This window comes from Carassius auratus, chromosome 46 (assembly GCF_003368295.1).
Source record: "Carassius auratus strain Wakin chromosome 46, ASM336829v1, whole genome shotgun sequence".
Classification (NCBI taxonomy): Eukaryota; Metazoa; Chordata; class Actinopteri; order Cypriniformes; family Cyprinidae; genus Carassius; species Carassius auratus.
Genome location: NC_039288.1, coordinates 16,006,538 through 16,067,485, shown reverse-complemented (window position 1 = coordinate 16,067,485; position 60,948 = coordinate 16,006,538). Strand labels below are relative to the sequence as shown.

General features: G+C 35.1%; 5 protein-coding genes and 1 pseudogene across 6 annotated transcripts in view; 4 read left to right on the top strand and 2 right to left on the bottom strand.

Annotated features, from left to right (window-relative positions):
* The first annotated feature begins 2,248 nt into the window (after window positions 1-2,248).
* Window positions 2,249-4,835, top strand: LOC113064372 (proteinase-activated receptor 2-like). The gene is made up of 2 exons (XM_026235135.1): window positions 2,249-2,431; window positions 2,972-4,835. The coding sequence occupies exons 1-2, from the start codon at window positions 2,305-2,307 to the stop codon at window positions 4,036-4,038; spliced, it is 1,194 nt and encodes a 397-aa protein (XP_026090920.1). The 5' UTR covers window positions 2,249-2,304; the 3' UTR covers window positions 4,039-4,835.
* A 1,098-nt stretch (window positions 4,836-5,933) lies between these two features.
* LOC113064371 (proteinase-activated receptor 2-like) lies at window positions 5,934-8,346 on the top strand. The gene is made up of 2 exons (XM_026235133.1): window positions 5,934-6,300; window positions 6,400-8,346. Exons 1-2 carry the CDS (start codon window positions 6,231-6,233, stop codon window positions 7,503-7,505), a joined length of 1,176 nt encoding a protein of 391 aa, XP_026090918.1. The 5' UTR covers window positions 5,934-6,230; the 3' UTR covers window positions 7,506-8,346.
* A 6,442-nt stretch (window positions 8,347-14,788) lies between these two features.
* Window positions 14,789-16,394, bottom strand: LOC113064370 (cholesterol 25-hydroxylase-like protein 2; annotated as a pseudogene).
* Window positions 16,395-22,984: 6,590 nt separating this feature from the next.
* LOC113063757 (protein S100-A1-like) lies at window positions 22,985-26,827 on the top strand. Its single transcript, XM_026234080.1, has 2 exons — window positions 22,985-23,125; window positions 26,543-26,827. The coding sequence occupies exons 1-2, from the start codon at window positions 22,985-22,987 to the stop codon at window positions 26,717-26,719; spliced, it is 318 nt and encodes a 105-aa protein (XP_026089865.1). The 3' UTR covers window positions 26,720-26,827.
* A 13,974-nt stretch (window positions 26,828-40,801) lies between these two features.
* Window positions 40,802-44,609, bottom strand: LOC113063756 (corticotropin-releasing factor-binding protein-like). 2 transcript variants are annotated; one of them, XM_026234078.1, is made up of 7 exons: window positions 44,435-44,609; window positions 43,664-43,760; window positions 43,287-43,444; window positions 42,267-42,477; window positions 41,898-42,040; window positions 41,268-41,385; window positions 40,802-41,147 (listed from the first exon to the last, which is right to left on the bottom strand). In XM_026234078.1, the coding sequence occupies exons 1-7, from the start codon at window positions 44,519-44,521 to the stop codon at window positions 40,993-40,995; spliced, it is 969 nt and encodes a 322-aa protein (XP_026089863.1). In that variant the 5' UTR covers window positions 44,522-44,609; the 3' UTR covers window positions 40,802-40,992. The 2 variants fall into 2 exon arrangements, with proteins under 2 accessions (XP_026089863.1, XP_026089864.1); XM_026234079.1 differs by having other exon boundaries at window positions 43,664-43,757.
* A 12,194-nt stretch (window positions 44,610-56,803) lies between these two features.
* Window positions 56,804-60,948, top strand: part of LOC113064369 (angiogenic factor with G patch and FHA domains 1-like) — a 9,114-nt gene continuing 4,969 nt past the window's right edge. Inside the window, 7 exon segments of the mRNA XM_026235132.1 lie at window positions 56,804-57,038; window positions 57,473-57,689; window positions 57,769-57,868; window positions 57,943-58,130; window positions 59,048-59,185; window positions 59,288-59,488; window positions 59,839-59,905. Coding sequence (XP_026090917.1) covers window positions 57,486-57,689; window positions 57,769-57,868; window positions 57,943-58,130; window positions 59,048-59,185; window positions 59,288-59,488; window positions 59,839-59,905 — 898 coding nt within the window. The 5' untranslated portion in view covers window positions 56,804-57,038; window positions 57,473-57,485.

Below are 60,948 nucleotides of genomic sequence, written 5' to 3'. Positions count from 1 at the left end.
AATCAACCGAGTCGCAAACAGGCTCCGAAGTCCCGATCTGAATCAAAAGAGTCGCGAACAGGCTCCGAAGTGCCGATCTGAATCAACCTAGTCGCGAACAGGCTCCGAAGTGCCGATCTGAAAACTTCTACCAAAGAATGTAAAAAAAAAAACTTTTTCTCTAATAACTCTAATAACTCTACAACTCTATGAAAGACTCAGATCACGTATCTAAAAATAAATCGCTATAGTAAAAGTGAAATAATAAGAGGAGTGAAGTTTCCTACCGTTCTGCTGTGTTTGGTCCTCACGCGCGTCTGACGCTCCGCGGCGCGTCTCCGCCTCCCTCACACGCGCGTTTACAGCGCTAAATTAATCATCTTTGCTAATTATTATACATTTACTTCATTGTCAGCTTCAGGTACTTCATTTATTATTGTTCAATGAACTGTTTGAAACAAAAAAAGGTTGTATTTCAGTAATAATTCAAAATTATCAAAATAAAATATATAAAATAATGGTTTCTATTTTAATATCCTTTAAAATATAATTTATTTATGTGATGTGCAGCAGTATTTCAGCATCATTCCTCCAGTCTTCAGTGTCACATGATCTTTAGAAATCATGAAAATATGTTGATTTATTATCAGAACTATTAATAATTATATTATTCAAATAGTCAAATAGTCAAATATTATTTTGGAATCTGCGATACTTTTTTCAGGATTCTTCGATGTATTTTTTTTTTTAAAGAACAGCGTTTATTCAAAATATAAATCTCTTCTAACAATATTAATCTTTGATATCACTTCTTATCAATGTAACTCATCCTGAATAAAAAATTCTAAGATCTAATAAAGAATACAACTTCTTATAAAAAAAAAGAAAGTATAAAAATTTACTGACCCCAAACTATTGAATTGTAGTGAATATTGTTAGAAAATATGATTTATTTTAAATAAATGCTCTTCTTTTTAACTTTATTCATCAAAGAATCCTGAAAAAGGTATCACAGATTCCAAAATAATATTTATCAGCAAAACTGTTGATAATTCTAATAATAAATCATCATATTATTATGATTTCTGAAGATCATGTGACACTGAAGACTGGAGGAATGATGCTGAAAATACAGCTGCACATCACATGAATAAATTATACTTTCATGTATATTAAAATAGAAAGATGTTAATAATATTTCACAATATTACATGTTTTCCAGTATTTTTGATCAAATAAATGCTCTCTTGATGAGTAAAATAAATTCCTGTAAAAAAACTCTAACCGTTAGTCTGTGTATGTGTGTGTTATCTTTAAAGGCTTGATGGTCACACTATCTAACTATCTATCACCCATGTCACCCCCTGTTTCTCTTAATAAATTAATTAACAAATTAACAAAACCTGAACTAACATTTCGGATGAATCCAAGTGATTATTGACTACTGATATCTTGGTTCTACATTCACAGAGCTGTGATTTAATACAGTCCTCTAGGTGGCGGTGTTTATCCACATGTCTACCACAAATCTTTTTTTGCTTTCATGACATTTTTTTTTTTTTTTTTTTTTTTTTTTTGCAGTACTACAGCCCAATAATCTTGGGGTATCCAGTGGAGGCGGTGACACTTATTATCATATTTCAGGGTGGCCGTGCCACTTATTATTATAACTCTAGGGGCGACGTCAGCAATATCAATTTATTAAAAAAATCTATATATATTTAGCTGTGCAAAAACAGTTAATTGTGCTGCTGGATGTTATAAACTGGTGTTTGTTTTACAAATTATTTTAAATTAATTAACGCAGCCTACTATTAAACACTAATTTGGGGAGACAACGTTGCTTGCACAAACATAAGTCTTTCTTTCAAAAAAAAAAAAAAAAAAAAGATTTTAAAACCTGTGCGTGTGTGTGCGCGCGCGCGCGTGTGTGTAACAAATTAGGTTAATATTACAAAGTAACCAACGGGCATGTTGGTAACTTTAAAATAATAAAAACAATTAAATCTGAACATCTGACATCTCAAATGATATATATATATCTCTTCATAAAAAAAAAGAAGAGACAACACTTCCTATCAAAGGAATAGCTATTCCCGTTCCTATACTAAATAATAGTCTATTTATTCTTACAAATAAATGAAAGCCTGTGTTTACTGAAGTTTTATGTTTACAGTAATCGAAAAAATATAATAGGGTACATAAGAAAATGTGTCACAACTCTTTAGAATCTGAAGGGAGTTACCCAGTGAAGGTCACATGTCTTTGACGGACTGTGAGCGCCACACCTGACTATAAAAAAAAGGGCTGAATCTGTTTACATTCATGACGGAAGCATCCCACGCTTCGACAAATACAATCGTTCCGGTTAGTTTCACAGGAATAATGGCGTCCCGTCTGATCTGGATCTCCGCTTTGATTCTCTTAATCAGAGTGAACCTGTCTAGTCAAAGTAAGAATTTGATTTCCGGTTTATAGTTAAAGAGAAGTGTCTCAACTGACTTCGTTTTTTTTCCATATTCTTTTAATGTTTATCTGACCTAAATCTATATGACAGATATTAATGACACTCTAGACCTCTGTTGAATGTGTATGATACTTCTGTTACACATAACTGCACTCATGTGGTGAATATACGAAGTAGTATATCATAGTATTTAAAAATGTATCGTTTTGTGTAGCCAGTGTGAATATATGGAGGATATGAGTTTGATTTCACATTGTTTATAGCTGCTTCACCTATCAAGTATATGCCAGTATCAAATAACAGAATGTGTGAGATTTGTTATGCGTGGTTTTTGCTGCTGTATATAGCATTTGTTGAGTAATAATAGTGTGGATTACATCATAGACAGATTTCATAGCTTACATGCTGATGCAGGCCCATGCTGATTATTCATTTCTATTTATCTATCTGTATATTTGTCTGTCTACTGTATCTGTCATTGATCAATCTATTGTTCTTTCATTCTGTCATTCTATTTATCTATAGGTGCTGACACGGACAGGGGCTTTACTGGTGAGGAAACTGAGGATGGAGTGAAAGTGACGTCCACTGCTGTTGCTGTACTGGACAGCAGGCTCACCCAGATCTTTTTCCCAGTGGTGTATATCATCGTCTTCAGTGTGGGCTTGCCAGCCAATGCTATGGCCCTCTGGGTGTTCCTCTTCAGGACGAAGAAGAAACATCCCTCATCCATTTTCTTGGCCAACCTTGCCCTGGCGGACCTGCTGTTTGTAATCTGGATTCCTTTAAAGATCGCCTACCATTTTAATGGGAATCACTGGATCTTCGGAGAAGCCCTGTGCAAAGTCCTTGTGAGCTTCTTCTATGGGAACATGTATTGTTCAACTGCTTTCATTGCATGTATTAGTGTCCAGAGGTATTGGGCCATAGTACATCCTCTTTACGAGCAGAAAAGGAACAACAAATTGGCAACTGGTGTCTCTGTGTGTGTGTGGCTGGTTGTGTGGGCCATTACCGTGCCTCTTTTTCTTTATGACCAAACTGTGAAAGTCACAAACATGGATATTGTTACCTGTCATGATGTCACTCGCCCCAGCCAATCACACTACCCTTCGATATACTTCCTGATTATGGGAGTTGTTGGATTCATAGTTCCCTGCATAACATGTATAGTGGCGTACGTGCAGATGCTACGTGCCCTAAAGAGCTCGATGACAGACACTAACATCGTTCAGAAGCGACGGAAGGCTGTCATCCTCATCGTCACTGTGCTGGTGATGTTCCTAGTGTGTTTCACCCCGAGTAACATCATGGTCATGGTGCATTACTCAATGCTCTTGATGGGAGTGCAGGACAGCGGTTACGGTTTCTATATTACAGCGCTATGCTTGGCCAGCCTTAACAGCTGCGTCGATCCTTTTGTATATTATTTCATCTCGGATGAGTTCAGAGAGCATGTAAGAAACACGTTTCTTTGCCGCAGCGAACGCACCGTGCAGAGGATGCGGGTTTCCTTCAGTGCACTGAAGTATTCAAAGAAAAACAGTACCTACAGGTCAGACTCTGGAAACACGCAGAGTACGTCCTACTAAGAATGACAGAGAACGGTTTTAAATCTGTGCTATGCTCTGATGCTCTACAATGTATCTTGAAAACTATGTAAGCTCTTGTTATTTTATTATTAAATGTTGTAAGGGCTGTAGGAACACGTCTCTTAAACATGCACTGAGTTAGTCAACATTTATCATGTTATTGAGTACAAATCTTTTTTTCATAATCTAATATAAATCGAAGATCTTAAGACCTCAGAAGCAAATCCAAGGGTTCTCACTTCTTGGAACTTCACATTGGCCTCCTGTTTGATGATATAGTCACTATGGAAATGTTGAAATGTTGTTATTATTGTGTTGCCATTACGTCACTGGGTACAGGTTGGTTTAGTAGTACTTCTCAGAATTAACTCTCAAATGACCTTTAATCCAGTTCGGCGGAAGTTGACTGAATAACTGGAGCTGTTATATATTTTGAGCACCTGTTACAGAAACCATTTTGCATTTATCCCTGTTTACATAAATGCATCTACAAGTATCTATAAAGAATGTGAAATGTTATGTGAATCACTCCAGTGGTGACCAGTTTCAGATGTGTGAATATATATATAACCAACAAACATAACCTCATTCACTTGTGTTCTAACGCACTATATTCATTGTCTAATGTTTATGCATAATCTTATAAATGCTGATTTCTTTTTGCACACCTGTGCCCCACTTGGTTTCAAAGCACATTTATAGGCTTTTTATGTTGTTTTATCTGTGGTGTGTTTTGTATTTGTCATTTTTTTATAAGAATGCCTACATTTATTGATCAATAAATTTGTCTTTCCATGTCTGCCTATGATTTGCTTTGTGTATATATGGCCTTGTTTTCTCAATGAAACAGACAGCGGGTAGAATGTGACCAAAGTCCACAGTGCATCTTTTTGTTTAACTAGTCAAATCATAAAATCTATTTGTAGTTGTTTGAGAGACAAACACACACACACAACTCATTTACAAATCATTCAAATCACAAGTTACATGGGTAAGGAAAAAAGTGTAGTACTGCATTACTTCGATTAATGGTGTTGACAAAATACAGACCGTTTTGCTACCTCGTCAAAAAGGTTGTGTATTCTTTTTTAATTCTTTTACATTTTTAGATTTCAATCTACATGTTCCGAGTTGTTGTTAGTTGTGATTTAGTATTATCTATATAGCCTAATTTTATGGTATTCGTTCATATTTTGATTAGATTTAATTTTAGTTTGTTTTAATATTCCCAAATATCTTTATTTTATTACAGTTTCAGTTTCATTCTAGGATACTTAACCCTTATTTTAGACCGGAAATTTGTAAAATTTTAATCGGATTCTACATAGCAGTCGTTATGTGACAAAAAAAAAAAAGGAAAATTATGGTTGTTAAAAGTTTTTTTTTTTTTTTTACTCCCAACAGATGGCACTGATCTTCCTTCCAAACCTGGATTTTAAAAGCATCATCTGTGTTTTAACATAAAATACTACCATAAATGAAAGTATTATGATTGTTTTTTCAATGGGGGGAAAAATGATCATAATTATTTCATAAATATTAATTAATATCAAGAATTTCTCTCATAACACAAAATAAAGAAGAAAAACATTACTGAACAAAAATATAGTCCTATTACATTGATTTTTTTTTTTTACATTGATTTTACAAGTTACATTTCAGGTGTTCTGTCACTTTTGACAGAGTTTAACATATTTTAGTTGCCAAGGCAACAAGTCTAATTGTGCCGTAAAATTTTACGTTTTTATTGTAAGAACATGAAGAGTTAAGTCTTAACATTATACATTTTTAAAAAATGGCACGTAAATACTCTATAAATAGCATTGTTGTTAAAACTGTAATGTTAAGGGTTTCAGTATGACAGCACAGTCTCGGTCTCAGTCCTCCCACTCGACTCATCACGCGCTTGATTTCGGTCGCTCGAAACTCGCACGCAGCAGGATCGAACTGGAGTGCGCGAGTGTGACGTCACGCAGGTAAGAGGACACTGCGTGCTTATAGCTCTCAGTTAGGTGTGTCCTTCCTTCTTGAAGGTCGACCAAAAACATTTCGGGAAGAGAAGTTACTTGCGACCCGCCAGTAAACCGAGAGAGAGAATTCAGGGAGAGGACCAGCTAGAGCACATTCGACGCTCCAAGAGCCGGACTCTCATAAAACTTTCAAACATCAGAGAAGTTTGAGAAACACGCATTATGGCTGCCTCGGCGAGATATTTGGTCTTGTTCTTTTACTTGTGTGTGCTTTTTGCACCGGTGGAGCCAGGTGAGTTTTCTTACATACTTTTAGCTTAGGCCTACTTGTTTTTCTACCTTTGTTCGTAATTCACTCATTTTAAATGTGAATCTATGTGTTTTGTTTCAGTTGGAGGGAAAGGACGAGGTTTAATAGTCGTAGTGGATGAAGATTCAGGCAAAGCCTTCATTGATCAGATCGTTACAGATACACTAAAGAGCGGTCTCACAACCATCTTCCTGCCAATCATTTACATCATTGTTTTTGTGGTGGGGTTGCCAACCAACGCGATGGCTATATGGGTCCTGCTGTTCCGGTCAAAGACTGTTCACCCTGCAGCCATTTACATGGGCAACCTTGCGCTGGCTGACGTTATGTTTGTTATCTGGATGCCTCTCAAGATCGCTTACCATTTGAAAGGAAATAACTGGACTTTCGGAGAAGGAATGTGCAAAGTTTTGGTGGGTTTCTTCTACGGCAACATGTACTGCTCCATCCTCTTCATCGCTTGTCTGAGCATCCAGCGGTACTGGGTCTGCGCTCACCCGCTCTCCCAGCAAAGGAAAAACAACACATTTGCAATCATCGTATCTGTGTGTATTTGGATCTTCATTGGAGTCAGTACTACACCTTTGTACCTGTACCAGCAAACCGTTGAACTCTCGGACCTCAACATTACCACCTGCCACGACGTCAATCTTATAACCAAGGAGAACTTTGTTTCTGGCAATGCGTTCCTGGATGTTCAGCTGCCTTATTATTATTTTATGGTGATGGCGGGTCTTGTGTTCTTTATCCCAATGTTGCTCATCATCGCCGCTTACGTTCTTCTGCTTCGCAAGCTTGGGAAATCCACAGTCGATGGCAGCGCTGGAAAAAGCCGCCAGCGAGCCATTATTCTCATCATCACGGTGCTCATAACGTTCTTGGTCTGCTTCATCCCAAGTAACGTGATGTTGGTCGTGCATTACGCCCTCTTGCGAAACGGCTGGGCCAATAACGGCTACAGTTTCTACATCCTCACACTGTGTCTGACCAGTCTCAACAGCTGCTTGGACCCTTTCATCTACTATTACGTCTCGGATGATTTCAGGGAGCAAGTCAAGAACACGCTGCTGTGCCGTAGCAGCCGTACGGTGGAGAGGATGAGGGTCTCGTTCAGCTCGTTGAAGTACTCTAAAAGGACCAGCACGTATACTTCCAGCACAGGCAACACTGATAGCAGCACCTGCTGAGAGCAGATGGACATGGACTATTATGGAAACGAGTTTATGTATTTATCAGTAGCACTGCGGATTATTCAGAAGGTTTGACTTCATATCTATGCACTCGGTTCGCTATTAGATGCTATTTAAATTGATGTTTATGAAGATATTTTGATTCAGCTGAGAGACCTTCGTGAACCCAAAACTTAAGGAGCCACAAAGAGTTTGAAGATTCAGTCTGTTTCTGTAGCGTTCGGCTTAAAGCTCAGGGTCATGAAGATAATGAAGTCACGTAAAACTTGAAGAGAAGCAATCCAGCCAGTTCGTGCTGTTGTTACATGTGCTATTGTTCAGACGGCCCTTGTGAAAAGATGTGAATTCAAAAATGTAGAAGTTCTATGTAATTTAAGTATGTTTAAACTTTGTCTTTTAGCCAGAATTGGTTCTGTTTTTAATATTTTCATTTTTTTATATATTTGTATCAAACCAGATTGGCAAGGATTTTTTGCCTGTTAGTCACAATGCCATTGTCTTCATACCTCACTGTATTATATCCATAATTAGGTCACCATTCCTGACTGTGATGCACGTTTCAATGATATTTTTCTACATTCATGCAGATTCATTTTGTAAATTCAACTGTATCACCGGAAACAAAACGTCATTATCTCATCATCATTATGACATTCTAGAATTCCCGGTCAGTGTGCTTCCGAATCTTCATTCACACCTTGTTTATTGTAACACAATCTTTCGGTTTATCAAATGTAACTTGTACTTCTTACAAGGAAATGCACCTGTTAACACACACAGCCCACTTTACCCCTAAAGGCACAGTGCCATGTAAATAAATGTTTTATTTACTTTGAAATGTTGTTTTACTGCTGAATTGTGCTATGAATAATTGAGTTCCTCGGATCACTTCTGGAGTACAGTACATTATGTATAGGGTTGAACACTTTTAGTAACTTTAGTGGGGGGAAAATGGACCATCAGCTGAGTGAATTTGTGTATGATTAATTTATTTTGGATTTAAAAAAATCTGCTAAATGTAAATTAAGTGTAAATGCAAAACTGTTTACACAGTGATTTGCACAAATTTCTTTCTGCTTATGTTTTATTAAATAGTGCACTTTTAATGTCTTTCCTATTTTGATCACTAGTATGTTTCATATTGAAATATACTCGCTGATTTTATCAGTGAAACTGCAGCTCTAGTGAATTCACACTGAACTCCACTGATCTGTTATCCACTCCCTAGTTAAGCAAATATTTAGCATACCACTTACATCATCATCGGTCTACAGAAACCATCTAAACCAGTTTAACTAGCTTTAGACCTTTGATTCTTTGTCTCTTCAGGTTTGACTACCAGATTTTTTATTTTTTATTTTTATTTTTTGGAAGTTTATAGAACATCAAATAGAATTTATTTAAAAGTAAAAAAACAAAAATCTTCCACCAGGTGAAATCTATAGGTCAGATTTCTTAAAAAAGTATGGCATACTTCTGCTCAACAATCCACGAGTTGAATTATTAGTTTCTGCAGCACTTATTATGTACAGAATATTATGAGCAATATGTCAGCTACTAATAATAACTTGAATATGCTGCTTCTTATTAAAAACGTTTCCGCCTTAGAAAAAAAAAAAAACATTAAAAGTTTGATTTTGGTCAGATTTTTTACAACTATTTTTGAAAGGTGTTTCTTTATGCTCACCCATGATGCATTTATTGGATCAAAAATACAATAAAAACACTAATATTGGAAAATATTTGTAAAATTTCAAACTGATTATATAGTATATTTAATAATATATATTTTAAAATGTAATTTATTCCAGTGATGCAGTTAAGAATTTTCATCATCATTAATCCAGTCTTCTGTGTCACATGATCTTTCAGAAATGCTGATTTGCTGCTCAAGAAACATTTCCTTATTATCGTTATTGAAAACCTAATATTTGGTGGGAAAGTGATATTGTTTTTTCAGGATTCTTTGATGAATAGAAAGCTCAAAGGATCAGAATTATTAATGCCTTTATTCTCACTTTTGATCAGTTTTATGTGTCCTTGCTGAGTACAAATATTAATGTCTTTATTATAAATTCTGACTGTTCAATAGTAGTTTATATCTTGCAGTGACTTTTTTTTTTTCCTAGATGTGACTTGCAATATCTTGCAATGTTATTGTATTTCTTTGTTCAACCTTCACCCTTTTATTTTTAGCCAGAGGTGGAAACAGGCTCCCAGCCCCTCAAATATCATCAATATCTGAAAGTGGCCATTCATCTTGCTCATTAACATTTCCATGTCTCAGATGACGATTTTGTGTTGGGTCAAATCAGGGTTGCCAAACCCACCCAATTGCTACTCAAAACTAGCTAAATTGTGTTTCAATGGGGTAAAATACATGTTTTTGGTGGGGTTCCCCTGTAAAATTTGCATTACAGGGGTAAATATCATGGGTTTTCAAGTTGCTTTAACCTGCGGACATGAAAAACAACTGCAGCAACAGTGTTAAAGTAGCCCAGTTCCATGGGAAAACCTAGATTTGGCAACACAGGATCAGATATGTAGCCTCCAGGCTGGGCAAGGCAGAAACAGAAACTAACTCCTAACCCTAACCCTAAGCAATTAGAAAGACCTTTATGCCTCCTTGGGCTGGGCTACAACCAACCACAGTCTCAAATAAGGTCCACAAGCTCCCTGTCTCTCCCTCCCTCTTTTTCTCACACTGTCTCACTCTCCGATGATCCAATTTCACACACACAGATACTCAATCCTTGACTTCACAGCTTCCTGACCATTTCTAGATGTGTTTGTCTTCTGATGTTGCTATGGATACCGCACTGGTCTTGTTCATGGCATTTAGGTTGCAGTTTCTCATCATTGGAATAATTATTAGACGTGCGATAAGAGGATGCATTTTGAAAAGTGGGTTTTTGTAGCATGATATGGTGTAGGTTGAATGTAGATAATTACAGTATGTCACTCTTTCTGCAAACATACAGGATTATTTTAGCCCATTTTATCATCTGCTGTTATTCGGAAGAGCAAATGTTTCCTTAAAAAGCAATGTAATTTGATGTATAATTAAAGTCTGTGGCATAAAGGGTGCATGATGAACGTTTGATACTAAGATGTTTATTCAAATCTCTAAACTGAAATGTGAATAATAATTGTACTTGCCTTAGCAAATACCACTTTTAACTTTTCCAGTACAGATATTTTAAAGCTAGAACCAAACAATAGCTGTTTAAAGGCTGTAAAAGTTTGTAAACTTTGGCCTTTGCTGTTTATGACAGACCAGAAGTGTTTAAAGCAAATGAAGTTCCTCTTGCATCTTGCTGACAGCACAGAGAGGAAGACGTTATTCCTCTTTCTATCATCACCCTCCCCTTGCTCTCATTCTTTTTCTCTTTCCTCCCCCTTTCGTCTTTCCTTGTGTTTTACAACCTGTTATTCAGCTTACATTTTTTTCCAAGCATGAACAAACATCAGGGATACGATACGTGAAGCAGAGTAGAAATGTGACACTGTGACAGACAGGTATACATTATAACCTGTGAGTTAATGAATGTTAGTGAGTCAGGTTTGACTGTAGGAAGTAAGTGCTGACATTTTGAATTGTTTGCTGAGCAGATAAATGTTTGTGGTTTTGTGCCATACAAAAACCATACAATACAACTCCGTTTCGTCGACTCTCTTTCGATGTTCAAACTCATGTGCACATGCGCCACCACCTGCAGTTTAAGATTCAGGATCACTTCTCAAGACACAATCATTTATTATTCACTGCTGTGTCTGTTGGGGTCTCGAGTCTTTGACGGATGTGTGTTGGCCGATGTTTTTTAAAATAGGGCCAGTCTGTGAAACTCTTTGTGTCTGTGTTCAGCTGAAACACAATGACTGGTCAAACCTGTTCAGCAGAGCATGCTGAAGCACGTTTGTTGGTGGCGGTCATGTCCTAGTCAAAGCATTCACATTACACACACACACACACACACGTACCATATGTCCAAAATGTATATGTTTTTATTATTTTTTTATTTATTTTTACAAAACAAACTCCTAGCATAAATAGTTTTATAGATTTTTGACTTTGTCGTTTTATATTCATTCATTCATTTACTTTAACATTAAATAAAAAAAATAATCCTATGTTAATTTGCTCTTTTTGTGTAAAATAAAATGTAGATGGCCTGATAACATTTATATAATGTGGAATATTTACATTTATTGAAGTTAAAAATAGAAATGACGAGGCTTGTTTCTTAATTGTATCTTTTACTATGAAGACATTTGTCTATCGGTGAATTCGTCGCGTTGATGCAAGTGTATTGAACACAGCGACATCTACTGTACAGAACTGGTAAGTGCAGCACTTTTTTAATGTATTGGCTGTTTTGAATACATTTTTTTTTAAATAATATGTAAAATAGTATGCAATATTGAACTAAAAAGGTTTCAAAATGTAGCTCTTTTGCACAATTAATTTTGTACACAAGTTTTGCAGTTATCATATTGGAAATAAATACAGATATTTTGCAATTTATAATAATATTTATTTTCGTGGTAAAAATAATGTCTTGGTGAATTTTGACATGAGATGAGGACTAATATTCCACTACACGATGTAACTGGAAGGTCAAGTCTAATACACTGCATTGTGGGATACGGTATAATGTGCACTGCTGTATATTGCAAATATAATAGGTCATCAATGTTGCATACATAAAACATGCATACTGTGCACATTACACATGTCATATAATCCAGAAATAATACAAGTAGCATGGTAGTAGGCTTTTAGGAGAATTCTGCTGATTATTCTATGATATATGTGTAAGTGAGTTTAGTTCTCGTCAATTTGGGTGACTGATTTATCCTAGTGTTCAATGTAAATGTGTAATCATTTCTATCATGAGCACTCCGATGTTCACAGATTGATTTGTCTCAGCATCTTATCTCTCCTGTATAACTACTTGCTTAAAACACAGTCCACATTTTCTCCCAGTTTCCACATTCCTCAAGGACCCCTCTGTTGCAGTGCCAGAGGGGGAGGCGTCCACAGCAGTGCCTGATGGGAAATGTTCCAGTGTTTCCTGTGCTGAGCTGCAGATAACAACTCACTGTTTAGAGAGCTCAGCCTGAGGTCTTCAGAGATACTGAGCTGCTGGACGAGAGCCAGGTAGCGCTCAGCCTCACACGAACAAATGCCGCGAAGCCCTTATTTTCAAGTTTGTTTGTTCGGCCTCCTCCGAGTGAGCCAAAGGTTGCAGATAGCACCACCGCCCCCTATGCTAAAGGTCTTCCACCTTCTGTGGCATTGCATGCTGGTATCTTACTGTGAACACTCCAGAATCATATCTGAAATTGTGTCATAAGCCAACTTTATCTGAATTTCTCTTTCTCTCTCCTCTCTCTGTCTCTCTTTTAAAGCATGGAGAGCTATTCTCCATGTGCCAGAGGGATCAGTAGGAGGCTGAAAGAGAAGATGATTAATTAGCATTGCCTCTCTGCTTTGGCTGTAGACTGATCTCAGCCCAGATTCTCTGCGGGCTTCTCTTATGTAAAACTGTCGAATAACAAAGTGTGGCATAGAACCGAGCGATGGCTGAAAACAAATAGTGCATGCTGAGGTGTATGTTCAGGCCGGTTGGACATCCATATCCTAAAAGTGTGAACATATATTGTTCTTTCAGTAGTTCTAAAATGTAATAATTTATGCTCCCCCTTTGTCATTTCAGTCCATAAGAGTGGTCCATACAACTCAAACTCTATATTACAAGTCTTCTGAAGCTGTTTGAGAGCTTAGTGTGAGAAACCGGGCAATATTTGAAGAGATAGCTAACACAAAATTTGTAATTCTTTTATTTGCCCTAATGTCATTCCAAACATGCAAACAAAAAGAAAATATTTTTAACAGTCTTTTGTCTGTGCTTTTAAAGTCACCTTGTATTCTTAAAAAATAAATAAATAAATAAATATATATATATATATTTTTTTTTATATAAAATATATATACCTTTAAGCCTTATGCAATTCTTAAATGTCATATCATATCATGATTAGTTATGTGACCTTGCATGATATGTCAAAAACAGCCTTTTTATAATTACCATAATTGCAAAAGAGATTTCAAAGCTCTGTTTTGGACACAAATCTACATTATGGGTTTTCTAGGTCTTCTAGGTTTTCTAGGTTTAGGCAGTTGACCAATTTAGGGTGTTTTATTATTTTATTTTTTTGCCTTTTTTTTAAGTTTGGCAATATAAATCACCATGTACTTACAGTATAAGAGCAGCTCTGACGAACATCTCATATTGTATTTTGAGAGAAGAGGGAAGAAGGAAAATAATGACATAAAAATTATGACAAATTTTGGGGTGTGCTGTCTCTTTAAGCCTAATGAAGTCCTGAAATGTCATTTACAGTTGCAACTTGCCACCTTGTGATCGGTTATGTGACATGAGAACCAGTGTGCTATTTTATTTTATTTTTTTATCCAAAAAATGTCAGTTTCTCAAACAAATCTATCCCATGGATTAAAACTCACATTTTCTGGAGCTTTTGTCTTTTTTGTACACCTTTGCAGTATAAAACACTGTCTATTCTAACTGGATGAGCAGCTTAAAGATATAATTTTGTGATTCACTGAACGAAGAGTTGTTATAACATTGGGTAAATTATGACATGATTTACATTTTGCATTAACTACTGCTTTAAGCATTATGCAGTTCTACAATGTCATTTACAGTCACTTTTTTACTGCCATGTGATGTTCAAGAACCAATAGCATTAAGACTCAGTGACGTACAACCAGGCATGATGCATAATTTTTTCAAAAGACACACTTGTGAATATGATTTCAGAGCTCTGGTGGCTTAAATAGTGGTCTGTTTGTCACACAAATATATCTTATGGCTTGAGAAAGCTTAGGATGTAGTGTTTTTTGACTGGTTTTATAGCTAAATCTCCATCCACTTTTGCTTGAAGAGCAGCTAAGACATTCTGGCAAACATCTCATTTTGTGTTTCATGAACTAAAGACAATAATATGCTCAAAACAAATTTTTTGGGTGATATGTGCCTTTTAAACTTTACCTTAACTATGTCAACTCAATTATCATGATCAAAATAACTCATGTAGTCTGTATTTTGAACATTTTGAATTTATATTAGCAAACACAAACAGCAGCAGTGATGGTGTAAGAAGTCTGAGATCTTTCTAGCAATCACAGTGAGCCAATTGTGTTAGCCAACATGCCGCACAGTTACTTCATATAACGATTCTCTAACGATTATAACAGCCAGTCCTTTTATTTCCCAAAGGTTGCAACGCATCCTCAAATGCATATCAACACAGCTGAAAGTAAACTTAACAAACAACACAGTATTTTATTGACCCAAGTTTAGTGAAAAGTGTCAAAATACAATAACAAGCACTGGAATACAAGCCATTTTGAATATACATAATCTTTTGGAAAGACATTAGGCCAAAGCTACAAACCTGAGATATGCCACAAAACTCACAAGTTGGCCATTAAAAAAATTTATTATTTAGAAAAATAGATAGATTTGAAAGAAAAGACACTTTATACATTCAAGGACCAGGATGCTTTCATTGCAAATGTGCTGCTTGCTTCTGTACTGGTTTGTTAGTAAGATACTTGATCTGCAGTTCGGGGAGAAGATGAATAGCAATGGAGAATGTGCGAGACAGGGTGGGACAGATGGAGCGAAAAGAGAGAGATGAGTGTGAGAGCGTGAAAGGGAAAGCAGAGCCTCAGGCTTCCTTTTCGTCCCTTTCTTTCGGTGTTTTTGTCTTCACAGGAGCCGGCATAGTTGCGGTTCCCCCAGCCAGTCCCAGTGGGCGAAGAAAGGTGCAAAGTTGGTGCCCGGCTGCTGATGGTGAGCATCGTGCCGCAGCGCTCCACCCCAAAGGCCAAAGGGAACCAGACGATGCATTGCCCAAGGGAAGTCGTACCCGCAGTGGTCCTCAGTAGAAACCCAGATGTTGAACAGCATGAACGCCCAGGTGGTGAGACAGTGACACTGGAGGAGCAAAGGATCCACGGTGGTCCAGAAGCCCACACTGAAGAGCTCCCAGGCAGACAGGTATTGCGTAACCAGGCTGAAGGTTTGGCGATACTGGTGGTGGAGCGCGTGGAAGGTGCGGTAGAGCCAGCCAACGCGGTGATGCAGCAGATGCCACAAGTAGTATTGGAAGTCGAACACCACTGTGCAGCCCACGATTCCCAGCAGGAAGGCAGTGAGCGTGGGTGCCTCGCGGGGCAGCGGCACAGGCGGACGCCAGAGCCACTGGGCTATGGCTGCAGGGAAGATGTAGAGCAGATGGTTGTATGTGGTGAGCGCCAAAGTGGAGCCGATGTTGGACCAGGTGACGGTGCGGTCCTGGTGGATCTGGTAGCGTCGGATGGACGGCCAGGTAGGTGCGAGCAGGTCCAACACAGTGTAGAAGAACACTAGCACCAGGTACATGGACACCGAGATGATGACGGGAAACAGCGGCGAGCGCAAGGTGCTCTCGTGGTTCTGCTGCAGGTAATCCCACATGGGCTGCAGCACAGAGCGCTCCGACAGAGCCCAGGTTGCGTTGCTGATGTCCAGCAGGCCACGCAGACTGCCGGGATTCATGTCCAGCTATGTTTTGTTGATGCAACAGCCAGACTTCTGTTACGCCTGTGGCGGGGTGAGGATGCTGGCAGCGGCCAGTGGCGACTTACTCTTGCTTTGAGTGCTGGATGTGGCTTTTTGTAAATGATCTGATCTGCACCAAATGAGGCAGGCCTTTACGCCTCTAAAATGTGTCCAAGCACCACCTCCTGCATCTGTAGCGTTTCTCTCTCTCTCTCTCCCTTTCTCTCTCTCCCCCCCTCCCCCCATGCTCTTCTTCTTTTGGTATGATGTGTGTGTGTTTGTATGTGAACGCTCTTTTCATTGGTGGTTCGAGGGTGATCCAGCATTTGACCAGCTTTGACCAGTTCAAACATTCCTGTGCCACTCATTTCTGACCTAGAAATGCATGGAGAAAAAGAAGCAGAGATGTCTAATTGATCCGTCGAGTATCTATTTGTTTGATTTTAATCATCTGCACTGCATTTATTAACCAGCAACGGAGATTGATTCATTGATGCATTGCAGTTCTGTTTCAAACAATGTGCAAAAATGTGTCATTCGGATTTAAATGTCATTATTAGTTCTGCTGAATGAGGCGCTGTGAATGTATTTATGCAAGAATGGCAATCAGGAGACATATATTGTGCACCTTCACTGACTGTCAATTAAAATAAAAATAAAGTTTTTTTTTAGATTTTATGCATTTAGCAATGAGTCACTTTGCTCAATTTGTTTTGCACAGCATTTGGGTCCTTAGAATGTTTATAAAATAATGTTATAATGAACTTAATTGATAAAATAAAGCTGAAAGAAATTAAATATATTAGATAAAAACTTAAAGTATAAAATAATAGGTTTAAGTTTAAATACTATGATTATTAAGAAAGAAAAATGCATTAAAGCTATATATATATATATTTATATAAAATAAATTACTAAAAACATACACCAAAATTACTCAAATGAAAATCTAAAAAATAAAGCCAGTTCAAAATATGAATAAATACAATAATATTACATAAAAAAAACACTGTAAATAATTACTTAAATCATGGATTGTTTTGGAAGGGGTTCATGTTGCTCATAGCTCACTTTAAAATGAAAATTGCCATTATCATGTTGTTCCAAATCTATTTTTCCATGAAGAGCAAAAAGTTTTTTGTTTTTTTTTATGCACTTGGATGAATCAAAACTGGAGTTTTTAAGCATCATGTTTCATGTCTTCTGAAGACATATGATAGCTTTGTGTGAGAAACATAAAAACATTAATCAGCTGTTATTTACCCTAGATCTTATTGGTGCATTCATGACAGAAGTAACAATTTGTGAACAAATAACTGAAAACAGTACTGTGAACTGGATCAAATAAGTCACTGAGAAAAAATCTGACTCAAATAGAAATGTTCACAAATAAGACATTGTTATATTCACTTTTTTATATTGCCATTTTTTCTCAAAGCTATGACTTTAGAAGACGTCTATTCTTAAAATAAACCTGTATGATAAATCAGGCATGTTTATGCTGCTTTTGCATCCTTTTCAAAGCTTCAGCTTCCATTTCGTGGAACTGCATAGAAAAGAACAACTACAATTCTTCAGTATTTTCCATTTGTGTTCCATAGATCGAGTTCATACAGGTTTGGAACGACATGAGGGTGAGGAAATTGAGAGTTTTAGGTGAACGGTTGAAGTTGTATTTGTGCAACAGGTGGATGCTGAAACGTATAGAGCAACTGACCTCAACATTACAGCATTTTAAGATTTTCTCCACAACATATCAGTTCCTGTTGCACATTATAAAACCTTCTGTTAATATACATTTTAGAGCGTTACATTTATATAAACTGATATTACGCAACATTTGCCATTAATATTCATATGTTTGTCTGGCTAGACTTGAGTATAAAATGCATCATAAACAACCCATTTCAAGGATGAGTAGGGTTGTGCAGCCTAGTTTCTCTCGCCTTTTCTCTTTCTGTCTCTCATTAATCATAGCTTTTCTGTCAGGCCTTCACAAAGATGAAAAGCCCTTGTTCATATTTTGACATTTTTCAAACCAGGAAGTTGTAGCTGTCACTGTGGTCATGCATTAATCTCTCTACAGAATAAAGTTGGTTTTTTTCGAACAGGAAGAAGCTGAGAGCAGGACAGGGCAGACGGCCACTGAGCTGCTCTCTATGGAGTCATGAATGATCCACTTCTCATGCAAAAAAAAAAAAATAATAATTATAAAAACATCCTCCATGATTGGGACAACAGCATTTTTTTTATTTATATGATTTGTTTTCATATCTATATATTATATATCTGTAAAATAGCTGTTAGTACAGAATGCATGAATAGATCACAGAAATCTGTGTGAAAGGCTGGATACAAATACTGAATGAAAATATGAATCATTTATGAGTCACATACAGGCTGATCGACATGAGACGCAGTGCTTTAATGCTTAAGGTGAAGCGTGTCAGCTATTCATATCAGTGCATATAAATTATGGTAATTAATTTGCATTGACACTGTATTCCAGCAAGAACATATAAAGTATAAAAATGTATTCTTTATAGTTTAATAAAATCAAATGCATGCAGGTTTGAAAAGAGTACATTTAAATTTCAAATCAGCTGTTCATTATGTATATTGCATAACAATGTATACATGTTTTTGCATTAAAGGAATAGTTCACACAAAGATGACTATTTATCCACTCTCAGGCCATCCAAGATGTTGATGAGTTTATTTAATTTATTTGAACCGGTTCAGAGAAATTGAGCAGTACATCACTTGCTCACTTGCTTTACCATTGGATGCTCTGCAGTGAATGGGTGCCGTCAGAGTGAGAGTCCAAACAGCTGATAAAGACATCACAATAATCCACAGGGAATCTACACCACTCCAGTCCATCAATTAATATCTTGTGAAGCAAAAGCAAAAAAAAAAAAAAAAAAGCTGCGTTTGTGGGAAATGTATCATTAAGGTGTTTTAACTTTAAACGTAATCCATAATAATGTTTCCCCCAGTGAAAACGTCCATCCTCTGTTGTCCTCTCAAAATCCATTTAGATTTATTCATTTAGAACTGTTGGACTGTTTTCACTTGTAAACGCTGCTTGATCGGTGTATATTTCACATCTGATTCAGACCACTTTTTCACTGGAGAAATCAATTTTATGGATAGATTTCAGTTGGAAGCAACAGTTTACAGTTAAACATTTTGGGAATTGTTTCTTACAAACACAGCTTTTCACTTTACAAGATAATAACTGATGGACTGGAGTGGTGTGGATTACATGTGCATTATTGTGATGTTTTTATAAGCTGTTTGGAGTCTTTTTCTGATGGCACCCATTCACTGCAGAGGATCCACTGGTGAGCATATGAGCAAATCTTTTCTGATGAAGAAACAAACTTTACATCTTGGTTAGCCTGAAGGTGAATACATTCTTCAGCAAACTTCATTTTAGGGTGAACATTTTCTTAAAAAGTGAAGTTTTCAGAGTGTACAGTGTTTTTGTGTTCTGATTAGACTTGAACTGGCATTGATTCTCATCACAGATGCTCATTCAAAGCTTCTACAGCTTGACGGAGGTTTCAGAAAACTGGAAAGAGCCTTCAGGAGCACCAGGATTAGCTGTCCGGTGGTTGTTAAAGTTGCTCATCATCATCATCATCATCACCGGTGAGTCATCAATAAATTATAGCCTCCAGCTATTATATAACATGCAGTATGATGCAGACATTTAACAATTGCTGTTCAGGAATTTACACTACAACAGACCCATCACAATATAATTTTTTTTTTTTTTTTTTTTACCAAATTACTTTTGCAGGAATTACGTTATTAACATTAGCATTATGGGTTAGTTTTGCATGCAAAAAAAAACTCTTACCTGGAAAAATTGATTGTGTAGATTTACAGATAATGTGTATATGCTAGGCTAGCTACTGTAAACAAATATAAGCCTTTATGCATTAATAACTGTTTTGTTTCTTGAGGAGCAAATCAGCATATTAGATTGATTTCTGAAAAATGATGCTGGAAATTCAGCTGTACATCACAGGAATAAATTACTTTTAATTCATTTTAATTTTACCAGTTATTTTATATTGTGATAATATTTCCAAAAAAAAAAAAATATCAAAATAACGCAGCCTTGGTGAGCATATGTAAAAAAAATTATCTCACGGACCACAAATTTTTAATGGAAGTATCAATTGTTTTCAGTTTAAAATAATGCTAAAAACATTCATAGTCTCGATATTAAAATAACAGAGGCACTACTCATGTTGAGCCGCTAGAGGTCAGAAACACATCGCCATTAATACAGCAGATGACCTCAAGATGTGCTGAAACAACCATGCTGTGCTGTTTACTTTTATGATGTTTAGACAAATGCAGTAGTATGAATACTGGGACATTATAGGAAAAAGAAAAAATGGCTATATGGGTCATTGCCCTCCAGCACAGTAAATTCAATAGTTTCCTCACTCTAATTAACACAGTACTTCGCAGGGAAACGTTTCATCATCTTAATGAACGGAAAACACATTTAGCTTGGAGGGGTGAAGGGTGAAACACACCTGAGCCTCGTCCTGACCCCACCTCTGCTCTCCCTCAGGTGATATATAACGAGTAAAAAATAGACTCGTCTTGATCCTCGGAGAGAAAAGGCCCCGAAACAGGTCGACACATCCAGTTGAACTTTCTGTCTTTTAGGAAGAACATTTTATTCAGGAATTTAAGATTACATAAATAATACATAACTATCGATCTAAACAAATCAATAGTCTTAGGTCTGAAGTTCTCTTAGACCTAAGAGTAACCCCATGGGATTAATAGCTTAGTTTTAGCAAAACAAGAACGCCGCATACGTCATCAAGTCCCGTTCCTGCGGGCAATAATAGTCTGTACGTAAACGCTCGTGCTTGGAGGATGTTGCAGGAGTTTCCAACCAAAGCACTGAACCTTTCTCAACAAGCTGAACCAGACAATCATGCAGAAAGAACACAGCTTAAACAAACTAATGTTCCATTCACACTGAGTAGAACATGCATGTTTTTTACTCTTATAGATTCTGTTATCATTTGCCATGCATTGTACGATTGAGAGGCTGCAACGACTGAAGCTGAGAATCATAATTTGTGTTCTGCTGAAGAAACAAAGTCACCTACATCTTGGATGCTCCGGGGGTAAGCAGATAAACATCAAATTTTCATTTTTGGGTGAACTATCCCTTTAAGCCACATAACAATATGATAACCAAGTGATAAGCCAAGTACAGAATCTTCTCTGTCACTCACTCTATCATTCCCCATGCAGAAGTAAGTAAAAGGGCTTAATGAGCAGAATTAGAGCTCTTTTGTATGCATCTATGACAAAGATGCTGATGAAATGCTTTTAGAGGGACTTGATAAGGAAGGCTTCCCCAAGTCATATTCAATGAAACCTGCACCATTCGTGCTGCAGACATGAATGAACTCAAATCATGTGAGATGTCAGATTCCATGACTCCAGCCGTATTGACACACAGTGGTGGGCCCTTTTTGACATGGGGCACGCAGTGTACAAAGGGGTCCCAGAGATGCCTGAGGGCGTCTGACATTTCTCGGGACCCAACATGTCATGCCATCTCCATCAAAATAATCACAAATAAATAAATAAATAATGTTTAAAATCACATAATCTTGTTCCTTTCTCCTTTAATGCTTTTAGCGTCTTTTCTAAGTTCACTCTTGAAATCATGAATTTCCTGGTTTATGCTTGCTGTGGCTGGTTTGGTGCTGGTTAACCCGCATGATCTTTCTGGTGATGCAGGTGGACCAAGAACCTCTTGCTGGTTAAGCTTGATAATAAGCCTAGGAAAAGTTTGTGGTCAGTAACATCTTTTAATGATCAGTTGCAGAAAAACTTCAGGAAAACTTCAGTGTCACATGATCCTTCAGACATCATTCTATTTCTAAGATGCTGATTTGCGATTCAAGAAACTTTTCTGATTACAATCAACGTTGAAAACAGTTGTGCTGATTATTTTATTTATTTTTTATGGAAATGGTGATTGTTTTTTTTTTTCAGGACTCTTTGATAAATAGAAAGTTCCAAAGAACAGCATTTATTTGAAATACAAATCTTTTGAAACATTATAAGTGTCAACACATTATTACAATGGATCATGTTTATGTTTATTTATGTTAATATGATGACCTGTTGTAGGATACCTTTGTGAACTGACTTCATACATCCACCTAAAAAGAAAAAGTGATATAAAAGTGATGTTTGTGTGTGTGTGTGTGTGTGTGTGTGTGTGTGAGGGCTCTCAGGAGGCCTTTGCTCTTTTATTTGGAGTGTGTTTTCAGTGCAGGTGTGTGGAAGGGTTACTATGGTACAACACCTGAGCTATCATACATCGTCACAACAACAGAGGAGGGTCTTCCCTGCACAGGTTACCTCAAAAACAACTTCAGCCACTTCTGAAAACAGTTTGTTCACCAACACAGAACTTCACTCCTCGGCTCTCAACAAGGTAAGACACTTTTCTCTCTTTGCCAACAAACTTCAGAGCTCTGTTCATATTTAAAGGAAAGCTGATAACGTATTGAAACTGACTTATTTATTTGTAAAATTATTTTAACCTCTGCAAATAATTGTAATTTGGCTGGGATTGTGGGATTTTGACATTATGGTACTGAATGATTTTTATATTAATGTGCACTAGTATTGACATTCTGCTATGTCCAGAAAAATGCTATGATACTTTGGAAGTGTTTGTTAATAAATATAGCAATCAAACAGTTACGTCTGAGCAGCAGCGGGTCGGTCTGAACTGGATGTGTGTCATACCTGCTCCACAGGTGCTCTGCAGCAGAAATGCCCAGTAAACTGGAGGGAGCCATGGATGCACTCATCACGGTCTTTCACAACTACTCAGGGAGCGAGGGAGACAAATACAAACTCAGTAAAGGAGAGCTGAAAGAACTTCTTGACAGTGAACTTACAGACTTCCTCACGGTTAGAGATCAGAATTTTCACAACAAATTTCAAAGCTCGAGAACTCTAGCTCTTTCTAGCCTTTACCAGAGCTTGCGTGTTATTTATGAGTCTGCATTGTCAGATGAATACAACTAATCTTAATCCAGACTGGAAAAATATAAGCAAAAAAGACATACCAAAACATTTTTATGTATGCACATTTATAAGAATGTACAGTAAAATGTAATAAAATATATGCATTTAGTTTTTTATTCTTCATTTATTGATAAATATAATTTCTACAATGTAATAATCATCATTATTAATGTTATTATTAATAATAATTACAATATACAATATATAAGTATGTGTATGTTTCTTAATAAATATAATTTATACTTATATAATATATATATATATATATATATATATATATATATATATATATATTAGCATTGCTCAAATCAAAAAATTCAAAAGCATGCTTTTAAGAGTGAAAATGTGTAAGTTTTTACCATAAGGAAACATAATATCTGACCTGATTTTTAAATTTAACTTTATTTAATAAAAAAAAAAACTGCATGAAGTTACCAGATTAAAAAAAATCATAGTAAATTTATCACAAATAGGGCTGCTAAGGAGCGGAAAATTTCCAGTAAATTTCTGGAAACTTTTCAAAAATCCATGGAAATATATATGTAAAAAAAAATCCTGGAAAGTTTCCAAAATTTCTGGAATATTTCCAAAATTGACTGGACATTTTCCACCTGTTTGCAATCCTGGTCACAACCAAGGTTTATTTAGATTTTTAATAGTTTATATAGAAATCCAGTATATTATGCTATGGATATTTTTGAATGCATTTGCAACCCTTTGTTGCAAGCATTTATGGTAAGTGAGCTCTATTTTGGTTTCCTCATCAGGAAGTGAATTTAAATCATGTGTATTAAATAATCTTCTGACCTCATATCACATGAGAGCTGTTATATGAACACACACAGAGAGCGAGAAAGAAATCTCTTGGCATGCAGTTCAAAGTGCTCACTTTCCTTCAAGAAAACAGCCCATAACATCACCTCACTGACTGCTTAGTCAACTGTACATAATGCTTTAATGCCATCTACTAAAACTGAAGATCTCATCTTGACTTCCAGCACATACCCTGCTCTTACTGCATGCATTAATATGGGAGTGAGTGATGTTGATTAGTGATAATTATTTTGTTAAATGCGCAACAAACTTTTCATGTTGTTTACTGTGTTTGCGTTGAATTCATTTCCTGTGTTCACAGGCGTGTGATTCCAGCTCTCACACTGGGACAGGCCACTTGCTGAGTTGGCTGAAAATCTGAGGAAATGCATTAAATGAATTATTTCTTTCCCATCAGACACAATTCCGTTCTATAAAAATGACCCCATTCATGATCAGGAAACTTTATCTGAACCTCAGTGAGACAAAAGTTCAGGAAAACAGTGCTTGGGTCAAACAGCGTCTCTGATGAATCCATACAGATCTTTGGGGATCTGTGTGTGTGTGTGTGTGTGTGTGTGTGTGTGTGTATGAGAGAGAGAAAGACTCTACAGGATCAAGAGGAAAATAAGTTGCCTCTCCTCCCTCTTTGACTGAATTTCATAAACCTGTAAGGAATTATTTTAAACGTATACTCTTTTTATTATAAAAATAATCCTGTGGAAAAAAGCCTATTTTTAGGACCATTGTACAGTGTATAATATCATTAAGAATTCACATTCTCTAATTTTAATGCAATACAGAAATAAATACAGATAAATAAACATATTATTAATATACAATATACAATATTCAACAGCACATATTTCATTTTAGTAAACATAAAAAAATCATTTATATGTATATATATATATATATATATATATATATATATATATTTATATATGCACTTATACACATATACATATGTATGTGTGTGTATTTTGTTTGAATAGAACATTTTGACGTTAACTTTTGCTGTAATGTGTTCATTCTGTTTTAAATAAAATATTATGCTAATTTATACTAATGATACAGTTAAATGTGAAACAAGTAAAAAAAAAAAAAGAACAAAAAACTGAAAAGTAGATTGTTTTGATTGCATTAATATTAGGAGGACGAATGTGCTTGATTGTCATGCAAATTACATCTCAATGTAACAAAATTGTAATGTTTTTCCCCCTGTTACGTAACATAATTTCTCATTTTCTTCATTTAATTTTTGGGATGAAATATTAGCTGGATGTGTTTTTCTTGAGATGGGGTCTCAGTTGTGCACGCATCATCAGAAGGAGGCATCATCCTGAAATAGACTCTCACCTTTGACCTCTCCCTCGCCACAACACACTCGTCCACGCTCTCCTGAGAGTGTGTACTGTAACATTAGGAGGCAGAAAGAGTAATGCGTGAGATGTTAAACCATGTCTGGTGGCTTCGTGTGTTAACCATACACAAGTCAATCATTCAGTGGAGCCACAGGCCGATGGAGTCTGATGGTTTTAAAGTCACGGTTCATCAGTTACCAGCTTCACGACTGGGACCCACGGCCACTGGGTTTTGCCCAATCGTGCTCACGTGGAGTGAATGTCAGGGTAGATGGATGGATATCCATGAGATGGATCTGATGATTTTTTTTTGACGGTGTGGAAACAGGCTAACAGGATCAGGGACTTAGAGTTAGTGCTCAATATAAAAACAAACATATACCCAACATTAAGCAATTTCTATAAGAAATCAGTATATGTTCCATAGAGGTTTTATCAGATTGTGATTGTTATTGGCCACAAAGGACCTGTATTTTAAGGGTGAATACAACCAGTCTTAATTCAGACTGGACACACTTTAATGAAAGAGTCCTACAAAGCAAAATATTGTATAAAAGAATATATTTTTTAAATTATAAATATTTGATTAAATCAAAACATATTCCTTTTTAATAAAATATTATTTTTAATGAATACAATTTAATTATATAAATTAATATTAACATAAAATAAAATTTTTTTTTAGCATAACTAAATATTTATACAACAACTATAGATTCATAAAAAAATATTTTTCAAATTCATAAAAGGAATATATTGTGTATGTATGTATGTATATATATATTTAAGGTTTAAGAATTGTATTATGTACTTTTTCATGTTATAATCATTTTGATTATATATATATATAATATATATATATATATATATATATATATATATATATATATATATATATATATATATATATATATATATATATATATATATATATAATCAAAATGATTATAAAATAAAAAAGTACATAATACAATTCTTAAATCTTAAATATATTGTATTTATATGAAAATACAGGATATATCCTATTTTGACTGATCAGCATTCAGTGGCGTACCATGCACAATATAGCACACATACGTTTCAAGCTTTGCTGAGTTGTTGTGTTTGTTTTCTCTTTGTTTAGTCTCAAAAAGACCCCATGCTGGTGGAAAAGATCATGCACGATCTGGACTCCAACAAAGATAACGAGGTCGACTTTAACGAGTTTGTGGTGCTGGTGGCGGCGCTGACAGTTGCGTGCAATGACTTCTTCCAGGAACAACAGAGGAAGAGAAGCAAAGACGAAAAGAAAGGCAAATGAAACGGATGCATGAACGTACCTGCTTGTGTAATGCTCTGTGATGCATTAAACCGTTTGTCATGAACCAGACCACGTCCTTATGTTAGCCATTTACTGTCAATCCTTGGTTTATATCAAAGGCATTCATTACATAATAATAAATTATTAATTTCAATTATTTAAAATGACTTGTTTTCTGAAATGAAAAGATGTACTTATCAAAAGCTGGACTTTATTATCCTATACCTGTAGAATACAATGGATCTGACCTCTGCTTCTATGTCCATTAAATATATTATATATACAATCTATTAAATCAATAACATTATCAGAGCTGAATCATGTTGTTTTTCTCATTTCATTAGTGCACATACAGCTTCCCATTAAAGAAAGAAATGGTTTGGGAAACAGTCTGCTGTATGTTAGGATGTTTTAAACTGTAGTGTGTCCACCAAGGTTGCTATTGTTAACTTAAACTAACATTTTGTTAATTGAAATAAAAATGTTATATATTTATTTATAAGCATTAGATTAAACAAATACTGCCTTGGCAACTAACGTAAATCATTTTATGTTGAAGCACTAAAATACTGAATGAAAATAAATAAAAACTAATACTGAACTAAAACTAAACTGAGGTAAAAACCTAAATAGTAATTTTTTAATAACTATTTATGTAATAAAAAGAAAAAGCAAAAACTACTAGAAATAATAAAAGCCCATATAAAATATAAAAAAGTTAATGAATAATAATATAAATAAAAGTTAAATAATGCTGGTGTCTAGTTATTATTTCAAATATAAAAATGATTTTTTTTTTATTAAATAATTTATTTATTTTTGTGAGAATTACATTTTTTTAACAAGCCCAAACAAATAATGAGTACATAAAAAGTAAAAAAAAAAACACAGCTGTAAGAACATCCATTTTATTCATCGCACAGTGAATAGAAGGTTAATTCAAGTGCATTGAATTATTGCTGTGCTGTTGTCCTTTTAATACTGGCATAATTTTCTTTTTATTGGAATTTTGCCCATTTAGATGATATTGATCCAGGAACACATAATAGTTTATCACTCTGGTATCAGCACTATAAAGCTAAACCATGCACTAGACGACCATGTGTTCTTGTGCTTTATAGTCCATCTTAAAGGTTTGAAGTGTCTGTGTTGAGAAATACATCAGACAAAAGGCACAATATTTAACAGATGTCTTGTTTTCGCTCCAAAACATTGCTGTGCTTCAGTAATGACTTCAGAAACCTTTCATTTCCGTTGTCTGTCCCTCAGCAGTGCGCTTCATCTTCTCTCTACAGAGCACTTGATATTCTCTCCAGAGCTCGACTCTGTCTGACGCAGTTTCTCCTAAACGATTACCGTCTCTGTCCCATGCACCATCAGTGATAAGAGCAGTGTGCAATAAGGAAGTTCACTGTGTAAAATGTCCTTTTAATGAACAGGCACATGCAGTAATTGCATTATGCCATTACTATAAGAGTTAGATTTTTATGAGATGATTAGAAGACGTCTCAGGGCACATTTCGAACTGAGGTTCATACATTTTTTCAGCCCAATGACAAGTTTAGACTGGATTCAATATTATTAAAATAAAATATTTAGGGCTTTTAGTCCATGTGTGGTAATTTTGAAGCATAATCTATAAGCTAGTGTAGTCTTAAACAAAAAAAAAGACAGTATTATAGTTTAGATAGTATTATAGTTCAGAAATATATGTCCTCTCTAAAGCTTTTGAATAATAAAATAATAAAAATGTGTATTTATTATTTATAAATGAATTTATGAATTTATTTAATAATGAATCATTTAACTTGCTTAATTTGAAAAACATGCCCAGTTTATAGCCTTAAAAATTATAAAATAGAATACTAAAGTAAATGGAAAAATAAAATCATAATTATAGATATTAAATAATAAATATTTCTTTTTATATTTTCATATTTTTATATTTTTATATTTTTATATTTTCAAAATATTTTCATATTTTGTTTATTTTAATGATGAAAACATGTTGATTGTTTTTATTTATAGAATATAAATAATAAATATGTTGTATCAATTATTTACAAATGTATTTATTATTATATATTCAAATATGTATTATTTATGAAAATGATTAGAATATTATTCAAAATTATTATTATTATTAATATCAACAAAATTATAATTATTATTATTAATATTATGCAACTTAATAAAAAAATATTTACATATTGTTATTGTTTGGAATAGAACAAATGTTTATATATTATATATATATATATATATATATATATATATATATATATATATATATATATATATATATATATATATATATATATATATATATATATATATATATATATATATATATATATATATATATATATATATTTCTGTTAAATATTTAAATGTATATCCTCCTTATAGCCCTAAAAATAATAAAGTATTATTTATATAATATTAAAATAATAAATAACATGCATTTTTATTATTTAATAATTAGCAATTTAGTTTTTATTATTCGTAGTTATATGTCATATTTGAACTGAAGGTTTATGATATTGTTAGAAAGATCTATTTCAGATGTAGAGTGTGCATATTTTCTTATTTTGTCAACTATTTACATTTTATCAAAAACAAAAAGTGGATCCCGTTGCAAAAAACAAAAATAATCCACATCCAGGCACTCACATAGGAGGCAAAATATAAAAAGCCTTTATTGTAAGACAGGGCTACATGTTAAAATACACCATTGCTAATCAGCCCAAACAGGCCTTTATCAGGGTATTATTTACATTAGCCTATAAGTCACTATCACTGCATATTACGGTTTCGCAATAATGACCCTCCTGTAAAAGAGGCTTGTTTCTAGATCTCACCTCGGTCAAATAAAGGCTATGAAGGTTAAACTATCTGCCTTTGACATGCATTTGTCCTCTGTCCTCTTTGACTGGAGTCGACTTCATCCAGGTGTCTAATGCTTCACACGCACACACTGTGATGTCGGCGATGATGCGATGTGATGTAAGAATGATACACGACCTCATTTCCAGAGGCTGTCGATCAACCCGGGTATTTTTATAAAGGACAAATGAAGATCTTGGCAGAGGAACGTGACTGCAAACCTGAGCGCGGAGACACGACCCGTAATATAACGCTTCAATGTGATAAACTGCCAGAGGGCTGCTATTTATGAAACGTCCTTCAGTAGCCGGACGATCGGTGTTACCTGAGACATTTCAGACATGTATAATAATAAATAAATAAATGCTCCACGAGTGCACCTTCTCTCGCTCTCTGGTTGCTGTTACTGTGGATGAATCAGTCACGATTAACCGTGATAGCTAAGATGAGATAATTATCTGTTGTCTCTTAATGGCCTCTAATTCTATTTGTCTTTTTCTCTTCAGCGATTCATCATTGCATCTTGTTTTTCTCCCCCTTCCATTTGTATCCTCTTCCGAAACACCTGAGTGGAAGTTCTCCCCTAGTAAATGACACCTTAATGCTTTAATGCTGGTTTAGATAGTAGTACACATTCCCTATTATGCATAGATGGATATTATGGGTTCCATATGATGCTATGCCACTGAAGAACCAAATTCTGTGGTTCTTTTTATACAGCAAAATACGGTTCTTAATAAAAAAAAGAGCTCTGAGTGCAATCCCGTTGGATTTGTTGCTGTTTCCGCTCTCAGTGAATGAGTTCTGGGAGATGGTGTCTGAGATCAGGCCTCTGCTCCGCTGCATCGGTCTCCAGCCGTCTGCACAAGAGAGATGCTCACGTCAACAGCGGCCTTCACAAAGACAAATCCAGCCCCGTGAAGCTCCGTCTGTTTACCAGTGACAGCGATAAGAGAAAACTAGACGAAACAAGGACGAGCAGAGGAAACGATTACGCCCCCTCTCGCTCTCCTTCCCAGCGAACATGCCATTTATCATCGCACAGACACAAGGGTCAGACTAGGAGGAGAAGTCACGGTGTGCTATAACAGAGGTGCATGAAAAAGTGTGTGCACGGCCCTATTAAAACTCCACTCCGAGATCCATTTCCGGCGTGTTCCCACAGGACAATCACGATCACCACCCCTCATTCGGCCTTATCTAGGAGACTTTCAGACACTTCACTACCTCCTTATCTCTCCTCGCACACCTCCACTCCTCCGTCAGGCATTGCGTCACTCCCGCATCATCCACCGACTCTTCATTAGAAGTGAGTGATATGTCGGAGAGCTGGGCGGTTTCATCCATCTCGCCCACACCCATCCTTCCGGACATCTGTAATCGGTTTTAGACCTGAGTTACGGCCCGTCGCTCTTTCTAAAGAAGAGCAGGTTCTGGTAAAACTCACTCTGCGGCCTGTCGCACACACTAGACCGCACAGATGGGTCATTACGCTGTGAGAGAAAGAGTATTTATAGCCAAAAATAATGAGGATTACTCACTTGCATGCTATTTGAAGAGCAGACAAGGAAACGTCTTCAGAATACACACCAACAATGTACCTGAGACAGAACTCGGCTGATTACACTGATGCTTCTAATTATAGAGTAATTATGGAGTAATTCAGTTTTTTTTATTTTATTGAATCTGTTCTGTTTTTTTAGTATTCCATATCTAAGCAGACTTTTTTATCCCTTCAGACAAGATTAAGAAATAAGTTCAGCTAGTGTGATTTATACATGACTTATATATAATTGGTTACATTTTAGCTTAACACATAGAACTATTTCTTGAAATTAATTTATTATGTTTATTTTGTTATTTTTTTTATTGTTAATTGGCAGTTGCATTTGATTAATTTATTATTAGTTCATCTGTGTTTTAAGGAAATTAATACTCTTTATACTTTTATGCAGCAATGATGCATTAAATTGTTTAAAGTGATAATAAAAAAACTTTTGCAATGCTGAAAACTCAGCTTTATGTTATGTTTTAAAATATACCGAAATAGAGAACAGTTAGGCCTATTTAAAATTGTAAAATTTCACAGTATTATTGTTTTTATTGTATATTTTTTAATCAAATAAATTCAGCCTTGGTGAGCTTAAGAGACATCTTTCATTAAACATTAATAAAATAATGATAAACTTTTGAACAGCAGTGTAAATCCTTCATCTTTTAAGCATATTTTGACTGAAAGTAAATTGAATGCTACAGTACTTTATAATTATGCTATTTTTTTCGGTATCAATATGTCAGTAATGTCATACGTTATGCACTAAATATGAATCATTTTGAACCAAATTAGTCTGTAATAAAACTGATTTAAAAAAATATATATATATATAAAATATATTTGAGTTCACATCCAAGTTTTATTTTGTATATAAATTTATTTTGTATATAAATAAATTTTAAGACTGTCTGTTATCCTTTATAAATGGCATTGGGAGTGTTTGGCTGAATCAGAAGTTAATGAGAAGCAGTTGATGAATCTGATTCTCAGCGTTCAAGCTGAATCTGACACAAACGCGTTGATTTGTTTCACAGATTAAATCAGATGAAGTGCGTTTCTATTGATTAGATCTCCTCAACCCCAATATTTTCCCCTGAACAACACTTGTATACGGATGCACTGTAATTGACAACTTTCAAAAGTCCTCTAAAGAAAGCTTCTGAAAGTGACGTGAGGATGATGAGTGTGACGAAGGGGATGACGCTCATCTCTGTGGGGTTTGCCCTCCAGTGGCATGAGATGAAAGCACTTATCAGCGCCACCAACGTCACGTCACCCTGAGTTAGTACCAGTGTCTTTCACACCTTTATAGACTTTCACAGTAGGTGGACTGATGGAGAATGTGTGTGTGTGTGTTGTGTGTGTGTGTATGTGTGAGTTTGTCATGCTGAAGCCAAACGACTCAGAAAGGCTTTGCATCACTCATGGCTTTCAAACGATTGACTGAGTGTCCAATGTTATGCTCAAAATCCCATTCTGTGGACATGAGTGGACGTCACAATAATATCCTTGAAAGCACACACACACACACACCTGAGGCTAATGTGTCGGTTGCCATCTCAGCAGGATTGTGAGAAGGACTTGCTCAAGATGCTCCACTGCAGTGATTTCTGAGGAACAGATTGTTATTAATTTAGCAAAACCATTTTGGCTGCTCTCATTCATCTAAAGGAAAAAAAACATATCTTTTTTAAATCTTGACATTTGCTTTACTGTCCTGCTTCCCAGACTTTAGAGTTTCAGTGGCTCTCAACCAAAGTCTGCAGTCAAAAGTCAAAGACCTCAATATGAAATCAATCATTTCTTTTTTTTCCAAATTATCTCAAAAGTTTGGGGGGGGGGGGGGTTGTAAAGAATTGATGTGACTGTAAAGACATTTATAATGTTATAAAAGATTTTTATTTCAAATAAATGTTTTAACTTTTTAGTCATCAGTCTTGAAAAAAATTCCCACAAAAATATAAAGCAGCACCAGTGTGATTTTATTAATAATGTATACTATTAAAGTTATTATTAATATTTTTAATTAGTTTTTATTTTTCTATTTTCTATTTTCATTTTAGGTAAGCTTAAGTAATTTTGCTGTGTTTCTGTGTGTGTGTGTTTTAAATATGTCAAAAAATTGTATTATAATTTTTTTTTTTTCATTTTTTTTTTTATACATCAAGTTAAACTATAGCTAGTTGGCAAATAGCTGAACATTTTAAATAAGTTTAGATTCATTTTATTTTATTTCAGTAAAAAATGGTTTTAATTAAAATTTTAGTGAACTGTAATTACCCTCATCAGCACAATCTTTCAACTGTTTTCAACCCAGATAATAATAAGAAATGTTTCTGGAGCAGAAAATCAGCATATTAAAATGATTTTTGAAGGATCATGTGACGCTGAAGAGGAATAAATTACATTTTAAAATATTAAAATAGAAAAGAGTTATTTTCAAATTGTTATAATATTTCACAATGTTAATGTTTTCTACTGTATTTATGATTAAATAAAATAAGAATAAGAATAAAAATAAGAGACATCTTTTAAAAACGTATATTATACATGCTATTCATATTAGTGCTGTACTATAACTGTACATTAACAACTGCCTTAAATGTTTCTGTCTTTTAGGACTTTTAGGAGATACATCTGAGATAAAGTGGATGTTTAAGTTGCCTCTATGAGTGTATGTGTTAGATGTGTTTAGACACACACTTTATTCCCCCAGTGACTCAGATAGGAAGATGCAGTTTACCGCACTGATAAGACATCACAATGAATGCTGCTTCATTCAGCCGGCAGGAAAGAGTCAGTGTGTTACTCTTGTGTGTGTGCGTGTGTGTGCGTGTATGTGTGTGTGTGTGTGTGTGCGTGTGTGTGTGCGTGTGTGCGTTTGTGTTCATGGAGATATGAACAGCAAACAGGAATATAAACAGAGAAACTTGCAAGACCAAGTCTGATAACAACAGATACTGTGAAAATCAAGCTCTGCATCCCAGAAAAACCGGCGGCGTTGAATTTATCTAATTGATCGAACACAGACTTTAATAAAGGACATAAACAAATCCATAAAATAGAGTGTAGTCTCACAAAATTAGACTCTCAGTGATAAAGAACTAACTTGAGTATCTGGTTGTCTCTGATATAAAATGTATATGGGCGAATCTCACAAAACATGTCCACACTAATATAAAAAAATATATATTATTATTATTTATAATTTTATGTTACAGTTTATTTTATATTAATTAAATTGCAGCATATTTATATCAAATGCTGATTTTTTTTTGCTAGTTATGTCAGATCCCTGAATGGGAGTAAATGTTGAAATTAAATATTATGTCATATGTATATGAGTAAGATGAGAAAATGGGTAAATTGTTAGTTTTTAATATATTGATATGTGAGATTTATGTGAGATTGTACATTTTGAAATTAATTTATTTTAAAATTTATTTTCTTCTTTTTTGCTTGTTTATTAGTTTTTTTTTTTTCTATTAAATATTTTTATTTTTATTTCAGTTTTAGCTTTAGTAATTTCGTATTTCAGCTTAATCATATATATTTCAGTTAGTTGCCAACATTTTCTTAATAAGGTTTGTATGAGTTTTCATCTCATATTTACATTTACAGTTATTTTGGCTTTATTTGAGTTAATGAAAATATTTTGAGTTTTATTTTTAGTTAACACAACACTGACAGTAAGTTAAAAAAGGACATTTACTTAGATAGTTAATAATTCAACTAATAATTCAAAACGTGCAACCACTGTCCACAACTGAATCAAGAAAGATTATTATTTAACATTTATATAATATAAATATATAATTATAATATATAATATATAATTATATAACATTTGCAGTGCATAATGCACTTTTAAAATGTTTTCTCAGTGGTGTATCCCTAAAACTCTTCTTAAGATTCAGTGATATTAAAGTAACAAAATGACAGTAATCAGGATTGTTTGGGTTAAATTTTATTGGGTTGAAATACCCAGACATATTCTTAACAGGCACTATGAGATCCAGCGCATCCTTCTGCTTCTCTGCGGAAAGATTTGAACAAAAAGTGATCCAGATGATGTATTAGACGGCACTAATGGTGAGTTTCACGCTTAAAGAAGTGGTCTCTCATTATGGCCAAGAGTGAATATCTTCCTCGCAAGCGTGCAAGTGGCTCTATGTCAAGAACAAAGACGTTCTGATTTCCCTTTTTGCAATCTCCCATCTCAGTGTTTTGAATCCATTAGGTTGACCCACTACCCATAATACTTTACGAGGGACTGTGATTGTGGTGTGTACGTGACATCATTAACCCTGCATCATAGCATCATAGTGTTAACATTAGCTTTGCTTGTTCCAGTCTGATAAACAGGACACGGTCATAAGCCTAGTCATACACAAATAAGTCCTCTTTTCATCTTTTTTCTTCTTTATCTTCATCCTCGCAGCATCTCCCGGCCTCTGTTTTGTGATATTAGTTGGCCGAGAGAGCATGCTGAATTTCTGCCATTTTATATTAAATTGCCCTCTTAGATTCAAGATTTCTTTGAAATGAAGTCTTTCATAAGGCAAACCCAAGGACAAAATAAGCTCAAACTATGTTTGGTACATGGGTGAGTACTTCTGAATCGAACGGTTTTCTCTCAGGGCTCGAAGCATTTCAAAGAACATACAGTGAATTCTGAGAAGCTTGTAAGATGCGGGCTGATGGTGTCAAGGGTGACACCTGATTGTTATTGTGGCCATGCATCTGTCCCGGCTGCTGATGTAGTACTTTAAAATGACATAACCAGATATTCTGTAGCCTGCTAATCAGGTTCTGCAATGTTCATTTGAGTGTCTTTGCTTAAACAGAACAGAGTGAAGCTGATGGAGGGAATCAGAAATCAACAGAAGAGTTTCAGTCATCATGTGTTCAACTACAGAAATGAGCAGTTTCGACTTAATTACATGGCTCTCTGAAATGCTTGATTCTGATTGGTCAGTAGAGTGTATTAGTGCATTAAAGTGAATCAGAACATTACAAAATTTGATTTGGAGCAGAAATGAGGAAAAGAACTACAATCCCATAAACCATTGCAAATTACATAATTTGTAGATTGTATATAGAAACAATATATTTTCCATTTATTGAAAAAAAATATATATATATATATATATATACACATATATACACACACACACACACACACATATATATATATATATATATATATATATATAAAACAACTATTTAAGTGTTTTGAGAGCATGGAGAGACATCACTTCCACCTCTTACTGGTGGAATTTTCTTTAAAGCATCATGGGTAATATAGTTTTTCACCAAGGATTTTGCTGTTAAACACAATCATTTTAAACATAAGCTGAAATAATGCAAACTGATGGCTTCAAAAAAAAGCATAATGCCATCGCTCACAGGAGGTCTGTCTATAAAGTTTTATAAGATCTCATTAAGAATCCATTTCATGCAGAAAATGATTGCAATTTTTACTTCCAGAACCCGACTGCTGCATTTTATTACAAGGCTCTCTGAAATGCTTTATTCTGATTGGCCAGTCACAACGCTCCGAGGTCCAAGTTATTTTCTGACTGCTGTCGATAGCAGAGCTGTTTCATGACCAGTCATTCGTGCTTCTTTCATGACTCTTGTATCACACCGTGGACAATGTTTTTTTTTTTCATTGTGGAAGCTTTACGCTTAAAAATATTTAAACTCAAATCAGGCATATAGTTGTACAATCTATTCTTACACGTTTTTCTTCTTGAATATCGTAGCATCTCAAACTATGGGTTGCTTCTCAAATGGAAGGACACATCCTTGTAGACTGCCACAGATAAAGCTCCGTCGAAGGATGTCTCAGTTTGAAGGATTCTAATTAGACAGTCTTGCTATGACCACGTGGGCACAAACCTTATGACACAACCATCTCACAGATGCACTCTAGCCTCTAAGTCTCACAAGGTCTGGGCTAAGAAAGACGCATCCTTGGACGTCCTTCCAATTGAGAAGAACCTTTTATTTCTCCTTAGCTGCTCATGCTGCAGTGCATTGTGGGTCAGGAGTGTAGCACCATTTCATTAAAAAAATAAACATGCTACAGACTAATTCTAATAGTTAGATCTAATTTCCATTAAAAAATTAGATAGGGTAAATGTTATGTTGACTTTGAAACTAGTTGCATTTAAAAAGTAGGCTTTTATTTGCAATTCATTTGGATGGCATGACATCTATTTAGTAAAGCTCTCAGATTTTGTTTTGTCATTTTACAGTTTGATTTGATCACTTGACCAGTTTTTGCAACACTCTGTGAGTTTGTTGTTCTGAAACCCAGCTATATTTCCACCTGTGCTCCAGCATCTCTCAATGCAGCTCTCTCCCTCAATCTCAATTCCTCTCTCCCTTTCTCTCTGTCTCTCTCTCCATCTCTTTCTCTCTTGCTCATTCACCCTAACAATCCCACGTGTGGCAGTGGTGGTGTAATTTCCACCGTTGGCTGATTTCTGCGTTGATGTGCGCAGTAGGGGACAAGCGCAGCTGTGCTTACCTCATTGTGCGCCCTGCTGGGATTCTCAGTTTGTTATCAATTATTCTGCTAAACTCTCTCTGGAGCGTGTGGTTCCGACCGGTATAATGTGAGCGCCAACCTTTAATCAAGCATGAGGCGACCCGTTTCATCAAATCACACAGAAATGCAATAATATTTTAACACACAAACACTCACATTTCATTCATAAAACATTCTGTCCGAATGTTTCACACAACATACACTGAATAAACTTACAGCTGTCTTTTAGTTGTGAAATGAGATTACGGCTTGTTTTTTATCTAGATAATGCCCTTACTTTCTTCATACAGATATACAGTCGCAAAAACATAGACATCATGTTAAAACTGTGTCTTACAAACTAGTTTGGCCAACTAGCAGTTACCCAAGGGGCAATCAGTCTTACTTTTTGGGATCACATTAGACCAAACTACCTTGATGTAACTGCCTTAAAAAAGTATTTTTTAAGAAATGTATTTTAAAACATTTTAGGACTATGCAACCCGCCACTGGTTTTATACCCCGGTTAGCAATTAATAACAATCAATATTCATAATCTGATGTTTCCATTGATTTATATAATATCTCTATTATAGATCAGTGGATGTTCCACACTGTACATCCCTGATTTGCATATTTGGGTTGTCAGTGTCATTGATTGGACGAACGCAGCATGTGACCAGTATAATATTTTTCCTTAAAAGATTAATTCACCCAAAAAAGAAAAATAGGTTGCGTTTTATTTACCCCCGAGGCATCCCAGGTGTATATGACTATCTTCTTTAAAACAAATCCAGTTGGAGTTATCCTTAAAATTGTTTTTGATCTTTCAAGCTCATTGCAGTCAGCGAGTGTTAGATTCCTTTACTCCAAAAGAAGTTAAATAAAAAGCGCCCTTACACAAAAAAAGTGTCTTACAGAGCTCCGGGGGGTGAACAAAGGCGTCCTGTGGTGACTCGATGTGTTTTTGTAAGAAAAATATCCATATTCAAAATGTAATAATCACTTTAATCTAGCGTGCGCCAACAGATTTACAAATAAGCAGTTCCGGGGGAATGAAGAAATTGAAGTCAGCATTGCGCATGTTCTGTTGAGTCTCGTGAAAACCAACGTTTGTTTACAAGATCAAAAGAATAAACGTTTCTTTACTTTAGCAAAGCAAAACAAGTCTCCTCTTCACTTATATCAATATCCTTTGAAATTCTTCTTTACAAAAATCCTCATTTTGTACTTTTGTATTTAGTGACCCCTGTTTTGTTTCGATCTCTCTGCTGCGTTTCCACATGCGTCACTTCTGAGCGGTGCATGCGCAACATTGACCTCATACATCATTCCCCCGGATTTGCTTAGTTTACACCAGTGAGTGCAAGCTAGATGAAAGTAATTTTTTACATTTTTGAATATGAAATACATCAAATTTATATATTAATACACATAACATTTACACTAAACCACTAAGTCACATCTAAAACATTGTTAAATCAGTATAAAATATTTAATAATTACTTTGGGTGAACTCTTCTTTTAAGCACAGTCACTTCTTTAAGTTCCTATTTTGAGGGACGGTCAAGATGCCAAGGGGACCTTGTTGATGCCTGGTGCATGCAAAAGAAAGACGTGTCTGAACATCGTCCTCCATCATAGGACAAATTTGACACGATAAGGCAAAGCCGAACTCCTCTGCTGTCATGATGTGAGCAGGTTGTCAGCGATGATGATGAGCATCATACAGTATGAGAGTGTGACGAAAATACATAAATCAATCTGTTGATTTAACAATAGTGATTAAGCAGTCCGTTTGATTTAGGTCAGCAGTCTTCATGAAGAGGTTCAATTGACTAGAGCTCGTTAAATTGATAGTCCTGTATTAGGGCTGCACAATTAATCGAATTTCTAATTGTGATTAAAATTATGGATGCCATAATTGGCAATTAGTTGTTCAAAGTCCACTTATGTTTAAAATGTATTTTTGTCTTTCTACAGGTTATCTTAAGGGGTTTTAATTTTAGTTGTAGTATAACATGTTATATATTATAATATATATAATATTTTTTTATTTTTTTATTTAAAGAAGAAACCAATGTATAGTTGACATTTGAGGTCTAATACAATAGAAAAGTAATAAACGTTTTTCATTTGAAAATATGGCATGCGGTTGATATAAAAAAGATATAAACATCATTTAATGTAAATTGTGATAATCGTAATTAATGATCACAATTACAATTTCAACAGAATAATTGACAATTATGATTTATTTTCATAATCCTGCAGCCCTATCTTGTATAGTCATGTAGAGTTTGGATGTTATTCAAAAGATTGTGGTATTTAAATTATGAAAATGTCTTTCGTTTTTTTACTAAAATTGCTAAGTAATAGAGACAATCACAGAAACGTGACTGATGCAAGAGTGCTTTGACATTTTACTTATATTCTCAAGCTATATTGCTTTTTAGCACTTTATGACTGCTTAGATTGTTTCTTTTGCACATTATGTTCTGGCTTAAAGGAATAGTTCACCCCATAATTCTCATATTTTTGCTGGAAGCAAAGGTTTGAAGTTTCTTACAAAAATGCAGCTTCTCCCTTCACAAGATTTTAATTAATGGAATGGCTTAATGTGGATTACTATGATGTTTTTATCAGCTGTTTGGCTGTTTGGACTTTCATTCTGACGGCACCTATTCACTTCAAAGCATCCATTGGTGAGCATGCGATGTATTGCTAGATTTCTCCAAATCTGTTTAGATGAAGAAACAAACTCATCTAAATCTTGGATGGCCTGAGGGTGAGTACATTTTCATAAAAATCTTCATTTTTCACTTTAATGACAGATCAAAAAGTAATTTGTGACAACTAGTTTGCTTGACCTTACAAAATGAGTAGACTAGGATAAATGTTAGTGTTTTCTAGTGCAAAATCAAAAATTACTGTAACCAGAGTTTGCTTTGCTCATGTTTACTGATTTTATTACAAAAGCTCTTTAATACAGATAAATAATGACAATTACATTTGTCCTACATAGTGGATTTTTTAAAACTTGTGCAGTACCGCTCCAGTTTTTAAAAGGGTGCTTCAAAATGAAACATGCTGAACAAAACGGTGATGTGCATCAACACAAGTACAAATTTTATTTAAACATCAGCCACAGATCTTACAAGTTTATGAGATTAAAAAGAACAGAAGTGTCAAATGAAAAGATGAGGCAAAAAAATAAATAATTTTTTTAATAGGGAAATTATACAAAGGCTCAAACTCAGTTAGTCTGACATCCCCCTGAACAGAGAGAGGGTCTTATGCTCTTAAACACACGTCTTCAATGCTGTTACCCTTCATCTGCTGAAGCTCTTGGTGACCCAGTAGCCGATATTGGAAACTAACTCGATTTATGAACTTCCCGCTCGACACCATTCTGACCACAGTGTTATCACAGCCGACCTTCATTTGAGCTGATGGGAAGAGAGATACGGTATGGAGAGGTTTATGAGATTTTTTGCACGCTAAATTGCTTAGCACGGTTACTGCTAGAACCAGTGATGATGCACAACAGATAAAGAAGGAATGCTCACCTGGTCCGTTAAAAGAGTAGCAGAGATCTGCCATAGGGTACATCTTGGATGTGTCCATACCGTTTCCACCCAGAAGCTCCACAAAGTCTCCAGAACCGGGACAGCCGAGAATGGACCGCTACATGGATAAACCAGAAGACTCAAAGTCATCATAATTCATCAGTGGCTTTATATCAACTAATATATTTTCAAAGATATTAGTTCAAAACAGCTTTACTCAGTTCAAAGATTGTTAAACAAACTCTATTTCACTCTATTCTGTCTCTGTTTGTTGTTCTGGACACCCAGCCGTAGGTTAACCACATAAACGTTTATAAAGAAAATTGTAAATAATATTTATTTTATTTTGTTTTCTAAATGCTACATTTGTAAATAAAATGTATGAATTCATATGTATTATTTATTTATTTATTTATTTATTTTTACTTTTGGGAAAGGCTGGTTTTGTTACTTGAGATCATTTTGTTGGCCAAAACTAAGCTGTACTTTGAAATAGTGAAATTGCTAATTTAATGTATTAAGTCGTGTTTATTAAATAATATTTCTTTATTTTATTGTCATTTATTCCTTTTTATTTTGGGGAAGGCTGGTTTGTGCAAATGGTGCATTTCTTGACCTGGAAATGCTCACCTTGAGATCATTGTGTTGGCCGAGATTGAGCTCTCCGATCTGGATCTCCACTGGATAGATGATGGAGAAACTGCAGTTCCTGTGCTGCTGTGGAATGATCATGGTGAAACTGCCCTCTGGGGTCTGAGAGACAACATTACAGGCTGCAAAAAGAGAGAGAGAGACACAGATGGTTGACCATCAGTATCTTGCATGTTAAGCTTCAAGCGTGGTTTCAGCATGAGCCATATGTCATTCAACTAACAGTATAAATGCTCCGAACCTTCAGGGAATTAGTGACATTAGTTTTCAAGTTCATCGGTACTGCAGAGAGTCATATTATACATAATTTCCAGGGTCATTTTTGTATTTGTGTGGATGTGCACTTACGGAACGGATTGATGAGTTTGCGGAAAGTTACTGTGAAGCTGCTCCCTGATTGGTGGAGTCTGAAGAACAGCATGGCGACATTCTGAGACGAGCGTACGATCGGTCGAGTCACTCCAGTGTCACAGTAATCAGAGTAACGCTTGTACAGAGGAAGAGGATGGTCCTGTGTGCTGGGAAACTTCTCGCCCTTCATCACCCAGCCATCAAATACCTTAAAGATAAATAAGTTGGCTTTTTAACACTTTTAACACCATTCTACTCCGCTCATCTGCATTTAGTACAACATAGCCTGTTAAATAATTTTCTAAGTTGTAAATGAAGATTGTAGGAGTACGTTTTACAAGAACATATGAAGTTTTTCTACTTCAAAAATGTAATGTTTAATTCATTTGTTACTTGCTGTTTCTTATTCACTAGCAATTTCTGAGTGACAATTTTTCAATGCAGATCCTACACCAATTTTTTTTTTTTTTTTCAGAGTACTTAATTTTTTCAGTTCAAGTGAACTGTCTTGAACTCTGTTTAGTTCAGGTCAGGTTCAGTTTATATAATTCCCTACCGTCTCCCCCGCTTTTCAGGTCTGTTGAGTTCATGCCAGTTTTGTTTCACAGCTAATAAATTACATTAAATTTCCACATTTCATGTCCGTTTCATTGAACAGGAATTAATTCAGTATGTTAACTTCAACTATATGCCATGTGGGTTTTTCAGTCCAATTAAACTTCATTAATTTCAATGACATTTGCTTAATTGGATTTTTAATTCAGTTTTTAGAGTGGAATATGTTAGCTCATTGTATGTAGCTAAACATGCTTTCTGTTTTAGGGCCTGGCTTAAAATGACATGACGTGATCTTTTGCCGCCCTGATTTAACCTGGCTTTAGTGTACCTACATTCACAGTTCGAAAAGGTACAGATTGACACAAACATACCAATTTTTTTATTATTTATTTTTTTCATACTTAGAACCGAATAAGTGATTGTAATACTAATACATTACATTTTGTAAATAACACTCACCTTTATGAAATCTCCTCCTCTGCAGTCGATGTTGACCGAATCATACTCGACGCTAATGATGTCACTAGGCTCGCCGATGAAAAACACGGCGCAGTTTAACTGTGGACGTTCTGCTGTGAATGTAAATTGACCCTCTACGGCCACCATGTCCAGACATCCTGAGGGACACGGAGGAAGATCAAGACAAGAAAGGTGAAAAGATGGATGCATAGCCACTCTTTAAATATCAATTAGTGCCATAATGTGCTACCATATCGATTAAACGGTTAAAAAAATCAACTTATTAAAACACATGTGAAGTCAACATCTTGATATAGATAATTAATTTATTATCCATGACGTGTGTCTTTTCCCACAGGTTTTCTGATGTCACTCACTGAGCGCTCGGCTGTACACAAACTCCTCCGGTAACTCTCGCTTTAGTTCAGAGCTGAGGAGAGATAATAATCCTTCCGGGCTGATCTCGTTATCCTGCTAAAACAACAATAAACAGGACATGGAAATGACTGGAATTAGAAAAAGCTGTCAAAATACAAAAATATAAGCAATTATGTTTGCATTTCAATCAGTGGTGCTCAAGGATTAGGATTTTTAGGGCTTCTTGGATTCAAAACAACTTGTTCTTAAATGTTCTTAAAGTAACATAGGCTTTCACATAAAGAAATAGGCTTTGCACACTACATAGAAATAGGCAATAATATTATACAAATACATATTTAAGCACAAATATTTAATGCCAAAGCATATGTGGACACTTGCAAGGATCTATTTCCACTTGATCGGACACTTATAATGATTTCCACTGGTGTCACCCATATTTATTTATTTATTTTAAATAAAATAAATAAATAAACGAGAAAAAAAAATTGCATTGAAAAAACCCCGTCATTTTAGACATTAAACAAATGCATTAGTTTACGTTTTGTATATGCTCACAATAAATTGTACGATAAAAGTTGCTCGTACAATTTTATATTAAATATAGGCATTGTTATAAAATGTAAACATTCTATTGTAGAATGATTGTTAAAGCCAAAGCACCAATAAACACACACACAGAGCTCACAATAGACATATCGAAAGTTAAATATAAAGCTCATTATTGTGTGTGTGTGTGTGTGTGAGGTGAGCAGGTGTGAATATCTCACCTGTATGTCCAGAAAGCGCGCGTGTCCCCGGAGAGCCGTGACGCTCAACAGGAGGAAGCACAGCTGTGCGCGCGAAGTGCCCGACATGTCCGCGAAGATTTGCGCAATAAGAGAAGAATTCCGAGATCTCCCGACCAGACTGCTCCTTTTATACCCCCTCACATAAATGGGGTGGGGGCTGCCTGTATGGATCAATTTATGTGAGTCCGCGAGACAGAGAGAGAGAGAGAGAAAGAAAGAGAGAAAGGGCATGACAGATGAGTAATGTTTATTCTACTTTGTCTAGTTCTCTTTGAATAGACTAGTAAAAATAATCGTTGAAGTAAAATTTTCAGTTATACAAAAGCCAAAAGGGAAATTGTAGCAGGCTGAGAAAAGAAATGTCACTAGATATATATATATATATATATATATATATATATATATATATATATATATATATATATATATACATACATATTGTGTGCATCTATCTATCTATCTATATGCTGTATATAATAGTTCTATGTAATAATTTATAACATGTAATCTGGATTGCATAATCAGATGTAGAATCTAAAAAAAAAATATTTAAATGAATTTATATTTTATGTTATAAAATATTTATAATCAGATTCCAGTTACATTTATGGATTGTATTATATTATTCACACAATGGCAATCAATTATCCATAATTGATTGATTCTCAGAAGTAGTCAGAATAAAAAATGAGTAATATTCAATACATTACTGACTACAATTTTCATCATTTGTAATCAGCAACAGATTAGCTGTGCACTTCTGTTTCTCAGCTCAGAAGAAAATTTGTGTAATTTCACTGCAGTGGGAGAAAGGTGAGGTGGTGGGACTGAATGAATGAACGTCACATACAGACAGTCAGTGGGGTATAATCATGTGTTTCAAAGGAATAGTTCAACTTAAAAAGAAAATTCTGTCCATTGCTCACCATCGCGTCATTTCAGACGTATGAATGGTAGCTTTTTGTGTTATACAGGAAAAAAGAACGTCACACCAGAATGGAACGACATGAAGGTGAGAAAATAATGTCAGATTTTTTTTACTTTTGAGTAAACTAACCTTTTAGAACATTTATTCATTATAATATAATGAGGCAGCTGAACTTTTCACTTGCATATTAATATTGCTGTCCACTAATTGTCTCAGACTGGTGTTATTTTCTCACACCTACACTGAACCAACTGTGTCAGGTGAGCCGAATAAGAGTGTTTAACCTCACTTAAACACATATTCACTGCTCTTAACCCTATTTACTCTTAGCTTAAAGGTCTTTGAGCGTTGAAAGTCATCTCGGGTCAAATCAATCAAGACGAGAAAAGCCTTTGGGTGCATTCATGAAGGTTTCTTGAAAACAGCCTCAGGAGGGAACCAAGTAATGTCTCTAAAGCCAAACGGTGTCTGTATTAGTTTTAGGGTGTAATGATTTTCTGCTCGTACAGCAATATGCATTTATATTTTTGCCATAGTTTAGTCAATGCTCTTGTTGGACAGAGGAGAAAGTTTTGAGTTCCAAGAGTTGCTGTGTGCTTTAATAATACATCAAGCTCTATTATCTCATGATCTGACCCCTAAAAATAACATCCATTCAGTTATCTTAAGAATGCATGATACAAAACTAGCTGTGTATGTGTGTTTTCATTTTTGAAGGGCTTTCTAAATAACACATGGCAATGAAACCAGTGTCATGTTGTTTGTGTTTCTCCTTACCCAGCGTGTATCATCTTCAGGGAGCTGCAGACGTTCCTTCCCATCAAACACCCTGTTCTGGCATTTGAAACCCAGCTCTTGCACAGGTGTCCACTTCTATCAGAGTCTTACCTGCCCCGGGTGAACTGAAAGGTCAGCTGTCTTTCTCACACTCGCTCTCTGGAATCAGGGGACATTTGCCTCTTGTGAACCATATAGGGCCAGTGCAGCTCTCTGACTTCTGGCAGAAAATGAATGGAAATATTCAGAATTGGCACACTAAACATGCTATTTATTAAGTATGCATATGTGCAATGAATGGGGTTTGTGACTGTGTGTGTGATTATCTACTTTATTCTCCACAAAATCTTTTTGATTTTACATGAAAAACTCTATGCCAAAATGCACTTGACCTTCCATATTTTATCTCTGTCTTGACACACTACTTGGTCTGATTGCCAAAAGTCACTTCACAGAAAATTTGATTAAAACAGCAAAATAAACATATTTGCTTCTGATGGATCCCAAACAGGGATAATGATCACGCCCCCCTCTGCCATTGGTCAGATGAACAGATAGCCCCGCCCCCAATTTATGACACTGGTCAAGTAAAGTAAAAAAAAAAAAAAAAAAAAAAAAAAAAACCCTGATCCACTAAAAATATGTCTTGAAAAAAATGTTACATGTTTTGGTGTTGTTGTTTTTAATTAATTTATTTAATTAAATTTATTTTATTTATTTAATTATTTATTTTTTGCTGAAATTATGTTTATACTTTTATTTGTATACATTTTTTGTATAAGCTCCAACTAAAATTGTATAAACAAATAATGTATTTTTTTAATTTAACAAAATATTGTAAAATAATACAAATATATTTTTAATATTTTAGTTCATTTCTGGTTAGAAAATTATTGAAAATGTTACATATACACACACACACACACATATTTAAAGAGAACATTTTGAATTTGTTTTTGTTGTAATCTTTTAACATCAGTAAATTCAGTAAAAATATATTTTAATATACAGTATATTAATTAAAAAAAAATACTGTTGAATTAGGCTACTTTTTGACTTTTTTTTTTTTTAGTTCAGTTTGTATTTTGTTACTTATTTCCACTGCTGGAGATGTTTTCAGGCAAAATCTATCAAATAAATTAACAATTTGACTAAGACAAGCCACACAACTAAGCCACAGTTAAATTACAGTAATTAAATAAAAAACATCCTCTCACTCATAAGCACTTGTGCTTGTGAATGTTTGCTCACTTGAGCTCAAACCTACAGAACTCTATGAAACCTAATATAGTTCGCCATGTGTTTGCTCGTTATTTTACGACCTACTATACACCGTGTGATATGTGTTTATTGGAATCCAACCCAAATTTCAGACTGATCCCGGCTAACTGCTTCGTTTATTTCATTCCTGCATCCATGCAGTGGAGAGTACAGCGGGAGAGAAGAAAGAATGACGCACTTTGGCAGATAGGAGGCCACTGTTATAGCATTAATCTTCCATTTCTGAGGATATCACTCACACACATACATATACACAGATTGAACACGGCTCAAGGAAAAACATGTATGAACTTGTCTAGATAGAAAAATTCCCTTGGCCATCAGACAAGTGCGCGCAGATCAAGATGTTGGAAGGTGTCTTGTGTGTGTTTCTGTGGCCTCTTTGTGTTTCAAGAATGACTTATTGACCTTTCATAAGCATTAAAAGAAGGTTTCGAGTTCAATACAAATCATGCTCTATCACCAGCATGTTGATGACCACAGAGAAAAAAAATTAGTTTTCAAAAACAAACAAGAATTGCGTTAACAGCAATGCACTTGTAAGGGAAGTGAGGCAAGACAAAATAGAAAAAAGTTCAAAATAGAGTTTAAAAGCAGAAATGTGTTTAGGTTTAATTCCTCTTCTAAAATATTATTTAAGTGGTCTAAACCATCCTTTAGCAGTGGGGATTCTATTATAGGTGCATAAATGTACACTGTATTTTAACATTTTGCAATATGTCTATTTTTTATGTCCTTTCTCATATCATAGGCCTTCTAAAGTTAATGGGTTTACAATTATGAAACAATAAAAAAGTGAGTAAATAATGACAGAATGTTTGTATTTGCATGGCAAATTAATAGTCTTATAAATTTCCATAGTAAATACATAATTTTAAACACAATTTTTTGCATTTTTACAAGCTGAGAAATCAGTCCAAGTTATCTGGCAGTAATCGACAGCATTTGCTTTATTAAAACTGTGTTTACCCTTAAATGCACTACAGTTCTTAAATTTGGGGTTGGTACAATTTTGAAATGTTTTTTCTTAAAGGGACACTCCACCCCAAAATGAAAATGTTGTCATTATTTACTTACCCCCATGTCGTTCCAAATCCATAAGAGCTTTTTCCATCTTCGTAACACAATTTAAGATATTTTGGATAAAACTGGGAGGCTTGTGACTGTCCCATGGACTGCCAAGTAAACACCACTGTTAAGGTCCAGGAAAGTATGAAAAACATCGTCAGAATAGTCCATCTGTCATCAATGGTTCAACCGTAATGTTATGAAGCGACAAGAATACTGTTTGTAAGCGAATAAAACAAAAATAACAACTTTATTCAACAATTCCTTTGTCAACAGTCTCCTCTGTGTCTCTCCACATCACTCAAACTGCCTGTGCTCTTCTGTGTCAGCCACACCACAAGGATGCACGGTTTTCATCCATAATATCTGAAAATGTGTTCCAAAGACGAACAAAGCTTTTGCTGGATTGGAACGATATTGATTAATGATTAAAGTGATTAATGACAAAACTTTCATTTTGGGGTGGAGTATGCCTTTAAATGCTCTTCAAGGCTGGATTTATTTGATCAAAAATACAGTAAAAACACTTACAATTTAAAATAGCTGTTTTCTATTTGAATATGTTTTAAAAATGTAATTTATTTCTGATGCAAAGCTGAATTTTCAGCATCATTACTCCAGTTTTCAGTGTCACATGGTTCTGATTCTTAAGTGCTGATTTGCTGCTTAAGAAACATTTTTTATTATTATCACAGTTATGTTGCTTAATATATGTGCGCATTTATTTGAAAAAGAAATCTTTTGTAACATTATAAATACTTTGATAACAACTGGATGACCAGTGTCAATAAACAAAGTTTAAAGGTAAAAACTTTAGTTCTCATTTGCATGCACCATATTTGTTGTTTCAGAGTCTGATGAAATTATAAATATCAAGTAATGGCACAAACATGGCAACACAATTTACATTGAGCTCATTTTGCATGCAGCAATTCCAGATTTTATGGGAAATTATATAATTCAATCCTGTCCTTTTATGATCAATAATTCCTAAAGGAGATTTGGTATTGGGTATTCACAGCGATCCCATAGAACATCCACTTTTGGTTCCCCAAAGAACTTTTAAGTAAACAGTTTCATTTTTCTTAGTGTGAGAAACATTTTAATCATTAAAGAAACCTTTTTCCATTATAAAGAACTTTTTTGGAACTGAAAGACTCCATGGGCGTTAAAGTTTCTCAATGGAACTAATCCAATAAAGAACCCTAGTGTAGTGAATAAATAAACTATTGTATACAACTGAATTTGCCCATGAATATGCGCTGCAAATTTGATGATTTTCAACAAATGTGTAAAATGTGTCATTATTCCCAAAAGCTGTTTCATCACAAAACATTCGGGAACTGTACAAAGGCTCAGATGCTTTGTGTGACGGGGTTTGTGTTCATTTCTCTTTGAAACATTCATCCTGACACATAAAGTGGAGCATTTGATGAGGGACTGCTGGACGAGGTCACACACCAACTCTTCATGTAATAATGACGAACATGAGTGATTTTTTTTTTTTTGTTATGAGAGACCTACACACACTCAGAAGGACATGTGTACGTGTGCATGTGTGAGAACGGGAAGAGATAATTTATAAGAGGCTCTAATGAATACTTCAGCCAGAGAGAGAGAGAGATTTGACCGAAAGAGAGGGAAAAAAGCTGTATAAACAGAGGCCAATATCTGCATGCAAAAGTAAATAAAGCAGTGCCCTTTGGTAAATGAGGGGTAGATGGCGTTTCATAACTAGCAGACATGGAATTACACATTTTAATGGTTCACTGTTTCAGGGACGATGATGGGACACACAGAAACACTCAGTTTTATTGAGAGGCTGCCCATTTGAGACGCTGTGTATTTTAAAAGCCTTCAGCACTGAATTATTGCATAAGTACTAATGTAACGCTAACATAACATTAGCATAATGATAACGTAATTTGACACTGAAGCAATGAAGCTGCGTTCTATAAAACAGATGCAATTAGATTCAGATTTAAATCTCTCTTTATAACCCATGTGCAGGTGTGTGTGTGTGTGTGTGTGTGTGTGAGAGAGAGAGAGAGAGAGAGAGAGAGAGAGAGAGAAATAGATGTGTGATGTGTCCAAAGGCTTCAGAGGAGAAATATAGCCTGAGGTACACACACACACACACACACACACAAACACATGAACACACTCAGATATAAAACAAACAAACCACTCTAAATCTGATAATAGTAAGAAGACGTGATGAAGAAGAGAAGAGAACGTATTTTTGGACTGATGCTAACTTATAGTCCGAAACATACAGTACTTTATATATATGGTTGATGGTTTTTTGTGGGGGGGTGGGGTTTGTAATTATTTGTTTATGTTTTTGAAAGATTTATTTAATCAAAAATACAGCAAAATTGTGAATTATTATTACAATTTAAAATAACTGTTTTCTATTTGGATGCAATATAAATTATATTTTATTTCTGTGATGCAAAGCTGAATTTTCTGTATTATTACTCCGGGCTTCGGTGTCACATGATCCTTCAGAAATCATTCTGATATGCTGATTTGGAGCCCAATAAACACTTCTTTTTATTATTTTCGACATTTCATTACTTTCATTGTTTAAAACGTTTTGGATCAGGATTCATTGATGAATAAAAAATTCAGAAATTACTTTACTGTCACATTTTGTCATAAAAATAAAAAAATAATAATTTATTAATGAAAATTTAATTCATTTTTATTATTATTAATTAAAAAAATCAATAAAACAGAACAGTTCTAAGCACTCATTTCACTAAAGGTTATGACATCTTTCTGTATGTAGCTGTAATGTGTTTAATGGTGCGGCTCATGAGTAAGTGATCCACACAGCCCTCAGAGATATCAGCCCCTTATGAACGTGTGAGGAGTCAGCAGTGCACGCTCTGTTATATTTGCCTTTAAACCACCACGATGAACCGCACACTTGTATGCATCGCCCTAATTATTTATGACGTCGATCAGGCGCTGTTCAAAGGAGCTGTTTTCTGTCTCAGATATCAAACATATTTGGAGTTAGATTGAATCCCACAACCGTCAATAAAACACATCTAACCGTTCAACTGTTGAGCTCCTCTGTGCTGTTGTTACATGTGAGGAACAAATTCACTGGCACTCTTCAGTGATTACTCCACTGACGCCCGGCGAGTCGCAAACATGCATCCTGCTGTCTAGATCGACTGATGAGAAATCAATGCACGCATGAACAAATCACTGCAGTGTACACGCTTTTCTGTCTGTTGGTGTCCATCTCATCTCGGAGGAGATTTGATCAATGCTCTGAATCTGAGCATGTTTCACACACATGTGCTCACCATTAAGAGCCAAAAAACCCAGGGAAAAACAAGCTTGCGTGAATCTCGTACAGTTTCAGTTCTCCAATTCTCTTTAGGTGATTCTGGGATGGAAATATTGACTTGTCATGAATGAGGTACCATTAATGTTGTCACTAAGTTCTTCATCAATAAATCTGTATAGTGATTGTTAACTACACCAAAAAAAAAAAAAAAGCATTGATTAGTCTTGGGAAAGCTTTTGTTTTTTTCACTGAAGTTTACCAAGCTAGCTAGTTTATCTATTGTCAAACCACCCTGAAACAATTAACAGAAAACCGATACTAACACAATAAGAAGATAACTACATTTAACTGTATGGGATGGCATTACCTTTTGAAAATATGCAACTATTATATTTTATTTTTGGAAGAAAAAAAAATCTAACTTGAGTGTATTTACAGTAAATATAAATAATTAGCACTCTGTTGTGACAAACAGTAACATATAACCAAATATTTTTTATACAAAAAGAAGAATGTACAGTATAATGAGTAGACCATAAAGTTTGTGAGCAATAAAAAAGCAACCACTAAGAAACAATAACAAAAACGAACAAATATTAAGCAGGACAACCATTTTCAATATTGATAATCATAAGACATGTTTCTTGAGCAGTCAGTCAGCATTTTAGAATGATTCCTGAAGGATAATGTGACACTTAAGGCTGGAGTAATGATGCTGAAAATTCAGCTTTGAATCACAGGAAAAAATTACATTTTAAAATATATTCAAATAGAAAAAACTTATTTTAATTTCTGAAATTATTTCACAATATTACTATTTTTCATGTATTTTTAATCACATAAATGCAGCCATGGTTTCAAAAACACCCCAAAATGACCCAGGAGTGGCAGTGCATCTGTCCACTGATTCCATGCAGGATTCTCCCGGTCCCCGAGGAGTCTACAGACCCCCGGGTGAAAAAGAGGAAACACCTCAGTGATTGACTTGAATCTGGCATTTCATAGTAACACAACAGCGCATTCATCAAACGGGCTGTGAGCCCTGATCTTCCCTACAGCGAGAAGCTTCATCCAGTCTGACACAGGTTTGACACCTTACCAACATGAAAATCAACAGCATAAACAGCCAAAGGGGAAAAAGTCATGAAACACTGACAAAACAAGAAAAAAAATGAAGCCAGACAGGAAATAAGCCAAAGGACACTGACAGGTCGTTGTAATGCACAGTGTATCTTCAGAAACACACACTCATAGAGGAGTCAGTGAGTTTTGACGTGTGTGTTTGGTGCATGTCTCCTCCATGTGTCTAAAAAAGGCTTTAATGGGATCTCTAAATATAAATCCTTCATGATATTCAGGTCTGATTCTGGCTGTAGCCTCTCCGCCCTCTGGCACTTCATCTGCCTGAGCATTTCTCTGTCTGATGAAGCAGAAGACTTATGAATGCCGGACCTTCCTAGAGATCCAGGATCCTTTCTCAAGTCAGCATCGTCATTGAACTTTAAGTTATTTTTGTATGTATATTTTGCTTGAATAAATGTGTCTTGTTATATGGATGTTACGATACTTATACAAAAAGCAAGGCAAAAATACTACATTAGAAAATGTTTCTTATTAGAAACATCTGAAACTGAGCTATACTGTAAGTATACCTCTAATGTGATCATCCCCTTAAATGCTCAGTAATATTCAGTTGTATCCATTTATTGCTGAAATTTAAGCCAACACAATTCCTGCCTGATAATGGCTCTACAGTATTCTCACGAATATTACAGAGAGACTGTAATATAAGTTCTGATAGTGGGGGATATGAGCTGCTTTGGTGTGATTTTATCTCTGCACTTTGTGTTTTTTTCAGAGCTGTTCCTCACCAGGATGACGTTGTTGTTACGCACAACTCCATGTCATCATAATGCAAGTCCTGCAGACACTTCACACACACACGCACACACTCACATCCACAGAAGCATGATATGCTTGACTCTGGGACAGAGCAGAATAAACATTTTCTCCCTACACACACATACACAACCTCTTACACTGACAAACTTTTGCAAACACACACACACACACACACACACACACACACACACACACACACACACAGGCTAATCCACGGTACAACAGCCCTGGCGCGCTGAGCTCATCAGAAAGGGCATTTGCATTTTGAATCCGCGAGCACAACAGAAATCTTTCCTCATTTATGACACTACAATAAGCAGCGATTCCATGCACAAACAAACGCTGATTGAATTCTTGGTGCACGGAATTAGAGAACGAGGCGGATCCGATCAGATCAGAAAGAACAATCTCTGTTGCTGTGTTTATCCCTGCGGCTTCCGATTTATAATTCTTTTTTATTATTGTTTATTTGATAGCACAATCTGACAGTGAACGTATTTGAAAAAAATACACAATTATCATCTTTTGTAGAGATTTATAGAGAAACAGACAGATGGGTAATAGTTGATGTAGTATTTGGAAATAAGAGGCCACACAAGCACTGATGGTTATATCTAATAATCACACTTTAACAGGATTTTTCTAAATCTGATGAATAGATAAAGTGGCTATGTTCAGTTTCAGTCTTTAAATACTACTAACAATATAAAGGTTATTCTTATGTGTACTTAAACCAGTGAAGGTCTCACATGCAAAAAGAAACGTGCATTTTTACATTTGTACTAAATAGTCTTTAATTTGCTAAAAAAGTATAATTTGCCTCTTTATGATGAATCGCTTGTTATTCCTCAATTGTTAGTTGCTTTGGATAAAAGTGTCTGCTAAATTAATAAATGTAAATGTAGTAATCAGGCAATAGTAGATTGAGTACAACAGGCTTTTGATCATGTAGATGACTTAGATGTCTTAGGAATTTGCATGTCAAATATGATAGCGTAGCCTTTATAGGGTTAAATCAGTTACCCTGAGTATAAGCAGTAGTTTTGATGCTTGATTTAACAAATACCACTGATTACATTTACATTACATGCCCACAGCCATGTTAATCATCATGGAAATATTGCATAATTCAAGCGAGATGGATGGTTTCCTGTAATTTACTGTTTACGGGAAGGGTTTACTCGAGGGTCATGACACTAACACGTCCTGTAATTAATGTCAGCTTAACCCTCAAGCATCCTTCATATAGCAGCCCTTGATTGGTCCTTTTTGGACAAATTTGGGACACGAAGCTTTCATGTGTGATCCCAAGTTTTTTATTTTATTAAAACATTTTTTTATAAATAACATATCCCTATCTTCAATAAAAAAAATACTATCAATTCATGCAATTTTTAAATGTTTTTTTATTTATTTACTTACCTCTTTATGTAAAATGTATGTAATATTTAATATTTATTTTACTTCAGTAAAAAATGAAAATAATTATAATCATTCCAGTAAGTTTAGACAGCCAAAACCTAAAAAAGTGGTTACTTTGGTGATATATGAATGATGACATGAATGATGGCAAATGCTAAAATGTGCATGCAGACAAATGCTATATGCTATAAGGAAAAGACAAACTCTGAAAAAATCTGCTCTGTTATGGGCTCATTCAATGCTTTGTTTATCTGTTTGCCACAATGAGAATGTTGTATAGGCTCCCCCTTCATTTCTGTATGTGATCTGCACTGCGCTGAATTTATTGATTTTTATGGGACAAATAAATGTTTTTTTCCAGAATTATTGTATTTCCTATAATCCCATTCATTTCCCATGGATATCCACTTTTGACCACGAAAGAAGACATTATGGAGTTTTAAATTGTGAAATCGAGTCAGTTTTGTGTGTGATCAGGTGGCAAACCTAAATTTAGTGATGGTCAGAATAAGAAAACTATTTATAAAAAATATATATATAGATATATATATTTCCCACATTTGTCATGAGGGATGCTTGAGGGTTAAGTATATAAGTGAATGTGCTTGTTGTGTGTCATGAAAAATTCTCAACCTGTCATCTTAATGAAGTCACTCACATCTCTAACTGTAGTGTAGCTACTAATTAAACAAACACTTCATTCACGGGATGAACATGCCGTTCTCGTAAATTAGTACATCTCTAATGTTTGTGTAAAGTACATTTTTGTTTAACAGTGAAGGAAGCACTACTTCTTGTTTCACTAATTCTGTTAAAACTTGCAAATACTAATTAGCACACGCTTGAAGCAACATAACCATGAAAGCAGTGCAGGGAAGCAAGGTGGTGTAAATCTCTTGATTTCCTCAAGCTGTCACTCTTCCTGTGTGTGACGGGCCTCTAAGCTTCTGTCATATTAAATGCACCTGTGGTCTCATCTTATTCACCTTGCAGCCTGGCGCAGGTGTTAGAATAAACACGGTTTTAATTTGATTCAGCATCATATCCTGAATGAAAGTGCTTCGTGAGGGATGTTACAGACAGATTGGCTTCCAAACTCACAACCTTTTAGACTGAAAGGTTAAAACATTTAACGCCCACACACACACAAGTCTATAAAAAGATTAAAAAGGTTTTTAGTTTCCCCCCATCTCCTTGGAACCACGGATGGAGTGTAATTTCACTTGCCTGTACTGCCCTCTGCTGTTTCTCAACCACTTCAAGCAATTTTAAGACGTCACATTAAAAAAGTTGAACAATTATATATTTTTTATTTTTTTGCATTTATTTATTGAGAACGCCAGACCTCCGATATGTATGTTTATTGCTAATATTCATAAAAATGTTGAAAAAGATCTTTATAACTGATGAAAATGTCTTTTTTTATTATTTTTTTGGTAGACACTTTGTCTGCAAACATACATGAACCCAAAATTGCCCTTCGAGTATTTTCTAAACACTGAAAACATATGAAACAAAGGTTAAACGTAAATGAAGAAATGAAAAGCCTATGTCTTTATATATTTGATGTAAAAGGTTCAGGTTGTCGCTTCGACCAAACGAAGGTCGATGCATTAACTGAGTTCTACACCGGGGGGCGCGAGCCGCCATAGAAAAACCGGAAGTGATGAAGGAGTTAGTAAGCCATGACATCACAAAGTGAAAGTATGGCAGCGTCCGTAGCAGTGGGATTAAATTTCAGCACGTTGGTTCCCTGTAACGCACTTTACGATCACACAAACTTCTTCACGAATATGTGTCCAGTTCACGGTGGTCATATGATGTTTATCTCTGATTTGCAGATTGACGCGCGCGCAGTGAATCTGGGAACGCGCAGGGAAAACGGGAAATTAAAATCGGTGAGTGTGCCTTCTCTATAAATTCATATATTTTTATTATATCTTATATCATATATAATTAGTTGAGAATTTTAGTAGATTGTTATGCTCAGATTGTTATTTTAATGGTATGGTTTCAGTATCAGCATTTTATGCATTTTTTACGAAATACTTCTCCGATTGTTTGGTTTAGTTAGGAGTTCTAAAACCCCCAAAATAATTATTTCGCGAGAAACTCTCTTCCTAAAATATATGATTAAGGACTAATTTTTCTCAGAAAAATAAGACACAAATAAGATAATCGTTGACGTAAAGTAAGAGAATTAATTTGAATAAGAGAGAACTTTTGTGTCATATTATTATTATTATTATTATTATAAAAAATATACAACATGAAGTATCTTTTACTCTTTTAGTTCTAAAGATTTAAATATATTTTTGTTATGTTTAGGTAGAACCTCCTCTGCAATGGCTGCAGAAGGAAACCCAGATCTGGAATCCAGTGATCCGGGTTTGGAAGTAGAGTTTGTGTCTTTGAGATCACAAGCCGAGGAGCTGCGACAGGAGCTGAAGACATGCAAGGATGAACTTCAGAAGTTACAGAAACAGCTCATCCAAAACGAACGACTCCAGAAGACGACAGAAAGCTACAACGAAGATCTCAGGCAGCAGGTGAGCCATGTGCTTGTGGAGAACAAAGAGCGTTTTGAGGCAGCATAGATTTTATAGCATTGTGTTTGTGTTGTTTTAGGTTGATCAACTGAGTGCAGAAATCCATGAGCGAAAGAAGAGAGAGAGGGAGAAAATAGATGCTGAGACTCAGACGGAGGAGTATACATGGACGGAGACAGGTTGGGCTTTCTTCTTTTTCTTTTTTTCTGCAGCACTGATGTGCTATTTAAATGTTATTTTCTTGCTGAAACAGATTATTATAATTATTACTATGGCGGATACTACCAGTCCGGAACGGAGACCACAGCAGAAGCACAGGAGAATGCTGTCATGGAATCTCAAGGATATTGTGAACCAACTGAGGAGCATCATGTAACAGCTGAGACAGCACCAACCAATCCTGAGCTACCAAATGAATCGAGTGATCTTCCACAAACAGAGGTACGACAAGTGTTACTTATTTAAGTGTTATTTATTTCCGATAATAGTTCTGGACATTTATTATTGTCGGTATTGACATAGTTTGCATGTGTTGCATTTTGAGTTGAAATACTACCAAATGTCAAAAATATGTCCAATATAATGTCAAATCTGCATAATGGTGAAGAAGATATAACAAATCTTACAAAAATTACAGTAATGCCAGAATGTAGCTGAAATAATAAGGCAAATTGATAAAACTGTAAATAAAATCGGAGTAAAAAAATTATCTAACATATTGCCAAAAACCTGAATTACTGCCACAACAATCCAAATATAGTCAAAACAGTCTACAAATACAATACATAAATAAATGATAAAACATATAACAAAGAAATTTAAATATGGCCCAAAAAAACAATAACAACAACATTTAGCCAAAACAGCCTGACGTTTGGCTACAATAATCCAGCACAGTGAAAATTATAACTTAGACAGTCTAAATTAAGTACACATTAATATCCAAAGGGCTTAAAATATGGACAATATAAATCTAAAAACATCCAAAATGATTTCAATTTTGGCAAAAATGTAGCAAGAAATAAATAAATATAATCTCACATATATTACTTAGAATCCACAATATAGCCAAAGTAATCCAACATATAGTCTACAATAATTTACATTTAAATTTACTCAAAGTTTTGTCAAACTAATTTTATAGCCACATAATCATAATATGGCCACAACAACCCAGCATACCAGAATAATCTTAACGTATGATCAAAACAATCCAACATATCACCGAACCAATTTTAAAAATTAAACCAAAATGATCAAACATTCATCCCAAACAAATCCAAGCAGTTTACTGTCAGTAATAAAAATAGTTCTCATTTCAACGAATAATTATGAGCTAGTTTCTTGACTGTTCTCAGGAGGCCTCTGGAGAAGGTGGCTCTATTGCAGACATGCTGAGAGCAACCGCTGAGGAAGCGTTGAACCAGACCAACTTTGTGTTTGATGAAAGTTCTGGCATGTACTACGACCACAGCACTGGATTCTACTACGACTCTGTAAGTCCTTCTTCTGTCGGGACGCTCGACTGCTGCCATTTGTGTAATGGGCATGTGTAATCTTAATCGCCTGTGTTAATGTGTTTTTTCCTCTTCCCCCAGTCCAGTCAGCTGTATTATGATGCTAACACAGGCATGTACTATTACTTCGACCCAGAGAGTGGAAAATACCAATTCCACTCTAGGATAGAGGTGCCTGCAGCACATCCCGAAGTGGAGCAGATGCCACAGAGGAAGACCAAAGATTGGAAAAACAGGAAGTCGGTGAAGAACACCGATAGAGCTTCCTGTCCTGATGGAGGGGTGAGATGCACATGGACACACATTGTCTTTGCATAGTTTTGTAATCACAGAGATTTGTGTTTGTTGGTTGGCACTCGGTCTTCCTCATCTTGATTTCCGATTTGAAGTTTAATTTGTCAACCACTTTAATTTCAGTTTCTCAATTTTACCACCATCATGAGTCTCAGTTTTCTGGAATTGAATTTTTTTTAATTCAAAAACCTCTTTCTGGCTTCTGGTTCTGGCTCTTGTTGAATTGAGTTTGTGTTCGTGAGGGTCTGTAGAATATTCGGGGGTCTCAGGAAGGGGTCCGTCATTTGGGATATTTGATGCTTGGTGGAGCTGACCGTGTGCTCTTCCTTTCGCTGTAGGTTCAGGATTTGACTTGCTCATTGGCTCAGTTGAAGATAGACCATTTGAAGCAGGTTGGAGTGAGAGGTACGGTCTTTAAAAGCTGTAAAGTTACATAGAGTTTTAGTATTTTTTGACCCAAATGGTCATAACAAGCGAAAGACATGTTTTTATTCACTACTAAATACACTACTGTTCAAGGTCAGTACATTTGTTTTTGTTTTTTATATAAATAAATACTTGTATCCAGTAAGGACACATTACATTGATTAAAAGTGACAGTAAAGATATTTATAATTTTTTTTTATGCTTTTGAATATTTATTCATCATTGAATTGAATTTTATATTCATAAAAAAATTCTGGAAAATATTTCAGTTTCCACAAAAATGTTAAGCAGCACAGTTTGATAATATAAAAAGAGATGTGAGCATCAAATTAGCATATTAGAATAATTTCTGAAGAATCATGTGACACTGAAGACTGGAGTAATGATGCTGAAAATTCACCTTTGTGTTAGAAGAATAAATTACATTTTAAAATGTATTCAAATCAAAACAATTGATTTTAAATTGTAAAAATATTTCTCAATATTACTGTTTTTACTGTGTTTTTAATCAAATAAATCCAGCTTTGGTGAGCAAAAGTGACTTTAAAAACTTTTAGCTTTTTTAATTTAACCTTAAAGGGATACTCCACCCCAAAATGAAAATCTGTGATGTGGAGAGACACAAAGGAGACTCTTGACAAAGGAATTGTTGAAAATTTTTTGTTTTCTTCGCTTACAAACAGTATTCTCGTCGCTTCATAACATTATGGTTGAACCATTGATGACAGATGGACTATTGTGACGACGTCTTAAATACTTTCCTGGACCTTCACAGTGGTATTTACTTGCCAGTCTATGGGACAGTCACAAGCCTCCTGGTTTTATCCAAAATGTCTTAAATTGTGTTCTGAAGATGAACAAAGCTTTTTTTTTAATGACATTTAATTTAATGACAAAATTTTCATTTCGGGGTGGAGTATCCCTTTAACTTTTGAACAGTAATGTATGTACGATGAAATGTATTCTGTTGTACTTTGGAATTTTTTCCCTTTAGTAGTTAACCTGGTAAACCAGTTTGTTTA

Excerpts from the sequence above, each read along its gene's own strand:
- LOC113064372 (XM_026235135.1), top strand. The coding sequence starts at position 2,305 with ATGACGGAAGCATCCCACGCTTCGACAAATACAATCGTTCCGGTTAGT. Across the intron at positions 2,432-2,971 it reads AGTGAACCTGTCTAGTCAAA|GTGCTGACACGGACAGGGGC; the intron begins GTAAGAATTTGA and ends ATTTATCTATAG.
- LOC113063757 (XM_026234080.1), top strand. The coding sequence starts at position 22,985 with ATGCCCAGTAAACTGGAGGGAGCCATGGATGCACTCATCACGGTCTTT. Across the intron at positions 23,126-26,542 it reads AACTTACAGACTTCCTCACG|TCTCAAAAAGACCCCATGCT; the intron begins GTTAGAGATCAG and ends CTCTTTGTTTAG.
- LOC113063756 (XM_026234078.1), bottom strand. The coding sequence starts at position 44,521 with ATGTCGGGCACTTCGCGCGCACAGCTGTGCTTCCTCCTGTTGAGCGTC. Across the intron at positions 41,386-41,897 it reads GCCAACACAATGATCTCAAG|CGGTCCATTCTCGGCTGTCC; the intron begins GTGAGCATTTCC and ends TTATCCATGTAG. Across the intron at positions 41,148-41,267 it reads CTACTCTTTTAACGGACCAG|CTCAAATGAAGGTCGGCTGT; the intron begins GTGAGCATTCCT and ends TCTTCCCATCAG.
- LOC113064371 (XM_026235133.1), top strand. The coding sequence starts at position 6,231 with ATGGCTGCCTCGGCGAGATATTTGGTCTTGTTCTTTTACTTGTGTGTG. Across the intron at positions 6,301-6,399 it reads TTTTGCACCGGTGGAGCCAG|TTGGAGGGAAAGGACGAGGT; the intron begins GTGAGTTTTCTT and ends GTTTTGTTTCAG.